This window comes from Rhamphochromis longiceps, linkage group LG23 (assembly GCF_057381845.1).
Source record: "Rhamphochromis longiceps isolate RC_006_pf linkage group LG23, R_longiceps_female_GT1.1, whole genome shotgun sequence".
NCBI lineage: Eukaryota > Metazoa > Chordata > Actinopteri > Cichliformes > Cichlidae > Rhamphochromis > Rhamphochromis longiceps.
In genome coordinates, this window is record NC_140578.1 from 22,243,242 (window position 1) to 22,304,189 (window position 60,948).

The following is a 60,948-nucleotide window of genomic DNA, read 5'->3' on the forward strand; positions in this document are numbered from 1 at the left end:
AATTACCTGTGTGAAACACAAGCTGGAAGAAGGAGAACATGCAAACACAGCTCAGAAAAGTCCAAGATGGCCTACAGGTTCAGATAAGGTGGAGGTGTTCCCAGGTAAAACATGTTGAACAAAGTTACGCCCTGTCAAGATGTCAAGGTGAGCCTAGGTTATAGCCTCCTACATGCCCAACTGGCTGTCTTATTGCCAGTGGGGCATAGGGCACACTGCTTCACCTGCTCACAGTTGCTGTGATTCTGCCAGCCACTCTGCAACCCAACTCCTTCTTTCATGTCATATCTGACTTAAATTCATATCTGTTGCCACTGATTTGTTCTACAATATTTATGTAATTTTTTATGCATTGATTATGTAATCATATTTTTTTAAGATAATGGTCCTTAGTTGGTGGGCAGGAAGAGGTAGTACATGCTCACACTGTAAATGCACCCAAAATATCTGCTGCAGCAGGAATGATTCAAATCCACCCCAGAGACTTTAAACCTTCCTTACATCTTCCTTGTGTCACACCTGCTCACCAATGAGGGATGCAAAAAAGCCCAATATCTTCAATTGTTTCTTTATTTGGTTGCTGTGGAGCCTGTTTTCTTAAAATAAGTGAAAACTACCTTCCCCATCTTTTTCAATTAATGATAGAAGTTTCTAGAAATAAGTCTATACAGAGGACGCTGCTACAGAGTCCAGAAGACAGTTCTGCTTAATTGCTCAATTACTTGAAACGATTTGAATGACATAGTTTAATTATGTAAAGTGAATCCATAATCATATCCCTGATGACAAGCATTTATCCCCTGTTGCAGTACGGATACAAGAACTGCATCCAATAAAAGCTAGGGTCATTCAAAAAAAAAAAAAATCTTCATTCACCGATTTATAGATTGTATTTATGGAGTGGATCTGAGATTGAGAGACATTCAGTTTTTTACTCTACAATGAAGACACAGCTGGTGCTGCCAGGACTGAGCAAAAACTGCGTCTGAATAAACCTCATGAATTGGGGGATTCATTGTAGAAGCGCTAGCAAGCTTCACACACATTTACGCACACATACAAGAGAGTGCGACGGTGGTGGTGGTGGGGTTGGTGGGGGGGAGTAAGCGCGGGTGTAGAGATAAGGAGCTGCGGCAGTGAGGTGTGGGGGTGGGGGGTTGTTTCTGGTATTGGCGCTGGTGGGAACGTGTTGGGGCTTGAAGAGATGGGAGGCTGCAGCAATCTACGGTGTCACCAGGACCAAAAAACCCCACCGTCAACAGACTGTGGAACGCCACTGCTGCTCTAAATGTTCTCACAGGAGCGCAGCACTGCAGCGCTCGAGCTGCAAAACCCTCTGACTGAGATGTGTGTCTGTGATCAAACGCTTTCACAGTGCACGTTCGGCCAAAGACGATGACTGAAACGAAGGATGCGAGGGCATGTGAAAATTCCAAAAGGTGTCTTCTCCTTATGGGAACATTCTGGCTAGGAGACATATAATTTTACTGCTGAGGATGCGGTGTGTTACGCTGATTTGTTTCTAGCCTTAGGACAACTGCTATGCAGTTTAAAAAAGTATCAGGGAAAGAAAATGACCTTAAAAAAAAAGATCACCCCAAGCATTTTGTGTGGTGTCTTCGCATGTGTGCGGCTGTGGACATGAGGAAACAGTGCTATTTAAACATGTGAGAGTTGTTACACATGATTGATTATGTCCTAAAGGAAGTTACAGCTTATAAAACTGAGTGTGCATTTGGTCAATCTCATTCACCAACTTCCACATGACCATCGGAATATGTCGTATGGATGAAAGCGTACAACCTCCTTTCCAGGATGGCAAGCAATAGCATTAGATGAATTGGGGGTGGGGGGTGTATCAGGAGCTTTTTCACCCCCACTGAATAATGGTGCATTACCATTCTGCTGCTGTAAAAGCAAGGTGACCCGTATCAACCCTGAGGTCCAAGTGCTTGGTTCTAGAGGCAAATTCACAACCTGATGCCCGTGATTCCATCTCTGTCGCCACCATTATTATCTGGAGCACCTGCCTGGAGATCTCTTGGAGATGTAACACTGACCTTGAAACAGCACTTAGAGAGAGGCACACCAACCGGTCTTCCAAGGCCCGCGGTCCACGATCGGTCATCAAAAGCTCATTTTCACAGCTACGTCATTTGATGGTTTAACCAAAGCCAGCTGTGTGCATGCTACAGCTGAGCGTGGCGATTCTTAGGAAGGCCTGTTCTTGTGAATATTTCATGCAGCGTGAGGATTTCAGACACACTCTTGTTGCCAATCTTTGCAGAAGAAAGGTCGAAGCAAGCCACAAAAGACTACATGTGCAGAATTTGTCCTCTAAGTCCACTGAATTCCTCCTCAGTCTCCCATTCCCAGCATCCTTCTCTCTCTCTCTCTCTCTCTCTCTCTCACTGTATGAAGCCTTACCTTGTTTCGTTTGGCCCCCCGCAGAGGAAAGAAGCAGGCGAAGAGGAACTTGCCCCAGCTGATGACGGCAGCCAGGCACCAGTTGAGGCGAGCCATGCCTGCGTCTGTCCCGTCTTGTCTGCCAGCCTCTTATCGCTCTAGCCCCCCACCCCCCACCCCTCAGAGCTCTGGAATAGGATCTTGTAACCCCCAACTATGCCCACCTCCCACAAAAAAAAGAACAATGATATCAAGGAGGAAAAAGATCACAAAGAGTCACGAAACCTTCTCGTCCTAGTCCGTTGAGCAGGTGCGAAGTGAAAATGTTCCTTCAAGTCAGATGTAGTTTAGGGGTGGGGGAGATTTCGTTTTCCTTCTGTGGTGGTCTTTGGCAGTTTTCGGGAAACCTGTCTGGCTGTGTGTCTGCAATTCCAATTTGAAAGGGAAGTGGTGGTGGCGGCAGCGGTGGTGGGGTAGATAACTGGGGCTACTGGCGTCCCAAAAATGACTAGACCCTCAGATGGTCTAGAGGGATCCACAGCATTCAAAAGCCTAAAACTGAGTCCCTGTCTTCCCATCCATCCGTCTTTCCCACGACTACCTCCACTCTCACTCCTCCTCTGTTCTCCTGCTTTCCAAAGCCGGGTCTAGATGAGTCAGTCCTCAAAGTGTGATGAGCACCGCCGGCTGCAAAACGCGAAGAGCCCGACGCTGATCGACGACACTGTTACACATACACGCGCACTGCCGCTGCTGCTGGCATGCCCACACTCACTTGTCTCTCACACGCACACACATACGCTCGCCTGCGAATAACACTGTCCTGGTGGTGCATACATCCACGGGCAGAAGAGCCCCCCTCTCTCATTACAAGGCTCCCCTCCAGGCTCAGGATCCCCCGGTGGTTCACACTCACACACCGCTTACACACACTTGTCCACCTCTCTCGGTCTGTGCTGCTCTCTCACACATACATCGATGCTGCAGCACTTACTCAGTCAGAGTGGGAGGAGGGGAGCAAAAGAGTGAAGAGGAAGAGGAGGAGGTGGAGGTGAGGAGGGGAGGAAGAAAGGGAGAAACGACTGGGAAGAAAAAGGGAAAAAAAACGATAAGACAGAGGCTTTCTGTTGAGTGTGTTCATTCAGTGTTTATATTCCAGGGGTGACGCCAGAGTCAGTGAGGAGACCGAGAAGGCGGTAATGTGCACGTGTATGAACGAAAGTGCGCATCAACTAGTGATAGCTACGAGAGGTGGAGGAGTGACAGGAAGGACCGTGAGAGTGAACAGAGGAGTCAAAATGGATGGACGGGAGGCATCGGGGGAAGGAAGAGAATGACATAAAAAAAAGGGAAAGCAGAGAGTGCGCAGCATATACAAACACACACACATGAAGGGACACGCGGCAGCCGTCACGGTGCAAGGCTGATACAAAGCAGGCACAGGGTGATGATTGTTTTGTGTGTGTGTGCATGTGTGTGTGCAGAACTGGGTCGAACGGAGCAAAGGAGGGAGGAGAGGAGGAAGAAAGGATGGAGGATGAGAGAACAGGAGAGGAGAAGGGTGTTGAATCATTGTGTCTTGGGTGATTATTTCCCTTTTCTCTCCCCCTTTTCTCATATGTACACACACACACACACACACACACACACACACACACACACACACGACTGCAGGTGGTGCACAGGCTCGTTCACTCTGCTGCAGTCTCTCTACGCTTCAGTGGGAGCACATTCTCACTGCAGAACGCTGCCCCCCCCCCCCCCCCCCAACCCCACAACCCATCCAATCCCCGACCCCTCCCACCCAGCACACCACTGCCACACAAACGCAATCACAACACATCAAAGCAATGAGCGAGGGAGATAAAGTGTAGAGAGGATGCTGTTCTGTCAACCAAAGCTAGCTGAAACTGAGGGGTGGGTTATAGATGTTTGGATGTTTGAAGGGGGAGGGGGTGGGATAGCAATAATAGTTGCTTGGCGATATCCAAATGTGCAGGCGATAAAAGATAAGTATAAAAGTTGACTGATTGAAATCGATCTTGAGTCGGGTCTTGCTATGAAGTGCATCTAAAAGAGTAAGCCTTTATGCTCAGCATTACTGAATAAAGAAAGCTACATGACAGTTAATAAAATGTATTAATATCCTGTCAAAAGAAGTGATGCTTTTGAGCAAGGCAATATTTCCCAGATGTTACAGTAACACCATGGAAAACAGTGTTTGCACACTGCAGCAGGACCAAAATCACTGTGACCCCATGCAATGAACTCACTATCTTGTTGTCTTTGAAATGGATGCTTCGAAGATGCAGACCAGGTCTGCCCCCACTAGCAGTCAGTCGCTGTCTTCAAAGCAACTTTGGTGCATCAAGATGGCAATAAAATGGCAATAAGACAATGTCAGTCTGCTATCAGTTTAAAATTGAATGGAGTCAAGTCTGCAAATACATGCTATAATGTAGCATTCAACCACGATAAAGTGGAAAAAAAGCACAGATTCGTATAATCACAAATTCAAGAAGTTCATATTAAACTGTCCTGTCCTGGTCTGTGGGTCTGGTTGGGTTGTTTTGAATTTTCTGTTAAGACTTCTTAGTCTGCAGTTGAGGTTTTCTTTCATTCTGTAATTTTGTCAGCATGTCGTGGGTGTAAGGGGTATATTCTTTTCTTCTCTCACTAAGCACCCAAAGGACTTCCTACTACCACCAGAAACTAGAGAAACCCAAGGAATCATCCTACCAACCTTCCAGTTGGTAGATGAACCACTCTACCTCCTGAGCCACTCACAACTCTTTCTTATGGCTTCTTGTTTCTGTTTAACTGCCTGACTCTGTCGTTAATTTGTTCTTGTTACATTTGTGACCTGATTTTAGAATACTATACATCTGATTCCTTGTATTTTACTTTCATCTGGTCTCCTGAGTGTTCTTTCCCCTTGTTAAGTCTGTGTCTCTGTTACACACTTCCCTTTAGACATAGTAGTTTCTGCTGTGTCTTGTTGCCCCTGTGTTTCCCCTCTCCCCTGATTACCTTATGTGTGTATTTAAATCCTCAGTTTGCCTTAGTTCCTTGTTGAGTCATCCTGTGTTATCTGTTAACCATTCACTGTGTGTGTGTGTGTGTGTGTGTGTGTGTGTGTGTGTGTGTGTGTGTGTGTGTGTGTGTGTGTGTGTGTGTGTGTGTGTGTGTGTTCAGTGGATTTGGAGTATATTTAGTAATTGCTTTATTATGGATAATTTGCTTCACCTCGATAAAAATAAATTTCTTGGTTTAAGAATTCCACCAGTGACGTTTGCATTTGGGTCTGCAAACTGCATATATCGACATAAACAGAAACACAACTGACTATTTACATTCAGATTCCAGCCAGAAACTCACAGATTTGTGCTCCAACACCGACATAGTTGATGCAGGATGGTAATTTAATTGGAAAACAACATAGATGCTCAGCAACCTTGTCTTTTATATAGGAATATAACCAGAAATCAACCAGTAGGCAACCTTCCAGAACATTGCATATGTCAGTGCAGCCTTAGACTCAAACTGATTGCAGAGTGTTTGCAATATGTCTGAGTTTATAAATTAGAAGGCAATTAAATGCCAATCTGTCTGACTTTGATTGTTTTGAGACAGGTTGTGGTTGCTGCACCCTCAAACGCTGGGTGGACAGTTCATTACCACAATTACTTCCAAACGGTCTACAGCAGCAAATATTCAAAGAAAGTTGCCATCCTACTCTTACTGTAGTGTGAGTGAGCTGTTAGTGGCTACTGTTGAAGATGGAAAAATAGGATTAAAAAATGCAATCCTGTGGGGATGTAATATTCTTACAGCCCACTGTATATAGAAAAATTGGCATCGTAACCATGCCTTCCCCTACTGGTGTCTGTTTTCCATGTTTTGAATCACCCATTTAAGGTTTATGTTGATTTTCCTGGTACTAAAAGTGACACCTCAGAGCAAGACAAAATAATTGTCAGAAAATTCTGTTACCTATTGTTCAAACGGGTGAATCCAGGATGGATTTCTCCCCCTTTATGCATAGGCTTTCTGCCACTACTCCACCGTCCTCCCACAGTCCAAAGACATGTATTTTAGGTTAATTGGTGATTCTAAATTTGCTGTAGTTGTGAATATGAGTGTGAATGGTTATCTCTCTGTATGTGTTAGCCCTCCAACAGATTGGTGACCCATAACGCTATGAGAACTGGCATAGGCTCCAGCCTATCCTGATTACCCTATGATTTGGATAAGCATAAGAAAATGAATAGAAGGATAGATGGATCCTCCAAAAGGTACTAGCACTTTCTTTTGCTGTAAAGGCATGACACTAGAAGAAATGGCATCTCCAAAGGAAGAATCCCTGAATGTCTGACTGTCTGACTCCACTCTCTGACATATATATGGATATGGACTGAGGCATGGATGGGAAACCTCAGTGTGACTGGCCACCAGTTTGCAGGTACAAGAAAAATGTTTCAGCCAAAAGCAAATGGACCAAGAATTGCAAAGCAACTAGTGTAGTTCTCCTTTACATCAAGATTATTGATGATGTCCTGTGGACCTTCCGCTTCTAAGCTGAACTGTTTTATTTTGCAAGGGCAGCAACACATCTAGAAGATTTCTACAAAGACATGAAATCACTTAGCTATGAAACCAAATATTTGACTTTTGTACAAGTTTGAAATAAAAATTTAAATATGTATGGGCTGGAATTATTTGGGTGTTTTGAAAGAGAACATTTCAGTTTCCTGCAGGACAGATTCATGAGGAATATGAAGGAGGAGGACTATGCATCTGTGCATCGCAATATTCTACAACACTGTGTGCCGTACATCTCAGTGTGGGACTGGGCATGTGTCCCACTCTCTTGGCAATGCTGACCTTTCTCATTAGGCATAAGCAACTTGCATAATCACTGCTGACTTCTATTGACTGGCCTGTCACAATGTCTATCCGTTTGACTGGAAACCCTGTGAAAAAGTGCCGGCTGCCAAAAAACATCTCACCCTGTGACTTCCTGCTGTATTGTGGAGCAGGATCAGTAACTAAGACTTTTCATTAACTATACACGTTATGTAACTTAAGTGCAATTAGATATATTCTCCTCTTTTAGTTTTATTAAAAATATACTTTAGTCTTACTTTTTAAAAATGTGAGCAGTTTTACCCTCCAAATAAGTCTACGCACTGTTTCAAATTATAATTTTCACAGTAACACTTAATGCATATCCATAGGACAGGATTTATGTCGTTAATGGACTGCTGCTTACTTTTCTACTATAACTGAGCACTCAAAGTGTTTTTTACTCATAACCTCATATGCCCAATCACCAGAGGTGGGACCAAGTCATTGTCTTGCAAGTCTCAAGTAAGTCTCAAGTCTTTATCCTCAAGTCTCAAGTCAAGTCTCAAGTAATGTCAGGCAAGTCAGAGTCGAGTCTCAAGTCACTGGTGTAAAAGTCCGAGTCAAGTCACAAGTCTGAAACTTTGAATTTCAAGTCCTTTCGAGTCTTTAAAAAAAAAAACGAAAAAATAATGTTGCAGTTATGCTAAATGTAAATATTAGACCATGTAATTTTAAAATCTGTGTTTTTCTCAACACATGACAAAATAGTGAACTTAGAAAATATACACAAATTGTGAAATTGCACCTCTTTAAAATGCAGCTCAATTAAACCTAGCTCCAAGAATAATTTTCACCGACAGTTCTGAGATAAGCTGCATGTTATTCTTGGATGCGGTTGTAGGACCAGCTTTAAAAATCGCATGACAAAAATATCATACACATTAAAAAAAACTGTATCACCAACGTAGCCTGGACAACATTTGCTAGTTAGATGAAGTCAGCTATCTCATCTTAGCATATTTATTTCAATTCAATCTTTTTTTTTTTTTTTATAAATTTTATTTTCAGTCACAGCAGCATGTTAACAACAAAACATTGAACATACAGTAGTTTGCTGTTCAGTATTTACAATACCCCAAAAGATAACAGAAATAGAGAAGGAAAAAACAAACAAACAAACCAAAGAAACCCCTACAAAACAACAAAAAACAAACAAACAACAACAAACAAATAGAAAAATAAAATGTATAAGGGACATTCAGCGTACAGTTAGCTATGATAGCGATATAGAGATATGGTATCTGGTCATGATAAGGTGGTCATTTTAAATGTTTCCATGTACATCAAGAATGGCTGCCATGCCCTAAGAAATTTGGTGGTTGAACCTGCCAGTGTATATCTCATCTTTTCTAAATGTAAAAACCTCATGAGCTCCGCAAGCCACTGTTCATGTGTGGGAGGAGCTTCCTGCTTCCATCTTAAAAGTATAAGGCGCCTTGCGATAAGTGAAGCAAAGGCAATAGAATTCGAATAGCATTTTGGCAAAGTGATGTCTTGAGGTATCACCCCAAAGATAGCCGTTAGAGCAGAAGGCTCATATTTAACGTTATACATCTCTGACAGAGTGTTAAATATAGACACCCAATAGGTATGAAGATTGGGGCATGTCCAAAAGGTATGAAGGAGCGAACCTGTTTCTGCTTTACATCTGTTACACAGAGGGTCAGCTCCTGGATAGAACTTGGCTAACTTTTCCTTGGAGATATGTAATCGGTGTAGGACCTTAAATTGAAGGAGCCCATGCCTGGCACATATCGAAGAAGAGTGTACCCTCTGGAGAAAAGATTGCCAGAGCTCATCTGTTATAGTCATCCCAAGGTCTTTCTCCCACTGTGCTTTAAGGATGAAGAGAGAAGGAGATTGAAGATCTAATAGTATAGCATAGATTTCTTTAATCGCCCCTCTCTTATGAACGTTTATATTAATAATTTTATCCAAAGAAGTTTCCTCAGGTAGTTCCGGAAATGAAGGAAATCGACTCTTTACAAAGTGACGAATTTGTAAATAGCGGAAAAAATGTTGCCGAGGAACATTAAACTGCTTCAGGAGCTGCGTGAATGAGGCAAAAATCCCATCTACAAAAAGGTCTTTGATATTTCTAAGGCCATTACTTTCCCATATTTTAAAGGCAGAGTCCATCATGGAGGGTGGGAACATATGGTTTGAGCAGATAGGTGCTTTAATTTACATTAAGTGTAACCCCAACCTTTTCCTACATTGCACCCAGATTCTGAGCGAGTCATACAACAAAGGGTTACGTTTATAGGTGTATAGTTCTAATGGGAGAGCTGAACTCAACAAAGCTGATAGGCAAATTTTGCCACAATTGGATGACTCAATTTGGAGCCAAGCTGGAGTCTCTGTAGTAACATTACTCATCCAGTACAGCATATTACGAATATTTGCTGCCCAATAATAAGACTGAAAGTTTGGCAAGGCTAATCCACCCATTGGCCTAGTCCTCTGCATGAAATCTTTACGAATTCGTGGACTTTTGCCATTCCAAATAAATGCAGAGATATGCTTATTCAGTGTTATAAAATACTTATTGGGTAAGTAGCATGGGATACATTGAAATAAGTAAAGGAACTTGGGAAGTATGTTCATTTTGATAGAATTGACGCGGCCAATTAATGACAGTGGTAAATTGTTCCACCTCTGAAGATCTGTCTCAGTATTTTTAAGCAGCGGGACAAAGTTTCTTTCATAAAGATCTTTGTATGAGTGGGTAACCTTAACCCCCAGATAGGTCACATACCCTGATTTAACGCTAAATTGAAAACCTGAAAATGAAATCTTTCTGGCTATAGAGTTGACACAGAGAAGTTCACTTTTATGCAGATTTAACTTGTAACCTGAAATATTACCAAAACATTCAAAAATGGCAAGAGCACGGGGAAGAGAGCATAAAGGCTCTGACATATACAGCAGGAGGTCGTCAGCATATAAGGATATTTTGTGCTCCTGGTCACCTCTGAAGATGCCCTTAATGCAACTGTCAGCTCGCAGTTTAATCGCCAGTGGTTCAATTGATAATGCAAAAAGAAGAGGGGATAAGGGACAACCTTGTCTCGTACCACGGAGAAGTGGGAAATAAGAAGAGAATAACGAATTTGTTCTAACACGTGCCATAGGTGAGGAGTAAAGTAACTGAATCCATGAAATGAAATTAGGGCCAAATCCAAATTTATGCAGAGTATAAAACAGATAATCCCACTCCACCCGGTCAAATGCCTTCTCAGCATCGAGTAATAAGGCAATTTCAGGGGTTGTAGTTGACTTGGTGTGTAATATGTTCAAAAACCTGCGCAGGTTGAAAAAACCATGCCTACCCTTCACGAAACCTGTCTGATCTGGAGAAATTAACAATGGTAGATGTTGCTCTAGCCTGAGAGCAAGTGTTTTTGACAGTATTTTTAAATCTACATTTAAGAGTGATATAGGACGATATGATGAACACTCTAATGGATCTTTATAATTCAATTCAATCTTAATTGGCAGACTTCATGTCCATAAAAACAAGACAAAAAAAAAAAAAAAAAACACACACACACACAACACTCCCCCCCCCCCCCCCCCAACACAAGGTATACACCATTAAATATATATATGTATATAAATAAGTATCTAAAACATTTGTAAAAACATAAAACCATAATATACATAAAACACAATTACTTAAAATAAATAAATAAATACACAAACACTTTAACCAGTGCTTTCTGAGACTGGATGAGTAACGGGAACCACTCACTGTCGGATCTGTGAGTGCTAAAATTATACTGTTACTCGAACCATCCAGTCGTTCTCTAAAATTGAACATTAGCTTCCTTAAAAGTGCTTTAAAAGTCCAAACACCCACAGCTACAAACATCTGGCTGGCACTACCACTTCTAGGTATCCTGCAAAGGATTCTCATCGCATCATTATATGCAACATGCAGCTTCTGCATGCTACATTGTTTGTAGGATGACCACAAGGGGGCAGTATATAGCGGTGTGCAATACGCTTTAAACAAAGCCACTTTAACTGGAAGTGAACAAAAGCTGAATTTGCGTGCAATAGTATTTGCCTGCACATAGAGCTTACACCGCTGTCTGTATATGTCATCATCATCATTCATTTGCTCAGTAATAAAGTGACCGAGGTATTTCACCTTTTTATGAACTTCAAGAGTTTTTTGTGCCAGTTTAAACAAAGGGAAATTTAGCTGTTTATCCTGCTTGGTTCTACATATCAAAACAGCACTTTTAGCAGCATTGTACTCAATGTCATATTGCACACCATATTCAGTACAGACATTAAGAAGATCCTGTAACCCAGCACTGCTTGGACTAAAAACAACCAGGTCATCTGCATACATAAGATGATTTATCAGTGCTTTACCTAATATACACCCAGTGTTACAGGCTCTCAGTTGTATGGACAAATCATCGACATACAAATTAAATAAAATTGGAGACAAAATCCCACCCTGTCTGACACCATTGCTGACACCAAAGGGGGCAGAAATACTGCTTCCCCATTTAACCTGCATGTTCTGATGAGCGTACCAGTAAGAGAGAATCCTCACGATGTACTGAGGAACTCCCCATCTCTTCATTTTATCAAAAAGTTTTCTGTGGTTCACTCGATCAAAAGCCTTAGAGGCATCAATGAAAGACATGAGGACAGATGAATTTTTAGCCCTATACAACCTGACTATTTCCTTGAGTGCATATATGCACATGTCAGTGCCATGCTTTGAAGCCAAACTGATTATCCAGAGAAGAGATGAACACACTAACTCTGTCAAACAAGATTCTTTCTAACACCTTAGATAAAATACTGGCTAGTGCAATTGGCCTGTAATTATCCAAGCAGCTCACTTTTGCAGCTTTGTCCTTCATAACTGGTACCAGTAAAATACACAGCATTGAGTCTGGTAATATGCCATGAATCATAAACCCAGTGAAACAGAGTGCTAAAAGAGGAGCTAGCCTTAAACTAGCATGTTTTAAATGTTCTGCAGTGATGTGATCCAAACCAGAGGATTTATTATCAGACAACCTATGAATGGCTTCATATACTTCATGTGTCCTTACACTTATTGTGTCATTACTCATGTCAAGATTGTCCTCATATGGTTCACTTTTTATACAGTTAAACAACGCACTGTAATGCTGTCTCCATAATGCTGCAATGTTATCTGCCCCAGAAACACCTTCAACAGTTGATGGTAGAGATGGTTTACAGTTATTAAGAGCTTTCACCTCTTTCCAAAAATCTGCCGTATTATTACACAGCATTTTCCTGGCCAAAGAATCTGCTCTTAGCATTTGCTCATTTTTAGTTATAAAGCGAACAGCGTACTTATATCTGGCATTCGCACATTTTTTCTGTTCAAATTCTGGGCCTTGTTTAGGTCTTCCAGCCATGGCCCAACATTTATAAGCTATGCGAGCTTCATCATGGTACATGGATACATGTTCTTTCCAGCCAGGTCTGATGTTAGGTTCCTTATGCTTATATTGTTAATCAAGCAGTGTGCCACTTTTATACAGAGCAGTCACTATATCATCATACATGGAGCAGAGTAAATGTTTATGCACAGCATTCTTACAGTTGACATCTTTGCACAAAATAGCTTCTTTATTTATATGCATATTAATAATCATACGGTTCTTGGAGTGAGTGCATACACTCATGAAGTTTAGTAACTTCCGGTCACTGCAACAAGTCCAGGTACAGTTTACCGACGGATGGGTGCAGGACCTTGAAATGCACCGTGTAGAACGAAAGACCATCGTACGTATCATAAGTTTACCAGTCTCACAAATCGTCTTCATAAATACACATTCCTTAACCGTTTATTAATATAACCTTTGAGCTCAACGGTAATTAATTAGTAGTGGAAATAATTTCTGGTTCATCACAGAAATGTAGCAGTGACAACAATACTGTATGCTGTAATCGTACTGGGCAATTAGTGATACAAAAAAACCTGTTTTATCCTGTGAATAAACGTATATGTTTTTGTCAATGTACCATAATAACATAAGCGAAACGCAATATTGTGTCAGGACAATTCACTATTTATGCACAATAAATAAAGGAGCATAGCGCCACAATTTCTGTTCAGCGCCAGACTTGCTTGTAACCTATATCACCAATTATGTTATGAAAATGACGTATTAACTACTAAAAAACACTGACCTTCGTGTAAATGCTTGGAGCAGACTAACCTGTGAGCTGGAGTGTTCTGGGACGTTATATTTGATCTTTGAATGGCTGCAATCCAGGCCACCCGTCGCGTCTTTGTTACTTCGGAAACATGGCTCGAACAATTTCTCTTCAACGACGTAATCCGATAACAACCGATCTCTTTAGCCGTCGGCTTCCCGTGGCTGTCATGCGACCGGCTATTGCAGTTAATAATACAACAGCTTCTTGACATTTTTTGTGTTTCTTTTTATCGCTGTATAACTGATTTTAATTGAAAGCCTGCGTGAGCTAGTACCGCTTGCCACGAGTTCCCAGAATCCTTTGCGGTTCTACCCGTGAATGACGTCACATTTTCAATCTCTATATAATATGCATGTTAAATTTTATATTTGGGGTAAAATATCAAGTCTTTTCAAGTAAACCGGTTCAAGTCCAATTCAAGTCCCAAGTCATTGGTGTAAAAGTCCAAGTCAAGTCACAAGTCTTAGAACATTTTTTCAAGTCAAGTCTAAAGTCATAAAATTAATGACTCGAGTCTGACTCGAGTCCAAGTCATGTGACTCGAGTCCACACCTCTGCCAATCACACACACATTCACAGAAGTAGTGTTTTCTATATTTAAGTGTCTGGTCTAGTATTTAGACACGCTTACGTTCAGATGAATGTAACAGGGAATCTCAGGGTCAGTATTTGTCCCAAGAATACTTTGACTGAGGATCAAACTAACATCCTTCCTTTTTATGAAACTAGCAAACCCTAGCAAAAACTTAAGTCAAGATTAATATAGTGGAAGATTTACCAGAACAATACTGATTAAACAGTATAAATATGTAAAATGAAGAATGCATTAAGGTAACATGAATATACATCGTCACATTAATGATGAATTATAGATGTAGAAGATTTAATATCCCCCTGGCTCCTGCTCCGCGGCTGCTGAGTGAGCCCTCATCTGGGACTCTCCTCAGATCTTTCTGGGACAGTGGCGCGGCTGCCCCTCTGTTGGTCTTCCTTGGTCTCTTGTGTTCTGGGGGCCTCTGGATGTCTGGAGTTTTGATCTCCTCCACACCTGCTTCACGCCCTGGAGGACGGGGCTGTGGCCCCCCCACACCCTCTAGCAGATTATTACATGAAGGAACCTTTTAAAAAAACAAAAAACAAGCGCGTCCATGCTCACAGGTGTACACACGGGTGATCACACCCACAAACTACACCCTTTTTGGCTCCTACCTCAAAGCACACTGTGTTCTGTTGATCTTATGTGCTGCACAATAATGTTTAACATTTAGTATTTACTGTCATATTCCAATATATCATTGTGATGTTGTTTATTCTATTACTCTTGTTCTCTTCTGCTTGCTTTCTTTTTTCTTTCTCAGCAGGTGATCCAGGTGATTGATATATGCATTTTTTTTTCTCTGCCCGTTCTGTTGGTTTTTGTCTTTTGCCCTTCTCCCCCGTCCCTCTTCTCAGCTGTTTCTCTTTCCCTCTTTCTTTCTCCCCTTCTTTCCCCCAGTCAAGTCTGTCCCGTATTCAGCAAGTGAAAATAAAATAAACAATAAAAGGTGAATCAAATGGACCATTACGGCAAGGCTGGGATGGTCAGTTTGGTAAAGTAAATCCGTTGGGCATCTTTCTTTGCCTTTAGACAACAATTCTGATGGCAAAAGAGCCAAACGGGACAGGCCAAAAAAAAAAAAAGAAAAAAAAGAAAAAGAAGATTTAATATCCAATATGTTGCTTCATAAAGTGTCTCATGACATGCTGAAGCTCACACAAACTTCATCTTCTTATCCCCACGTTGTTGTCACTTAGTCTGCTCCACTTTTCTAGACTTTTAGTATTTTTCTAGCCGCGTATTTCAGTGATCGATAATCAGCGGCTGCTCAGCTGCACTGGGAATAAATAAAAATTGCGCTGACCATTAAAATACATGATTTAACAAATGAGAACATGCACAAACTAAACAAAAATAGCATGCGCACACTAAAGGTCAATGAATGTGCCCATGGTGAGCCTCATTTTGGTGCTCAACTGAACTACCAAATACAAAAATATATATGACTGTGGGATTTGTATAAAATACTTGTATACACCATATAGATATTGGCATTCACACTGTCCTAGTCAAAGTTTATGGAAAGGTTTCATCAAGATATGGATCCTCATCCATACTTGTACAGACTATGGCATCCAGTCCGTCCAAAGTCAAACATAAGAAGAACTGGATCGACCCATTTAGAGTCTAGTGGACATTTAGCAGCAGGTCTTAGTCTCTGTGACAGTCCTAAACTGCCAGAGAGGGTGGGATTTCTCAGCTAGCTGCAAGAATTAGGTCCTTAGTTCCTAGCATCACTTGATGCCTTTCATGAGGTAAGTGGTGTGGCAGACAGCAAGGCATGAGTCTGACTGTCACGGTCCCCGTGCCTGCTCGGCTGGCCCTGTGTGGCTACATGTTATGTTTTGTCTTTTCTCTCTCTCCTCTCTCTCTGCTCGCTGCCTGGGCGGAGCTCATTGTGAGCTCCCGGCCTCCACCACCTGTAGGCAATCACCTGTGGCTCCTCACCCTGTTTGCTCCCGCTACTTAAGGCAGTGACTGAGAGCACCTCGCCGCTGGACTATTGAATAATGCTCGTCAGTGCTACTTTAGCCTCAGCCAGTTTTGAGCTCTGTCCGTAAAAGTTCCGTGCTAACCCTTGTTCTCTGTATGCAGATTTCTCGTGTTTTGGTTTGGAGACTCTGGACGCTTTTCCCGACCCCGCTCTGCACCCCTGGGAACCCTGGCCCCCTTCTCCCTCACCTGTATATAGTGCACCTGGAGTGTGTAAATAAACCTGTTTTTCTGAGACTTCAGTCTGCGCCGAGTCCTCCCTGCTCCTCCGTGACACTGTCAGCACTAAGATGTCAGTATGAAACATGGGCCAAGCCGGTGTAACATCAGCTATTGTTTAGTAGGGTCCCAGTGAGAATTTCCGTTGTCATCACATTGGTGTTTTAAAGGGCTGAGTAGGTGAGGGGTAAACAGTAAATACAACGGGATCCTGCTTTGTCATGCTTGTTCTGTGGACAATAATTTGGACTTGCTGGAGAATTTTTAAAAAGCCAGAACACCACTTTATTTGACATTCACACAACTTCTGGTAGCAATGTATATAAAATCATGTAAGTACCTGAATGATGCATTGTATGTCTGAAAATTGATGTTTTTTTAAATAGATTTTTTTTCTTACCGTTTCTACATTGATTTGATTTAAGTCGGCATTTAAACACTGCTGTGTGTACATTATACAATGACAACAACCTTTAATGACTGTAGATGTGATGTTATAACACATTTATCTTCGGTTTTAAAGATTTGCCTGATAACCCATATCTTCTGCTTCTTTTTGTATTTGCTCGGAGCAAGGTTGGGTCAAGTTTTCATTACAACATGCAAATAAAATCTGAGTGAATATAATTAGAGGTCACACTTCTGACAAAAAGACATGAGGCCAAGCTGGAGGTGGCAGAGCAGAAGATGCTCAGATTTTCATTGGGAATGACCAGGATTAGTGTATGAGTACATCGAGGGACAGCTTGGGTTGACATGGTTTGGACATGTGCAGAGGAGGGATAGTGGATACATAGGCAAGGTTCAAAGGATGTTGGGACTTCCATGGAGGTGGAAAAGAGAAAGACCACAGAGAAGATTCGTGGATGTAATGAAGGAGGACATGCAGAGAGTTGGTGTGACAGAAGAGGATGCTAGAGATAGGGTGCGATGGAGGTAGATAAAGGTAGATAATCTGCTGTGTGAACCCTTAAAGGTAGAAGCAAAAAGAAGAGGATGAGGAAAAGCTTTCTGTAACACAGGTTGGTTATTAAATCACATGATATTTCAAAGTGGCTTCAAAAATTTGACCCCAGTTTGAAAAAATGTTGAGAGAATTCTGCTTAGTCCAACTCATGTGACGCTCTTCTCTGCTAAAGTTAGACATGTTTAAATCTGTTTTTGATGATTTTGCAAAACACAAACGTTTGTTTGGCTATAAGCCTAATTGAAGATTAGAAAGTTAATTAACTCATGCCCTCCCAAGAGTTTTTAAAGGATTATTTCGGCATCTTTTGAAAGTACTTTCTCAGGAGTCATACCATCAGCAGCAATTAGCACTTGGTGCTAACTTCTGTGAAGGGGCAGCTAGCCTGCTACCATTCAAATGTCACAAAATCCAAGCCCCTTGCAAAGGTGACATATTGTATCTCACCTAACCCAATAAAATGGGTTAAATAAATGGCTTTATAACAGGGCTTATGTGGAAAAAGTGCATGACATAGATGCTAGTTGACCGTTTAACACTACTCAGCGTATTAGGCTACCTGTGGACAAAGCCAAGCCAAATATAGTGCAAAACTAAGGTAGCAAGCTTCAGTATACATGAGACTGGTATAAACTTTCTCTCTAAGAGGATATTTTTTCACAATGTCAAACACGAGAATCATGGAGAAGCTGATTAGAAGATATTTTCATTTACTTTATGCATGTACCTGATTATTTGACATGACTTTGAAATCATTTGGACTGATCAAAGACAATTTCCCATTACAAGGATTGAAAACATGATTCAGCATTTGTGAAAAACTTCTGTTTCTAATGAAAGTACACAATCAATATAATTAGCAAAACCAGCTCGTGGCCAGAATTTGCTGGCTAGCTCGATGTCATAAAGGCCACAGTGGAGGGAGCTCGGGCACAGTTGTGAAGAATGACCGGACAGTCTGCTATATGAGCTGCAAGAGGAACAGGAGAGAGTGGGAGGTGCAGGGTTTAGTTTTCTGCACCAGCATCCCATTCACATTCAGTGCACAGAGTGGGCACTGTACTGAGCAGACAGCAGATTAGTTCCCATCACACACCTCATCATTCACTAACACGTAGACTCATCTGCCTTCCTTTTCTCTACCACTCGTCCTTAAATTACCTCTTTTCACGTTTGCCTCTACTCCAGTTTCTCTCATGTGTTTTATTTCTCTCCCATTTCCGCTTTTCTCCTTACTGGTTCGGTACATTTGTGGTGTTAAAAAAGTAATTAAATCTCACTATATGGAGTAACAGTCTCTAATGTCCTTCCACTGTAGGCATACCAGTCTCGACCCTGGGGTGCACTGTGCCATACATCATGCAGAGTAATACATAATGATGGCGACGCCTCCTTGTTTCAGAAATGTTCCTCTTCATCACAGCTAATCCAAGAGAAAGCCCTGTGGAAGCAGGGGTGACCCTTATGGCCTGTGATCAATGATTCAGTCTATTAAATGAAGGTGGTTTGATCAGTAATTCTCTGCCACACTGGATCATACTAAATCTGTTACATTTTTGTTCTCTAATCAGCTGTCTGAGGAATAATTGCATCTTGTCATAATGATAGGAGAAAGCGAGGATAAATATCCCGTAGTATTGCATTCTCAGGGTTTGGAGTCCAAGTCTCTACTTGGAAAAACCTCCAGGTGACAGGTTCATCTTTAGCAGGAGCAAATTATGTGCAGGGACAGGGAAGCCCTTGGATTCGGTTAGAGTGGAAGTCTATGAGCGGTGACACTTCCGGGGCCTGCTGCCAAGGGAAACTCAGTTATCTAGAAGCGTCTACCCTCCTCTCCCGGTGCACACACGCACTTCCAACCTTTCCTATGACCAAAGGGAGGAGGAACAATGGGAGAGGTGATGATGAAACTATTGACAGAGAGGTATATCTGCACTCCCAAAGCACATCTTCAACAATATAATCAATTTTTACTTTCATTTAGTTTTATTTACAAAACTGATTAGTGGTGCAAACATTAAAAGGCAGCTCCAGGAAGTTTTAGCAGTTCTTGAAATAAATTATATCTGGGACAGGATAACAGAAGGAGCCCAAATGTTCAGACAGGTTCAATGAACTCAATTAAGTCAGGACCAATATATCTTGATGCATGCTCAATTATCCAGGTAAGGAAATCCCAAAAAGTTGATTCTGTTCATCTGAAAGTAGCGTTTTCAGTGGGAGAAACGTTTCATCACACATCCAAGTGACTTCTTCAATCTCAGCTAACTGCAGGCTTTTTACCAACCTTATCAACAGTACATTTGATAACCATTGATCAGGGCCATTATGGTCAACAGATGATTGATATTTCCATTTGCTGTCATTTATAGTTGGCAGTGTGCCAAGTTCAATTTCATTAGCCACACCCAGGCCTGATTAGTGCCAGACCTGTTGAATCAAGAAATCACTTAAGTAGAACCTGTATGTAGGGATGGGTATCGAAAACCGGTTCTTGTTGAGAACTGGTTCCCACTGTTTCACTTCCTTGGAATTCTTTGCCATTTTTGCAAATGATTCCCTTATCGATTCCAATCGCCCCGAATGACGTCACCATGTTGCGGAGCGTCATTTACATGGCAGGAAACACGGCTGCTCAAACGCTAAAAAGTTTGGTCATACTTTACGAGAATGGATGACAACAGGGCAACTTGCAATACTTGCAAAGTAGATATTTCATTTAAGGGAGGAAACACTACGAATATGCAAAAGCATTTGCTCACAAAACACACGATGACCTTAAATGAATGTCGTGTTTTTAATTCCGCTCCGGACTCGTGAATCTCAACCCAGCAGCAGCGGTAACGTTTGCACCGTTGCCCGTTAATGCGGCAGGTAAATAATCAACTAACAGTGCATATTATGTTAGCGCGATCTGCCTTATTACAAAACCTGCCATTACTGTGCATTTAGGTGACCATGATGAGAGAGACAGACAGAGTCTGGCTCAGATGCTGGCAGCTCTCGCTGCAGTCTACTGGTAGCGTCTCCTTTCAGGCCAGGATAGACGAATGTCACCGAGCAGTGACTAAGTTTGTGGTAAAAGGTTTGCACCCATGTACCACAGCAGATGCCCTGATTTTCGGTAAGTGAATGTGTTTAATTGTAGGCAGGGACATTACTGGATATTCTTGTGTAATTGCTACAGAATAATTTATGTTATACTTTGTTATTGCTACAGGAGAATATTTATTTTATTATTTTACATTTACAATTTTTTTCCCAGGGACCCTGTGACACCCCATTGAAGAGTCGTAGGCTGTGGATCTCTTAAGATCTCACTGTTGGGTTTGTAAGGCCATGTTACTCCTAAATTTCTATCTTGTTCAAAGAGAAGATATAAAACAAAGTTCTAAGCTAATCGACCTTAGTGTTCTCCTTTTTTAAAAAGAATCGATAAGAGAATCGATAAAGAATCGAATCGTTAAACAGAATCTAAAATGGAATTGGAATCGTGAAAATCTTATCAATACCCATCCCTACCTGTATGTTAAATGAAGTAGGCTAAATGATCTCAAAAATCATGTCACAATCTAAAGAAACAGGTGAGAAACAAAGTCATTGACATTTATCAGTCTGGAAAGAGTTACAAAGACATTTCTGAGTCTTTGGGACTCCAGTAAACCAAAGTGAGAGCCATTATCCACACACGGAGAAAAAAGTGGTAAACTTCCCAAGAGTGGCCAACCTACCATGAATTTTTGTATTGGGTATTTTTTATTCATTCAAGTTATCTTTGTCTAATAATAATACTCATATATAATACTGAAGATCTGAAACATGGAAGTGCGACAAATATGCTGAAGATATAAGGATAAGTGTATGCTCAGTGTTACCAATATCATTTGTTCCCTATTACATAATAGATAAATGTGCAGCATTGACTTTTGATGAAAGTTAAATGGGAAAACTGCTCTGCTAACTTTTACCCTAAATATGGAGTTCCCTATCTGCTAACGCTGTGTTCTGTTTTTCTTCTATTGTATTTTCATTTTCATTGCTGCGTCACATTCTCAAGTCATCTGCTCTACCATCACTGGGCTTTATTTTAGTTTTACTGTCTTACAGTCGGGACAAGGACAGCAGATTTGGGTTTGGCCATTGAAGGCAAGAGGTAATCAGTGATGCAAACGTCCCTGATAAGCTGCAATCAGGTATCAGCCAGACGACAGTAGCTTAATGCAACTCAACAGCACCTTTATCGTGCAATCAGCTGCAGTCCGAGTCCAAATTAGAATCGACCCCAGCTCTCCACTCCATAACTTTAAATCATCCGCAATGTGCAGCTTTTACCCTGACGAGGCTTAAGGGCAGAAGAACAGGTTGATTCTTATTAGGCTTTTTTGGAAACTGTCAAAAAGTGAAGAAAGGAAGTGGGGAACATGGAAAGTAAAGTCACTTCTTGAACCTTTGCAGCAGTGCTCTCTAAGATACTGTTGAGGTACTCTTGAGTATTTGTGGTTTGTACCTCTTTAAAGTCTAGAGACTACCTACTTCACTTCTCCACTTACCATCCTAGGGAAGAAAAAAGGGCCTAGGTTTGAACATTTAGTGGACCTTACAATGTAGTATTACACTAACAGGACATTTGATTTTGAGTTTTATCACAGCTAGAGCTGTTTACATATTATTTTCTCATCACTTTCACTCCCCAATCATGCCCTCTAAGAATGAAATGACCAAATTAAAATGGAGAAAAACAAAACTGCTTGTGGTTATTTAACTGTAAAAATCTGACAATATGGCTAAAACAATATCCCCTTTAGAACACCTAACTTACTCTAAGACCTACTTTAGCTCATCGTCTTATGAGTGCCTGGAACACAACAGCAGGAACCTGTATTGTGGCTATTTTCATTTGGAGCAATCTTGGAACAAGCCTGAGGGAGGTTATCCACCACCACCCCCCCTTATGTCCAAACATCCAACTCATAGCTCACATCCCGCTGCTGACTTGGCTGTCCTCCAGTAGGGTCTGTGGTGTGCTTTTAGCCCCGCTAATGTAGCTACCAATGTAGGTTAAAGACCCCCTCGTGGTCGACAAACACGCCAGTGCCAGGGGAGACATCTCAAGGTGAACACAGTGTTCAGCTGATATTCTCCCCCTTCAGATGTGGCAGTAATAATAAATAGGACAGAAACAACAATGTCAGAGAGTCACATCTCAGCTGTGATTGATTTATTCAGAGTCAGACGGGACAAAGAACGCACTGAACCAGAACAAAAAAGAAAAAAAGGGTCTGGGTTATCCTTTATTGTGAAATCTAACATCCAACATTAGAATTTCTGCAAGTATCTGTAGGCAGGAAGGCTGGTTTTTCTCCCTGAAAGATGGGATCTGCATTTAATCCCCTCGTCCTGTCTGCTGTGCTTAGGAATTTGCAGACCCCTTAATTCCCTAAATGAGGAAAGAAATCGATAGGAAGACTATGGGCCTTTACTCAGTCTAATTATACGCATTTATCACCAATCACAGCCTTGAATTCGAAGGGACCGCAGAGACTCTGTAAGGCAAAGTGACAGTTCAGCGCAATCCAGTTCATCCATGAAAAAAAAAAGACTCAGCAATGTGACATCAGGATAGGGACAATTTACTGTGCGGATGATAAAGATTAGAGAAAATAGCCATGAAACCAGAGGGAGAGAACACCGAGTAGAGAACCACTGTGTTCTGGATAATCATAGGACATGCATTTTAGATTGCATGAGGCCGAAACACACTGGAAAAATAATAATAATGAGGCCTTAAATGGCAGCTCTCATTAGTGGTTCTTGCAAATGTATATTCCTTACACTAAATTTATGTTTACTCAACAGGATGGGGAACAAAAGTGAGTCACTTTGAACACGGCATGGTTGTTGGTGTCAAATGGGCTGATTTGAATATTTAACAAACCGCTGATCTTTTGGGATTTTCCCACACAACCATCTCGAGAGTTTATAGTGGATGGGTTTGAAAAAGAGAAAATATCCCATGAGCGACAGTACTCTGGGAAAAAAAGGCCTAGTAAATGTCAGAGGTCAAAAGAGAATGGCCAGACGTCTTTGTGCTGATAGGAAGACAACAGTAACTCCCATAGCCACTTGTTGCAACCAGAAGAGCATCTCTGAATATACAGCACGTTAAACCTCAAAGCCGAAGGACTACACCAGCTGCCACTCATGTCAGCTAAGAACAGGCGGCTGATGCTACAACTCAAATGGGTTCACCAAAATTGGCGCAGTAGCAACTTTATCCCAAACTACCAGCTGTTTCTGTGTGTGTTGTTTTTCATGCTTAAAGATATGACACATTTGCCATCGTGGTCCATCATATTTATGCCAATAGTTCCTTCATATCCTAAAGCTCTAATGTAATTTTTTGTTTTAAATTGTAAGCCATTTCAAAAACCAGTGATTCAGTGGATGATATATTTGTCCATGAGTAAAAGGATGGAACCTATTGGGGTCATTTTAGGCCCAATTCAAAATAACTGAAATCAACACGCGACCAGCAAGCCCAAAGACGCAATCTCTCCAGTATGTCTTCCATCTGTCACAGGCCTCCTGCCTGAAACACCTGCTTAGATGTCCAAACCACCTCAAATGACTCATTTTGATGAAGAGGAGTAGTGGCTCTATTCTGAGCTCCTCCCAAGTGACCAAGGCAGAGCACAAATACCCTTCAGAGGAAGCTCATCTCTACCCCTTGTATCTGTGGTCTTATTCTTTCAGCTGCTGCCTAGACCTTGCGGATATAGGGGAGACTATAGGTCAGCCAGTAAATCGACAGATTCACTCAAACACTTAGCTCTCTCTTCACCACACCAAACCAGTTTAGCATCTGTATCATTGGCAGTACCGCACCAATCCATCTGTCAGTGTCCCAGTCTACTCTCTCCTCATTCGTGAACAAACACCAAGATGCTTAAACTTCTAGACGTGGGGAAATAAGTCATTCCCAACCTGAAGTGGGCATTTCACTCTTTTCTGGCTAAGAACCGCAGCCTCAGACTTGGAGGTGCTCATTCTCATCCCAGCCGTTTCACACTTAGCTATAAACTGACCCACTGCAGCCTGAAGGTCATGTCTTACTGAAGCCAACAAAACCACATTATCTGCAAAAAACAGACATCAGACCAAAACCACTGAATCCAACACCCTCCACCCTTTACCCTTAAAAATAGTTGCTAGAATTTCTGCCCATAAATGATGACTAAGGGTAGCCCCAGCAGACACCAACACCCATTAGAACATGTTTAGCGTATTGCTGGCAATACAAACCACTAACTCCCACAACTTTCTTTTTTTTTTTTTTAAATCCAAAGAAATTTGAAACTTTCTTGCAATGTGGTAATAACAGCTCTCCTTCTCATGTGTGCTCCAGCTGTCTCAGGCAGATCTGGCATCATCTCAGGTAGATCGATCACCGTTTCCACCATTCTGATAACTTTCATTCTGGGAAGTCCCCAGTGCAGGCGATGAATGAATCAACAGCAAGAGTTTTTCTTCTCTATAAATACTGACAGATACTGTGTGATACCCTAATTTATGACCCATGGCATGGCAAACATTAACCGAAGAAATAGTTCAATTTTTTAAAACTTCAAAGGAAGAATTGGATGTTTCTGGCTGGGTTCAAGGTGCTAATGAAAGCAGAAATAGAAAACAATGATGTTACATTATTAGAAACAAAGTGAGTGACTATGAGATATGACAAAAAAAAATATACCTCTAAAGTTTACCCCAGGCAGTAGGATGAGGGTTTATTGCAGGTTTTAATTACAAAACAAGCTTGTCCACAACACAAAAGAGAGTTTCAAGTAACAAGTTTCTCTTGCTTCTTGCTATCCTTCCTGTTACAACAGATGCAGAACTGGAATTTCTTTCAACAGCAAGTACATTGTGGCCTTGAGAAGGGATAAAAAAGAAAGTTCAAAGTAAATGAGGGAAAGAAGACATACTGAACATGGCCAAGACTTAAATTTATACAGTGGCACTGAAATTAGACTGTTTCCTAATCAAAAAGGTACAAATGGATTAAAAACAAAATAAGCAAAGGCAAAACATTTCCCACCCGTCAGACACTGGAGCCTTTCTAAATCTTATCTCAGCTGAGAGTCAGAGGAAAGAAAGCAAAGGGACAAACAGGGTAGGACGGGACAAAGCAGACAGAAACAGAGAGAAAAAAGCTTAAAGAGGAGCGAACAAGCAGAAAGTGAAGGTGGGTGAAAGAGTTATGAGGAAAAAAGGCTCCTGAAATAGTCAAAGTGAAGGAGAAAAAATGCCAAAGGTGTCATAAAAATGAGAAAGACCTTTTTCCACGTTGTTACCTTGTTTTCTTTCTGGGTAACCATTATACATTTTATGAGATAGTTAGGCAAAATGCTGGTGGAAAATCACTTAAAATGTCAAAGTCATGAAGTAATGAGTTAGTGTTATTTTTGGACACTTTTTTCTATATCTGGCATTCACAGAGCAGCATAACCCTTTCTTTTGGAGTCATGTTTGTGTCTACCTAAGCCCAAAACCTGCTCTCTTCTACCTTCGCTTTTAGTCTCCACCATCTAAGCTTGGAAATACCTGGCTTTTTTACAAGAGCAGCTGGAGTTTGGCATCAAGCTCCAGGTTAATTGCTAGCCACAAATAAAGTGTGATGAAAGCCTGCACGTGGATGTAAGGGTGGTGGAGGGGTTGAAACAGCAGGGAAGCAGAATCACTGACACACCAGAAGAAAAAATGGAAAATGTTGAGGTTCAGACTTCCATTCATTATTATCCAAATGTGTCTGTCTGTCTCCAAAATCTGGAGTCTGCTGAATGCCGATTGGTTGACAATGGGCCAGAATAGGAAAGGGTGTGACATCAGAGTTCACTGGGAGCAGGACAAGCACAAAACAAACACTGCAGATCAAAAACTACAAAATAATCAGCACAGACAGTGCCGTTGTGTGTCAGAGCTTCATAATTATCCGCAGCTGGTTGACGAAACAACAACAGCACAATCGAGAGTGGCCCACAGATCGGTTTTACCACATACTTTTACAAAAGAGGTCTGTGCAGGTGGACGGGCGCGTATGCTACCCCTGACGAAACATAGGTTCTGCTTTAAGCACAAAATGGTAATCTCTTGGGTCCCAACACCTGAGCTCCTCCCTGATAGACTGTGCGGTGCTAGAACACTGTCACATCATTAATCACACAGCCACAAGAAGGAGACATGAACATAAGAGAGAGTTTAACCCACCAGTGGTGTGGAATTTTGTTGTGTTTTTGTTCAAAGATAGTTTCTCTATCACTATGTTTTGCCATTTTAAACATGTGATGTGGTGTCTCATCTTAGTACAAAACAAGGTGACCTGAACTGCATCATTCTTGGGTGACAAAGTGTTTATTATTCCGTGGGCTTTGGGCCTTTTTTCAGACAGCTAATTAATCTTCCTATAACCCCAAAACTGTGGGCATGTGAATGCCAAATGTGGTTACATCCCCCTGTATATTTAGGCACTGGAAACTCTAAATATGTCTATTGCAAGCCACTACACACTATCTGAACAGCCAATCAAATTGCTGTACAAATTGCATACTTTTGGTACAAAATTATGCAGGCAGGATAGCAAAGTCCATACAAAATTCCATTTGAGCCCCTTAACAGCTCCATCACATCTGACCTCTCTCATTGACAGAATTAATATAGTAGTACTACAGACTTTTCATGGACAACAGCAAGCAAGAGAGAGACCTTCACTATCCTTCAGAGTCAAAGCCATGAGAGACAGTGAGAAATGTGTCTCTCCCGAGGGAATTATGGGAAATGAACCATTCCAAAGGCCCACTATATTCAATGGGACACATCTTCAGGCATCGCTGCCAACTGTCACAACATTGGCAGGCCACAAAACACTCAAGTCCACAGAGACTACACAGGGGCTACATGAACATAGAAGGAGCATCCATTGAGTGCCATTGAGTTTTCTAGCAAATCAGAGATGTAAGATGTATATGTATTTTTTTTTAAGTATAACCATAATAAATGAGTCACTTTTTAGTGTCCAAATCTGATGATTTGTCCAGCTGATGCTCAGCTGACCAGAATGGTGATGATGTTTTCCGGTGACGGCTCTTCCCCCTGCCTTCGCCTGGCGCTGGTGCACTGTTGCTATGGGAGATGTTTATGTAAGCCATGCCTAATCCTGTTAACTGTTACTGCGGCTGCTGAGCAGCATAAGTGTTCAGCAATAATGCACTGAAAAAAAAAGTCCTTTCACGGAGTGTTTAGATTTATTTTTATTTTCATGAAACAAGTGAATCGAGAAAATGGAACGGGATTATGTTAGGCTTTGATTGAGGAGAAGGAAAAATAGCAAGAGGACACATTTCATTGAATGATTTTTTCACTACAACAGCCATGAACCAGTAAATGTTGCTCTAAAATCAGCTGAATTTGAAAAAATAGAGTTAAAACTATCTATTTGCTCTTTAAGCTTATTAAAAGTAAAAAGACGTGCCCTTAAGCTCTTAAAGAGAGCTCATTTTTTTTATTCCATTGCCTTACATATTTTCTTTTAAGCTTTTGCTTCTGAAAATTCTGACCTGTGCTACACTTGATCAATATCTTGTTAAGAGCAGGAGAGAAAATGGGATGAGAAAAGGCAGAATTCATGCAAATCTGAGCAGAACCCTGTGACGCAGCCTCGTAACCTCGTCTCATTTCCTGCTGTCGAGTGCACTGCTGTGAGTAAAATGGATTTTGTTCTGGACAATCTAAGACATCATGGACCATAAACCCCTTCCTTACTGCCTCGTCTTCAACCTTCACTGCTATTAAATATTTTTAGATGATTATCCTTCAGTAATAAGAGAATAATTTAGTACACACATTCCACTGTCTTCTGTAGGAAAGGAATGGCAAGGGAGAAGCCTAAGCCTAATTATCCTGATTAAAAAGCAGAGTGTATGAACGATTCATACAAAAGAGGATTATGCAGACATGAAAGAAGAGAGAGTTGAAGAGAAGGAGGATGACAGAGAAATGGAAGAGCGCCGGTAAAGGCTGACATGGATGGCGAGATATCATATACGCGCAGCCTTTATGTCACAGAGAGCAGGCTGGACTAGAAAAATATGCATCCCTGGTCTCCTCCCCCTATTCTCACTACTCTTTTTTTGCTCCATTAGCTTTATTACCGTCTCTTAGCTGAAGAATCAGGCTATTGTACAGTCACTTGATCACAAAGGTCAACAAAAGATCCATTTCAGCTTTGATAATGTTTGGTGGACAGCACTAGGGGTTTCCCCAAGCCACTAACAGACCTCTACCGTCAGTGGCTAAGGCTATGCCTCTAGCAATAGATAGCAGAAGTCAATCGCTAGGGACATAGCAGCCATTGTTGTAGTAACAATAATGGTATATGATAAACATCTGCATGATGCTATTGACATTGTTTACATGTTCATCATTCGGCCGTGTTAACTATATGTTTAGAAAGAAAATATTTTATTTTTAGGATATCATTATGTGTATTTATTACGGAAACAAGATTAAAACAGAATGGCCAAATTGTAAATGTTACAGTTCTACAAACCCCTTTTGAACTCTTTACTTTATATTATAAATGTCTCAGTTCCAAGCCGGTATTAAAATAACTGTGCACAACAAGTGAGATTTTAAATAGATCCCATGCACATATAGCTGCTGTCATGGTCCTGGGTCTTTAACCCAGTGCTTTGAGTTTTTGTAATTTTATTTTCCCTGTGTTAGTTCCCTATTGTATTATATTATGTCTCTAGTTATAAATGACTTTAATTTTATTAGTTCCCAAGTTCGTGTGTCTTAGTCTTTGTTTCCTGTTTTATTGTGATAGTCCCTCGCCATGTTTGATTTGCTTCCTGATGGTTAGATTCTGTTCAGCTGTGTTCCCCAGGTGTATCCTTTCAGCCCTTATCTCCCCCTGTGTATTTAAACCCCCAGTTTGGTTCTTTTCTTTGTTGTGTTCTCTGTCATGCCCTGACTCCTTATGCTGTCTGTTTTTCTGGAGTCTAAGATTTCAGGCTGTTTAACTCCTGCCCTGCCTTGTTTTTGTTACTGTTAGTTACTAGCTAATAGCTAATAGTTACTAGCTAGCAGAAAGTCTTGCATCTGGGTCTCCTCTATGTTCGCCACACAATGTTTCATGGCAGATACATTCACATGCTCAATACTAGGTAACTCCATAGTGTAGTGGTTTACACATTTGCCTAAGAAGTGAAAGAAAAAGGACACACAACTCCCTTTGGGGTTGTGTGAGGAATGTCATGTCGTCTGGCATACAAATCTGCTAACTTAAAATACTTGGGCTACCTGCTGCGGCAAATACTTTAAGAATAATAGAGATTCCAAAAGTAGCTTTGCTTTACATGCTCAATAGTACTTTGAATGGTAGATAAACTCAAATTTATTAAGAACACAACAAGAAGATTATTGCAGATATATAAAGGATTTCTTACAGTTTGCCATCATTGTTAAACAAACACTCCCATTTCACCTGCACCTCCCTGTGCTCTGATCCAGCAAAGCACAGCAGCTCAGCCTCTAGCCCATTAAACAGTTTTGTTCTACTCAGCATGCTATCATCGCTCTGATGCATCTGCTGATAACAGTGCACAGAGGAACATTAAAACACAAGCCCTGCTTATCACCAGGGGACCACTGAATCCAAAACCTGCCAGCACTTCTCTCTTTCTAAGTCTCTCTTCACACCTTTAGGTCAGTTGGACCTCTCTTGACACTGGAACAGGAAAGAAGGACCAGAAGGTGCTTGGATGTCAGTTATCCATCCTTAGATCATAGATGAACACAACCGGTATTTGACCTTATAATCAAAGAACAAAATGTTTCTAAAGGCTAGGTCATGCTCTATGATTTAACATTAATTATAATTATGTCAGGACCGTTGTAACTGTCAGCAGAAATTAATCTTCAAATGAAATGGTTTTATGTAAGAAAATTGGTATTTAATCCCTATGTGTTGTAAAACATTTTTAAGCTACCATGTCTGTATTTTTGCCTTGTGCTGCCTATGCGATGCCAATGTCAAAACATCAAGGACTAAAACATGAACATGACCTTGGCAATGGCCAGCTTACTGCAGAAGAAAAAAGAGAATTAAATGGTTGGTAATTGGCTTTTTTTTTTTTTACAATGTCTCTCATATATCCATGCTTCTGCTATTAGACCAAAACATTTAAATATAGTCATTTGACTAATTGAATGATGACTGTTAAAAAAAAACATGAAGTTAAAGTTTTTAAACATGATACCAAAAGCTGTACCTTGCCTCTCGCCCTATTAAAGTTGGGATAGGCCCCGACCCTCCTGCGACCCTGATAAGGATAAGCGGAAGAGAATGGGTGGATGGATGTATTGGGAACTTGGATACTCTGAAAATAGTAACCTTTAGCTGTGAAGAAGGTAAATAAATGTGTTGTTAGAGTAATGCTTGTTAGTGAATTTGTTAAAGTATAAATGGTTTTGTATTTTTTACGTGATCTGAGCATTGGCTCTCCAGGCTTTCAAAGTCCTTCTTTGGACATTTGCTGTTTTTTTGTTTTGTTTTTTCACTCATTTTCTATGATTATTAAACCACATAATATTGACCATTTAAGCATAACAACACATACCAGTGCTGTGTTTACAAATGTAGCCAACATCCAAAGAAGACCACTAAATGTCCTTCAAGAAGCCTGGAGAACTATTCCTGATGACTACTTCAAGAAATTATGAGAAACCTTGTCTAAGAGGTCACGCTGTGTTTAAGAATAAAGGTGGTCATACCAAATAATGACTTTCAAGTTTGTTAGAATTGTACAAACTTTAGTATTTTTAAAGAGAGGAAGAGTTTTTTCGTTGTTTTTTTTTAGTTGTCTTTACCGTCTTTCTTATTGTAAAAGCCTGCAGCATGGTTTCGTGGGTTAACATGAAATGAGCCATAATTTTTCCACTCCTAAATATCAAAATGCTTTTGACTCTACTTTGGATGCAGCTGTCTTTTGGCATCTGTCTAATGTCTGGTTTAACAGCGTCAGACAGGCTTTCCTGGTATTTGTTTTTTGGATGCCAGAGGCCAGGGGTGCAAAACAAGATTTGAATCATTCACCAAGCTCATTAAAGGAGAGACAAACCAGCAGCAGTCTAATACCATTCCTGTGCCAGCTCAGCAGCACCAACAGTGGGGCGCCAAAGTTGAAATGGAAGCGTTGCCATGAGAAGGCACTTGCCATGTAATGGGTTTGGATCAGAAACTCAAGCAAAATAATGCAGAAAACCAAACATGAAACAAATTCGTATGAAATTCAATTTAAAAATTGTTTTTAAACTATAATCCACAATACTTTTGTGTAACTTTTGGTTCCATACAACTGATAATCTTTGTTGAAAAAAATCAAACACAAGAAACTAAGAGAATCAAACAACAGCTACGGTAAACCTACCTAAACACAACATAACTGGTTATCCCAGCTGACAGTCGGCAAAAAATATGCTACCCCTACAACTGTACCCCTCTCCTCAAACCCAACACAGGCAGTTAAATAGATTCCTCATTTTAGGTTTGACAGCGTTTTAGTAGTTAAAGGTGAATGCTTGGACATGAATTGAGCTGCGGTTTGGGGAAGGCCTCGAAGGGGACTGGCGACGGCTCCCAGGCCTGGCAGATCCCCGTGTACTCAATAGGAGTGAAGAAGTTAAAGTTGAGAACAAGGAGGGAGGGAGGGTGGGGAACGTAAATGAGAATGAACAGCTTGCAGAACTGGGGGAACCTATATAGATGACAACCGGAAGGAGCGTGTTTGGAGGCGTGGTCCTGAAATTCCGATACATAATCTCCAAAACAAAAGTTAAGATTGCTGAAATGGAATAATTCAAAAAGTATAATTAAAGGGATGAAACAATAATTAGCAGATTACACATGATGTACTTAACTGACAAAGACAATGTTGGTGCTGTTAGATGAATTCAAGGCCAGAAAAGCTTCCTGCAAATCTCAGACAAAGCACACTATTTCACCTGCTTTAGCCTGCCCACAGTTACAAGCTGCTTTGCAACCCAGCTCCTTTACATGCTCTGCCTGAATTCAGTGTCCTGTCTGCTTTCCACCAATGCAAATGAAAAGAATAGAGCCATGCAGACACATATAAACTATGTTGTCTGTATAAAGGTCCTATCTGAAATGCAACTGTGGCGTAATTAATTACCATTCACGAAGAAGCTGTTATCATAAACACCAACATGCCATGTGCAAATTGCAGAGGCACCTTTTCAGGGACTGGCAGGTGGATCAGAGCAGCATGGAAGCCGTGTGAGTTACATCCTCCCAGGCCAGCTTAATTAACAGTGCCATCTATTTCCTCATCTATCTTCCACATGGGAAAGTGGCTTCCACTGTGCTGTTGGGAAAAGGATTTGTGGTCAATACACTTGGCATTAATCTGCAGTGCTTTAAGAAAGGAAGGAAAGCATATGAATTCGTACTTGAGCAGGAATACATTGAAAGACATACAATTTTCATCAATAGGTAAACATTCTGATAATATGTTGGTCTAACTCTGATTTGCTCTACGTTAACTGATGTGCAAATCTTGAGATATTCATAGTAACATTTATAGGAGTATATTTCATAATGTAATCATTATACCTAGCTTCATATCCATTATTTAAGGGAAATAAACATTTATGATCTTGTCGTGCCACAGTTTTGCCTTTTGCTGCTTGAAGAAACCATCACAGCAACACTATCACTCCACGCACAGAAAAACACAGAAATGCACCAGCAATACCCTCGTCGCAAACATTCTGTGCAGATCAGCAGCAGCACTGCTTTGACATTGTACAGCTGAAGAGTGTGTGATATGAAGAGTGACCTGAGTGTGTGGAGGGTAAACGGAGTGACTCCCTGGGGCTGCGACGTGTTCTCTCTAGCCCTCTTTTAGAGTTCAGACAAGTCCCACGATGCTGGGAGATTAATGAAGCTGCACTGGCACTATGATCCCTACAGGACGTACACACACACACACGCACACACACAGTCATCGGCGTACATGCACACACACTGTTCATCTCAGATTATGACAGTTTTCTAGTACCCACCCTGATATGAGCTTTACAGGTTGCACTGAGGATGGTACTCAGGTTGTGAAAAGGTTAAATGTTGTCATATAGAATCCTGCGCTTATTCAGTCAACAAAATACAAGAAAAATCTCATCAGCATGTGCAGATGTAACAATAGACTTCAATAGAATCACCTAAATAAAATCCGGTAGAAGATTTACCTTTAAGTAAGATGTGTCTTATACTAATGGAAACATCTAACCATGCATCCTGCCTATTGGTCACTAATGCTACTTCAAAAATGCATCATTAGAAATGCTTAAAAAAAAGGCATCAGCAAATTTTTGCTCCTCGGACGAAAGAGGCCTGGTTGAGTCGCTATCCTCTGGTCTGGCGATGATACAAGCAAGCTGCACCAAAACTCAGAGTCAGGAGGATGTCGCATTAACACATGGACCACTCTCACACCTGCAGTCAGCTCCGCTGTCTTACACACTGCTGCACTGCCCCTTAGAGGTCAGAAATGGGTACTACTTGTTCATTCCATGCAGGCATTTCAGTCTGGACAAGAGGGCTGGACTAATCAAATTCAGCTGGCACTGTCATCCATATAATCATATTTTGTATGTAATTTAAGACATTTAATTTATGTATGTATAGCTATGATAAGAAATGTACATACACCCATCATGGACAAATGTGTGCATATAGATTCAAATATATACATATAGAAACCTGAATCTTTTAATAAGTGTTGCTGAAGGTCCTACACTGTATTTTCACTTGAAAGGACTATTAACTTCTCGTTAGTGATCATGATGGACTACAACTGGTAGTTTCTTGTTGCAGCATAAAAAGGATTTGTTTCACAGTAGTCATCGGACTGATCAATACTCAGAACAATGAGAAAGTCCAAGGAACTCTGTGAAAATCTGAAAAGGAGGACTGCAGATTTACACAAGTTGGGAAGGTCTCTTGGAGCCATTTCTAAACAACTGTATCTCATTACAAGTTATTCTGATGTGTCAACTCACAAGATTAGAGGAAACTGGTTAGGATGTTCAGGAACAACTTAGAAACTGCGTAGGCTCAAGCCTTAATTTTGGAACTGCTAGAACATCAATGTCATTGTCCATAATGAAGCCAGTTCTCCATCATCAAGGGCTGAGAGGGTGCCGACCAAGAAAGAAGCTTCTGCTCCAAAACTGACATCATCAAGCCCAGCTGAAATTTGCAGCTGCCCACATGGATAGGACTTTTATGGAGAAAGGTCTTATGCTCAGATAAGACAAGTTGGCAACAAATACAAGAGGTGTATTTGGAGGAGTAAAGGCAAGGCTTTGGTAGCATCGTGCTTTTAGTCTGTTTTGCTGCCAGTAGTACTGGTACATTTAACAAAGTGGATGAAATAATGAACAAGGACAAATACATATTTCTACGTAAGTCAAAATTTAACTGGAAACTTTGACTTGGTGATGGTAATTGTTTTTCCTTTTTTCTGTGCTGGAAACGAGCTTCCATAGATGTCAGTAGCTTTCACAAAACAGAAGTATTTGATTCTGTGGCAATAAAATAATCTACTGTCTTTGTAATTTCATTCATTTATTATGTCCCATTAACCAAGAATGTCCATTACTGTCATTCAGCCATAACATCATTCTCCTTATATACAGCATTAATCAAGGAAATAAATCATTCACACATCTAATGACTGTCAGCGGTTTAGTTGTGTAGGTGTAGTCACCATGTTATCCATCTCCAGTTCTTTCTTCTGGTCAACTTGACATGTTTCCTTTCGAATCTGGTCAGCATGCCTGCTCTGCTGCAGTCATTCCACCTCTGCCATCACTGCAGAGTAGGATTCATGGTGAAAGACTATCTGCCTAATCTGAGGGTTCCAGATGGAAAGAAAAGCTATACTGATGCAAGAACCTATTATTTTAAAGCACTGGTGCCACTATGGGACTGATCATCCTACATGAGGATGCTGTTCTCTTCACTATCATTGTAAAAATGACAAAAAATATCTTTGATGACAACTGCAGCAAAAACAATAATAAGAGAGAGTCTCACAAAATAAAAAAAAATAAAAAATTAAGACAGTACGAGGTCCAGAAAGTGGCATGTGTTCCTTTATAGTGACAGTATTGCGCAGGAGTCCGGTGGTTTGCTGCTGCAAGTCATGCTTTAAATTGCTTGGCATCAACACTTAGTGAAAGCTCACTGCCACACTGACCATCCAAATGAGTCCTATGGTAATGTGAGCACTGCAGTCGGTGATGATCCTGAGGTCGGATGCCAATGCAAATGAATACCTAGCGTTCTACAGCCATCATCTGGGAAAGGAAAATACAGCACAGGATACAAAACTATGCTATGCAGTTCAACTTCAATTCAGTTTTATTTAAATAGCACCAAATCACAACAACAGTCACCTCAAGGTGCTGTTGTTGTAAGGCAAGAGAAACCCCAACAATCAAATAACCTCCTTTGAGCAAGCGCTTGGTGACAGTGGGAAGGAGAAATTCTTTTTTAATAGGAAGAAATCTCCAGCAGAACCAGGCTCGGGGAGGGGTGGCCATCTGATTCTCAAACCACAAACTGATAGGTTTTGTAGTAGAATATATACTGTGATCGCCACAGCAGCTGTTTATACCTAGATGTCAGAACCAAGAGGAATCAATTTACTTCAACTGAGAAGAGCAAACTTACAAAAAGGACAAGAAAAAAGTTTTTTTTAGAAGAAGGAAAGTTTCAGGAAGAGCAGCTGCACGTACCACCAGAGATGGGCAGTAACGCGTTACTTGTAAGTTTCAAGTAACGAGTAAAGTAAGGGATTACTAAAAAACGGTAATAAGATTACCGTTACTTTCCCGTAGGAACGCTGCGTTACTGCGTTACTAAAACCGTGATTTTTTGCGAGAATGTCTCATGACAGTGACGTAAGCAAGTGCGACGTTCGTGACAACAGCTGTGGTCGATGGTGCAGATCAACAATGGATAATATATCGAGTGCGGGAGAGAGTATGAGCGTGCAGCGTTTAAAGCGTGGAAGTACTGACCTTATTTTGAGTTTGATTCCGTAAAAAGTGACAAAAACATTAGTGTCCGTTGTGCGTGGGAAGAAAACGTCTTTTTACAGCGAAAAAACCCCTAAACTTCCAAGCAAGCACCGAGTGCGCTACGACGTAATGGGAAACTCACAGAGAACTGAGCGCTGCAGCACACCTGCACCATGTAAACCTCCGCCTACCCTACTCCTGCTTTACAGGTGAAAATAGAGCAAAAGTCTTTGACTTTATTTATTTTCTGCTGTGTTTTATTTGCATCTATTTGAAAGAGTGAGTAATAACACAAAAAAATTATTTTATGTGCTGGAATGTGTAGAAAATAGGTTTAAATATTAAACAAATTTCTTCCAGTCAGAGAATGTTGCATATAATTAAATTTTTGCTTGATGCATAAAGTTAAAATATTAAAACTAATAAAACAAGTTTTAAAAAGGGACTTTTCCATTTGATTACATTTTGTATGATGGATTATGTAGAAAAAGTAGAATTGGGCTGAAAGAGCCATCACTTTATCACCTATTCAGGTTGTAAATCGTGTTTTTAACAAGTAACTAAGTAATTAATTACTTTTGAAAATAAGTAATCAGTAAAGTAACGGGATTACTTTTTGGGGGAAGTAATCAGTAATTTGTTACTGATTACTTTTTTCAAGTAACTTGACCAACACTGCGTACCACCATACTGATCACAGCCATGGGTAGTATATTGGATGGATTAAAGACGAAGAGCTAAAATGCAGTTCAGGGATGGGAAGACTATAGATGAGGCGTGATTGTGAACAGATCGGAGAAGAGATCCTTCTCTCTCACTGCTATCCTTGTCTCAGTTTCAGAAGCAAAGACAGCTGGTATTTAGAGAAGCAGCCCTAAATCCTCCATATGGTGCCAATATAGTTATTTTTGAATTTCCTGTTCTGTTCTCTCAAAGTCAGTGGACTTTATGGATTTTCCATTAGATGCCTAACATAAAGTCTGCAATTAACATAAGCTTTAGACATGTTCAAGTTGTGTTGTTCTAAAACTTAAAATATTTTAATTAAATATCCCACTTGGGAATTCAGAGAAAGTGAATAAACGAGACAACAGAAATTTGTGGGGACATTCGGTTCTGTGGTGTCCAAAACAGGAGCTTAGTGGTGATGGCAAAGTCATGTGACTGACCTAAATGATTCTGCCCTCATCAGTTCAAATCCAAGATATTTCCACCATGACCACAAATGGAGATTAAAGAATTTGATATTTGGCATATCACAGTCATTAAACAATTAATTTCAAGAATAAAGTTTAAATGTCAAGACTGAGTGCACTTATTTTTTTTATACATTTACTTGAATCTCAGTCTCACTGTGTAGCCTTTCCTTTATAGCTGTGAGAAAATCTTTGGAAAGCAGAATCACTGAGCTGTTTGAAGGTCCGTTTCTAAATCGCAGTCACTCTGAAAATGTGTAGCATGGCCAAACCACTTGAGAAACCTGTTGATTTAATTTCCAGACGGTGAAAAAGCAGTCACTAAGTAGCTTCTTGATTCCACCGTAGCAGTTGACAGTGCTCTACCCAGGCCCTGCAACAGCAAAGTGGCCTGTCTGATATGAGGGGCAGTTTAAGAGGAAGTGGCACCTGCCAGGGTAAAAGACCTTACCTGTACAATTTTCTCAGGTAGAGAAATTACGGATGGCATGCATGCATTCTGGAAAGATGATGCCAGTATGTGCATGAAACCAGCAGCCAGATACTAATCAGTACCAATCTTTTGTTCACATCGGATTCTCTTTCTTGCTTTTGTTCAAAGGAACTCCTTACTTTTGACTCCCGCGTGCTAGCCAGATGTCTTGAGTGTCTGAATTGCTTTATACGAATCATATTTATTCCTTCATACCAAATTTTTATGGCAAGAGAAATGCATCATCTTCTCTTGGTGAACGATGCACAGCAGTACAAACACGAGCAAAAGTCTCAAGTCTATGCTCATTTCTTCAAAACAGTGTTGTGAAAACATAATTTGTTCCATTTCTTTAGTTGAAGCTATGAAAAATGCCAAAGTTTGACATAAAATTGTATTTTATATCCCAGCATGGTGTGTAGTGTGTTCTTAAAAAAATTGAGGAAAATTTGAAGTATCAGGACTAAATAATAATAATAATAATAATGATGGATTGGATTTATATAGCGTTTTTCAAGGCACCCAAAGCGCTTTACAATACCACTATTCATTCACTCTCACATTCATACACTGGTGGAGGCAAGCTACAGTTGTAGCCACAGCTGCCCTGGGGCAGACTGACAGAAGCGAGGCTGCCATATCGCGCCATCGGCCCCTCTGAATTTACAGTGGGGCAAAAAAGTATTTAGTCAGCCACCGATTGTGCAAGTTCCTCCACCTAAAATGATGACAGAGGTCAGTAATTTGCACCAGAGGTACACTTCAACTGTGAGAGACAGAATGTGAAAAAAAAAAAAATCCATGAATCCACATGGTAGGATTTGTAAAGAATTTATTCGTAAATCAGGGTGGAAAATAAGTATTTGGTCAATAACAAAAATACAACTCAATACTTAGTAACATAACCTTTGTTGGCAATAACAGAGGTCAAACGTTTACTATAGGTCTTTACCAGGTTTGCACACACAGTAGCTGGTATTTTGGCCCATTCCTCCATGCAGATCTTCTCGAGAGCAGTGATGTTTTGGGGCTGTCGCCGAGCAACACGGACTTTCAACTCCCGCCACAGATTTTCTATGGGGTTGAGGTCTGGAGACTGGCTAGGCCACTCCAGGACTTTCAAATGCTTCTTACGGAGCCACTCCTTTGTTGCCCGGGCGGTGTGTTTTGGATCATTGTCATGTTGGAAGACCCAGCCTCGTTTCATCTTCAAAGTTCTCACTGATGGAAGGAGGTTTTGGCTCAAAATCTCACGATACATGGCCCCATTCATTCTGTCCTTAACACGGATCAGTCGTCCTGTCCCCTTGGCAGAAAAACAGCCCCATAGCATGATGTTTCCACCCCCATGCTTCACAGTAGGTATGGTGTTCTTGGGATGCAACTCAGTATTCTTCATCCTCCAAACACGACGAGTTGAGTTTATACCAAAAAGTTCTACTTTGGTTTCATCTGACCACATGACATTCTCCCAATCCTCTGCTGTATCATCCATGTGCTCTCTGGCAAACTTCAGACGGGCCTGGACATGCACTGGCTTCAGCAGCGGAACACGTCTGGCACTGCGGGATTTGATTCCCTGCCGTTGTAGTGTGTTACTGATGGTGACCTTTGTTACTTTGGTCCCAGCTCTCTGCAGGTCATTCACCAGGTCCCCCCGTGTGGTTCTGGGATCTTTGCTCACCGTTCTCATGATCATTTTGACCCCACGGGATGAGATCTTGCGTGGAGCCCCAAATCGAGGGAGATTATCAGTGGTCTTGTATGTCTTCCATTTTCTGATGATTGCTCCCACAGTTGATTTTTTCACATCAAGCTGCTTGCCTATTGTAGATTCACTCTTCCTAGTCTGGTGCAGGTCTACAATACTTTTCCTGGTGTCCTTCGAAAGCTCTTTGGTCTTGGCCATGGCGGAGTTTGGAGTCTGACTGTTTGAGGCTGTGGACAGGTGTCTTTTATACAGATGATGAGTTCAAACAGGTGCCATTCATACAGGTAACGAGTGGGGGACAGAAAAGCTTCTTACAGAAGACATTACAGGTCTGTGAGAGCCAGAGATTTTCCTTGTTTGAGGTGACCAAATACTTATTTTCCACCCTAATTTACGAATAAATTCTTTACAAATCCTACCATGTGGATTCATGGATTTTTTTTTCACATTCTGTCTCTCACAGTTGAAGTGTACCTCTGGTACAAATTACTGACCTCTGTCATCATTTTAAGTGGGGGAACTTGCACAATCAGTGGCTGACTAAATACTTTTCTGCCCCACTGTATATTCAGTAGCTGAATATAAATTCATGTCCTTAAGAAACAGGAAAGAAACCCAGCAAAGACCTGACACAGGACCTGAGAGATGCCTCCGGACTTTCAGCTGTCTGTCTACAGCCATCTGTGAAACACGGTGGAGGTTCTGTCAGGGCTGCATGTCAGCCAGTGGTGTTGCAGATCTTGTCAAAATTTCTGAATTAATAATTTATCAAAGTACCATCAGATATTGATCCACCGTGCAATATCATCTGGAAAACATGATTGGCAAAAGCTTCATTTTCCAGCACAACAATGATCCCAAACCAAAATGCCAATGCAGTAAAATCATACTTGGATAGAGAATCACACAGTGGAGCACTATCAGTCATGGATCGGCCTCCCTGAGCCCGGACCTCAACATTATTGAAGCAGTGTGGGATCATGTTGACAGAGAACAGAACAAAAGGCAGAAACATCCAAAGAAGAGCTTTGAATGTCCTTCAAGAAGCCTGGAGAACTATTCCTGAAGACGACTTAACGAAATGACAAGAAAGCTGCCTAAGAGAGTTCAGACTGTGCTGAAGAATAAAAGTGGTCACACCAAATATTGACTTTTAGGTTATTACTGTATAAACTCTGTTTTTTCCTTACATGCTGCCACATATTATACACAAGACCTTATATCTTACGCTATTAACTTATACCTAATATGTGATGTTTGGTACTCAAAGCTGTGGGCAAGCTCTGCACCGTCACCACCTCTGTGCTCACATCTCACATCTTCCACAAACAAAAAACCACCATGATACACTTTCCCACTTAAACAGCATGAATTTGAAACAGCAAGTGAAATTTATTTAAATTAAATAAAATCTTGTACATTTCACAGCTATAGGGGCCTACATAGTAAGCAAAATAAAGTCTACTCTTTGTCCATGTGCAGAACTACACCACAGGGTAGCTCCAAAACAGTCTGTCATCATTTGAATATAGGAGAGGGAGTTTGCTTGGTGGAAGAAGACGGCCATAGCCAGATCCTACTCCCCAAAAGACTGGATAATGTAAAAAAAAAAAGACGGGAAAAAAGGTTATGTGTGGCTTCTGGTAGTGCTTTCATGCTGATTCCTTCCAGCTGTAGACATCCACCTTTAAAATACAACATATTTTTCACCATATCACCATGCTTTAAAGGCAGTTAGCCAAAGTTCCTTGTAATGAACACATAAAGACTGATTTCATTATATTGTAGTGATACTTTACGGTAAATCGTTTGTTCCTCTCCAAAATGAGCACATAAGCTTTTGTAATGAAACTTATCAGCAGCTGATATTAATGCAATCTACTTTGGAAATGTCTCTCAGCATGTGTGGCATCATATCCTGTAGATCTTGCAGTCTGCTCCAATGATAGATGGCTGTCACAGACTTAAGAGAGTACGGCCTGTGCAGTCTTGATGCCAACTAGGTTGTCTGCACTGACAGACCTTCTCATGGCCGATTTACTCAAGTCCTTATACTTGTCCTCACATAGCCTGGAGATAGCCTACAAAAAAGAGAAAGATAAGAACAATAAAAAACAATAATAATCAGAAGAAGTTTCAAACTGTTACGACAGAACAAGCAGAGCAGCCACAGCATAACAAGTTCTACCAACACTTACTTAATCAGTTCAGCAGTCGGAATATATACATTTCCAAACTGCAAAATAAAATCAGCCCTGGAAAATTACTCACCTCGAGTTTTTGGGCCCGCTTGGTACTGAGTGGCTCCAGAGGGAAACTGAGGTTGTTGTCATCAGCCAGTGAGCGCAGGTCAAAGTAGTACTTGGCGTAGACGCTGGCTGGGACATTAATGTTGAACTGGAGCAGCTCCAAAAAGTGACGCTCCATCTCATTCCTGCAAAACAGTTTGGAAAGGTTCACGAGCTTTTATTAAAAAACAAAAGGTCCTTTCCAGGCTGCAGGAACCTTTTGAGGGCTTTCCTATAACTCTTGGAGGTGGTCCCCACTTTCCGTGTGTTTGCACTGTGTGAACTAGAAACTACGCTACTTAAAAAAATTAAAGGAACACTTTGAAAATGCATCAATCTCAATGGGGGGGAAAAGCACGTCTGGATATCTATACTCTTATGCACTGGTATTCAGAAAATAAAATCACAATGCCACTATGATGGAAATTAAAATAATCAACCTACAGAGGGCTAAATTCAAAGTGAAAATGAAACAGGGAGTCAAGTGAACGTGCGGACCAGGCAATGGTATCAATTCCTTTAACCTCCAGGAACTACTTGCATACTCTTGCCACATGAAGCACTGTTGTGCACCAGGAGGAACCCAGTACTCACTGCAACAGCGTAGGGTCTGTCAATGGGTCCAAGGATACCTAATGGTAGTCAGGGTGTTGTTGCCTAGCCTGTAGGGCTCTGTGCGTTCCTCCATGGATATGCCTCCACAGACTATCACTGACCCACTACCAAACCAGTCATGCTGAACAATGTTACAGGCAGCAGAATTTTCTCCACAGCTTCTCCAGACCCTTTCACATCTGTCACGCGTGCTCAGGGGGAACCTGCTCTCGTCTGTGAAAAGCACAGGGCGCCAGTAATGGACCTGCTAATTTCTGGTACACTATGGCAAATGCTAATCGGGCTTCACAGTGCCGGGCAGAGATCACAGGGCCCACTAGAGGATGTCAGGCCCTCAGGCCACCCTCATTAAGTCTATTTATGATGGTCTGGTCAGAGACACTGACACGAGTGGCCTGCTGGAGGTCATTTTGTAGATCTGGCAGTGCTATACAAAAACTACTGTAATACTTACATGTCCTCCACGGTGATATCTTTGAGGATCTGGCAGTAATCGACATTCCACACAGCCTGATCATCCCAGACCTTGGAGGCCAGTAAGATGGCACCAAGAACAATGCGCTTCCAGTTACAAGGACAAATGTCCATCTCAGCATACGTTAACAGCCTTTCCAGATACACCTAAGGCAGAAGGAACCCATCCATTCACACAAGCAGAAAGGGTGATAGTGCTCAATACTTCTTTGCATCATTCAGCACTCTCTGCAGTGTGGTGGATGTTTGAACTTACCAGAGTGACGATGGCGCACTCGGCGGTGAGCTGAGCAGAGCTGAAGAGCGTTCTTATGAAGCGGTAGATGAGTTTGTGTTCCGGGTCAACCACAGAGTAGTCATCTGGAACCTTTTCTCGCTGTTGGGCAGAAGGTCATCATCAGCGGTCCACTAATATAGCAAATATCACTGCTTGGTGTAATCAACCACCTCAACTCACCGACAGTGGGTGCTTCTTCTCGTCGAATATATCCAGCGAGCGGTTTGAATCTCTGTAGATGCAACAAGCCACTGTTACGTGATATGTAACTTCTCATGGTTTGAAACTACCATTGCTTATTCACTGGGGTTTCTTGGTGTTAGATATCACAACAGTTATTTATCTTTCGTTGAGTTCTACAAATACTTTGTAGATTACAACCATTGATGTGCATTGATGTTAACAAACATTTTGTTTCCTATATTATTAAGTATCTGACTCACTGATGTCCAAAAAACTAATTTGGCCACCTGCTGTGAAAAAATATTTGCCCCCTTCCTGATTTCTTAGTTTTTTTGTTGTGTATTTGTCACACTTAAATGTTTCAGATAATCAAACAAATTTTAATGTTAAAGATAATAAGTGCATTTAACATCTAGTTTTTACGGTAAATGAAAAAAGTTAATACAAACCTGCCTGGTCCTATGTTAAAAAGGAATTGACCCCTAAACCTAGTAAGTGGTTGTGTCACTCTTGCCAAAAGAATGGGAATCAAGTGTTTCTGAGAACTGTGGAGGAATTTTGCTCCACTTTTCTTTGTACAGTTGTTTTAATTCAGTCACACTGGAGGGTCTTCTAGCATGAACGGCCTGTTTAAGGTTGTGCTAAAGTAGCGCCATCTGATTTAAATCAGCATTTCAATTAAGCCGCTGAAAGCCTTTCTCTTTTTTTTTGACGCATTCACAGGTGGACACGCTGGTGTTTCTGATCATTGTCCTGCTGTATAACCCAAGTGCTCTTGAGCTTCAGGCCATGAACTTGTGGTTGGACATCCACCTTCAGGATTTTCTGCTAGAGAACAGAATTCATGGTTCCATCAATTACAGCAAGTCGTCCTGAAACAGCAAAGCAGCCTTTAGATGTTGTTCTGAGGTTTTTTGTGACCCAAAAGTGAAACTGTCGCTGTGCTCTTGGAGTCATTTGGATAGGCCGGTCACTCCTGGGAGGGTTCACCACTGTTCCGAGTTTTCTTCATTTTTGGATAATGGCTCTCACTGTGGATCCAATCTGTGGATCAAGTGGGGCCAATTACTTTTTTCCACACAGGATGAGGACGAAGTAGGCTTGGATAACTTTTTTGCCTTAATAAATAAAGTCATTTAAAAACTGTTTGTTTGTATTTACTCAGGCTATGTTGGTCTATTATTCAAATTAGTTTGATGATCTGTAACATGTAAGTTTGACCAATATGCAAAAAACTAAGAAATCAGAAAAGGGCAAATACTTCTTCACCACATTGTATCTATTCTTTGAGTTGCCACCACCAAGTGCTATGACTCTGGCCATAAAACTCAAAAACCATACTTGACCTAAATTAGGCAAAATTGCATCCTTGGATCACTTCCAAGAACATGACTTTAAGGAAAGTAGCTCCTACTTTCCTTAAAGTCATGTTTTGACAGTTACTATATTTAAAATGCAAATAAATTGCATTTCAAACTGAGATGACGCAAACAGAGAACTCAATTTTCAACCTATTATGTGCAGACATGAGATGAAAAAAACTGTTAATTTTTTTTTTTTAAAAAGCAATCACAACCTCTTTTTTAATTTATTTATTTTTTTTGCAATTCTGACCTGACGCAAGCCACCTTCTGGTTTGTTTGTCAATCAGAGCTAAATTGCCAGGTCTCTCTTGGAAATGAGATTTTTAATCTCAATGAGATTTTTTACCTGGATAAATAAAGGACTAATAAAAATTAAAAAATCTCTGGCTCTCATTACCAGTGATGATCTTAAAAAGCTGTACCCATCTGGCACTTAAGTTGATATCCACCTTCTGCATACGTCTGTCATTCATGCATGATGTATTTAGCAGTAAGACAAGGCAAGTAGCATTTCCTATAGGACTTAGATGAAGTAATTAAAAATTAGCCTAAGTACTAAAATCAGTCTTTCTTACAAACTTGATGACTAATGTTTGTAAATATCTAAGTACTGGTTACAACAATGAAGAAAACGTTGCACTACCAAGAGACAATACTTCTGACGTTTCCTACCTGTTTTTTATGTGGTAGTATATGGCCAGTGCAACACTGCAAGAGACAGAAATCAACAAAGAATAAAACACTAGAGCTGGATTTTCCCTTTTACAGCTTTTTATTTTTACTTCTACTTTACAAATAGATATTTAGATCTTTTCAACTGCAGCTATTTGGTGACTTTAAATGTTACCTGCAGTTCAGGACAAACAAACAGAAACATTTTGCAAATAATTAAACAGTAGACTGACAACATGTCAGTAACATAATTGTGTATAACAAGAGGATCTTAAAGGGGACGGAGTTTCTCAGAAGTAAAGATGGGCCAAGGTTTAGTAATCTCAAAAAAGCCTATGTACAAATTGGGGAACAAATTCATGTACAGATGAGGAGACTTTGAATATCTAATAATATTCAGTACATAGTGATATTAAACAATTCACAGAACTGGAAGAAATATCTGTGCACAAAAGACAAGGCTAAAAATCAGTGCCCATGATCTTCAGGTGGCACTGCATTAAAAACAGGAGTATCTATCAGTGCCTACTGAATTGGTAGCTTGGACATCTGGAAAAGCATCATCAATGCTGAAACGCATATGAAGGCTTTAGAGCAAGATATGCTGCCGTGCAGAGAGCTTCTTCAAGGAGGTTTTTGCATATTTCAGTAAAACAGTGCTAAACCACATACTGCATGTATTACAAGAGCATGACTTCCTGGTAAAGAAGTCCAGATGCTGAACTTTTCACCAGCTGAAAGCGGCAGCTAGAATCTTATATCAGGACATCATTCCTCTCCCAAATGTCCAGCAAAGCTCTCTTTTTAGTTTCCACACTTTTATTAAAAGAAGATGGGATGCTACACAGCGTTAAACGTGGCCATGATGCTGCCATCAAATTCAAAATAAACATATGATAAGTTTAAAATGTTTTAAAGTGAGTCAAAACTGTGTTTGTGGAATTTGCAAACCATTGAACTCTGTTTTTTATTCACACTTTACACAGCGTCCCAACTTCTTTTGTACTTGCACTTGCAGCAGTACTGAGGTGAGGGCGGTCACTTACCATTTAATAGTGCTCTTGAGATTGGGCTGGCTGACGGTGCTGTCATCGAGGAATATGGTTGAACACGAGCTGTACTTTTTAGAAAGGAGTCCCGGGGACATCTGGCATCGAAAGCATGTTTAGAGACAGAATGGAGGGGAAAACGGGTTATAGAAACACATTCAACCCCAGAGAAATTAGATGTATGACTGAATCATTTCAGCAACAAAAAGACCCACGAAGAACACGCAGAGCCGTAACTTACGTGATTCATGTAGTTGCTTTTCCTTTTCTCGCGGACTGAAATTGGATAAAAAACAAAATCAAAGAGATGTAGGAGTTTCAGAAGAGAATGGGGTAAAGTATTAAAGCACCAGAGAAATACTGACCATCTGTCTGAGACTTGTTGAGGAATAGAGTGCTTGCTCTGGGGTGGTCGGATGGGTTGGCCTCTTGGGCCAGCTCTGTAGAAGGAAAGTGTTAGAAGTCTTCATATAAGACTACAGTGTTTGTCTAGGAGCTGCCACGCTGCTGCTGATTTAATGCTAAACAGCTCTTAAAGCATGTAAAACATTTAAACTGAATCACTTGCAGTAAACCGGCACCAGGACAGGACAACATCACTGCATGCAATCACATCTCCAAAAATAGCAAACTAATCTCCACACACCATCTGGAAGCTCCCTGTCGCTGATGTGCTGCAGGTATGTCCCAGTGTCCTCGCTCACATCTTCAGTAGTGGTGATGGGACACTCCTCCAGCTCCACCTCTCTCCTGTGGATCTTGGGGCTCTCTCCAGGAGAGATGCAGCAGGACACCGAACCTCCCATCGCTGACCTGCAAAAGTCCTGCAACAGCCAGCACCGCTTTCCATACAATTGAGGAGGGACCACCTGCTAGTCTGGCAATTCTGAAGCTGCAGGAAGGTCTGCAAGATCTTTAAGCCAAACCTTACAAGGGGTTGTTAGGAAAAATACATAAAACACTAGTTTTGCTCTGCCTTGGCGAGATCGGGTTCAATCACAACCTGGAAGTGTTCGGATTATTTGAAAATGTGCGTGTTGTGGACCAGCACAGCCCTTGTGTTTTTGCTGCAAAGTGAACGATCTCGCTTCAGAGCAGAACGGGATCTATGCAAGGACAGCCAAGTAAGTATCTGCGGTATGTGCAGGACGGCTGACATATTCAGGGTGTGTGCGCAACCCACGGATGGCGCACTTTAATATGAACTGCGTGCGTGGGCTGCATGGTTTGGGGCTGAGAATAACCGCTACCAAGTCATTTTACGGAAAACAGTCTAATGAGACGAAGTCAGGCGTTCCTCTGCCTCCCTCCATGGCTAGCCGGCTAACGCTAGCTTCCGCACCTCAATCCACTGCTGGCTCCTCCAGCAGCGTGACTCAATCCATTTTCACTGCGGCTCAAGTCTGTGTCACCGCTGCAGCCCTTTCAGCGACAGTACCGGGCGAATTCACCAGCCGGAAGGGTTTTTAGAGGAAACGGGGAAAGTGAACGGCCAGTGGGTATCAAAGCGGTGGCCGGAGGTGGCGTTCATCTCGTCGCACTAGCGGGACACAAGCTTTAGATGTCAAAGCGACCGTAGCAGGTAAGTTCAGAGGTAATTTCCTGCTTAAGGTTTTCAAAGTAAACGTCCATGGACCTGTAGCTGCAATAGATGCCATTGGTGGCAGGTTCTTACTAAGAAAATACCCACCACTGTGCAGCCTTTTCATATTCGATGAAAATATGTATTTTTTTTCTTTTTTATTTCTTATGTCTATACTCTCAGCACAGAGTGAGTCTCTTCACGCAGCTCAAAAACCCTTTATTTGCAGTACACCGGAAGCTACATCGCTGCTATGTGTTGCTACCTTTACAGACCTGCGGGTTTTTTCAGACCACGCCCCCTCCTAGCTAAAACACAACCCCGTTAAGAAAATCTTGCAGACACGCCCATCGCAAAGACTTACTCTTTTCCCATTGGTCACTTTTAGCTGGGCAGTTACGTGATTGGCTAAATTTGTTCGTTGACGTCAACACGGGTTGCCGTCTTCAGTTGCCTGAAAGCGAATCGGTCTCTTGCGCTTCAGTATTTATTAAAGAAAACAAGCCAACTATCAACGCTAAAAGTTGGTTCATATACCCTAAAAACATTCTTTAACAAACGAATTAAATAATAGCTATATAATAACTCCAGAAGATGGCGGAAACGAATCAATGAGCCAGCCTAGGGAAAACGTCGAAGAAGAAGGAGGAGCGCACTGCGCATGTGTAAACGAGTGTGGGTTTTATTTATTTCAAACATGGCTCTCGTTCCCTATGTAGAAAACCCATTGCCTGCGCTTTCCAAACTCCACAATTCATCAGCACAGTTTAGGTTTGCCAACCGCGACCTCCGACTCGCTCAGGACTGGAAAAAGCTCGGTGTGGCGGCAGTTGTGTGGGATGCGGTACGTTACAACAGTGGCAACAGTGCTTAGCTTCAATAATTCCTCCATGTTTCATTAGATTTATACATTACTATTGCATTTGTGTTACTGCCCAGGCGGTGGTCATGTGTATGTACTTGGAGCTGGGAAGAGTGGAGCTAAAGGGGAAGAAAGCAATTGAATTGGGAGCTGGCACTGGTCTGGTGGGCATTGTAGCAGCTCTGCTAGGTGAGTGCATAATTACTAACCACCAAAAACTGGAGGTGGTCGGATCACTCCAAACATCAGTAGTATCAGTACCAATGCTGCTATTGGTATCAGATCGATACTAGCCCAAAAGGATCAGCACTTTGGTTTCAAACCTTTAAGTTCAGTATGTACACAAAAGAACTGTGTTAAATAATTAATATAAAATAATGAAAAATATACACACATATATAACACATTAAAACAACAGAAGTTGACCCAAGATGCTTTAGAGACAGGCTCATTTGGATTCCTTGTCTCCAAAACTAGTCGTGTGTGATACCAAATAAATACAGGGCTAATGCTGAAGACAGCAATGCTGACACTTTTAACCTGTGGAGGCAGCATATAAAGGTCAGAGCAGTGTCATTATTTATGATAAATTGTCATCAATTAGTAGATTCTGATGACATTTTAATGATCACTAAATCACTGAAATTTTTGCTTTCCACAATAATGAGTTAACACAAAAAACACACCTTTCAGCACTTTGTGTATTTTGAAACTGTGTTTTTTGGAGACCTTGAATTTAAATATGCATGTGTTTAAAACACTGTAGGTCAGCTTCAGTTGTTTAAATGTGCTGCAACAGGCTATATATCACAGAGATGTCACAGTATGTATCGATCCTATTGGGCTAGTATTGAAGGATATTAATACCATCGATATTTGGATTAATCTGCCCACCTTTATCCAAAAACTGAAGGTGTTTTTTGTTGTGTTAACTCATTATTGTGGAAAATTAAAATCAAATTGATTTAGTGGTCATTAAAATTTGTTCAGGATTCATCATGACACACTACTCTCCGCTACATAATCTCCCTTCATAGGTTTAAAGTATCCATATTGATATCAGCAATACTGGCCCTGTATTTACTGTGTATCAGATCGATACCAAAATTTGCAGTATCTCATAGCACTATCAAAAACCCTTGAGAGTGTGGCGGGTGAACAAGGAAAGCTGTGATAGTCCTACTCTAACCCTTCCCTAGGTGCCAGAGTGACCATCACTGACAGAGAGCCTGCGCTGGACTTCCTCTCTGCTAACGTGAAAGCAAACCTGCCCCCAGATTCCCAACAATCAGTGGTGGTCTCTGAGTTGACCTGGGGCGAGGGCCTCGAGCGATACCCAGCCAGAGGGTTTGATGTGGTTCTGGGTGCGGATATCATTTACCTGGAGGACACATTTTTGCCTCTGCTGGAAACGCTGGAGCACCTGAGCTCAGACGCCACTGTGGTGTTACTGGCCTGCAAGCTCCGCTATGAGCGAGACACGAACTTCCTAGGCATGCTTAAGCAGCACTTCACCGTCGAAGAAGTCCACTACGACAAACAAAGAGACATACACCTATACAAAGCTTGCAAACTGACACGGAAGAGAGACTTGTGACCATTTGTTCGTTTTAATATATGAAATAAAATGTTTTAAAATCAGATTACCAGAAACACATTTATTAACAGCTGCCAAAAGTGTCATATCTGAATAGCTCTAACGTAATGCACTGTATTATTATACAAGTTGTTGCTGACATTTAGAAATAGTGAATACAAAAAAAATAAACGAGAAGCAACATAAAAAGCATACTATATCATGACTATACATAATACCTAAAGAATACAATATGGCATCCCATTCTCACAAAAATATTTTCTTTTAGAACCACCAACACCACCTGATCTTACAGTCATTTCACAAAGTGGGTGCAGTTGAGTTGTATCTGGTGAGCTTTGATGCTCCATTTACAAAAAAAAGAAGTGATCAAACACATTGATGCAACAACATTTGATTAACTGCAGATGAGTGGTAGATTTACCCAGAAAGCGGTGAAATGCTGAAGGATTGTAAATGCAAAGAAAGTGCACATGCTAGCTCATATTACTATAAACAGAATTAAGAGACGGTGACCGAGGCCTCAGAGGGGCCCGCTATGGCAAATTTCCCCCCTCTGATGTAATTCCATGATTCCAGTGCTTTATCCACTTGTCTCTGAATTCTGCTTAAAAACTCTTTCATTGCATAACAAGTAAGGCTCATTAAGTTTTTGGTTATTGTTCAAAAATAATCCATGAGTCTATGGAGAGAGAGAGAAAAAAGAAAGGTTTTGCTTACAGTATATAATCTCTGATAAACGTGCAGCAGCTTATTTATCCGTTATTCCCACTTCCTGTACTGTCGAAGGCCTATTTTGCCTTTGTTTGTTTTTACCACCAAAATCTGGTAATTAACAGGACACCATTACGCAATTTTCCACTTAATGTCTCTGAAGTTTTAAAAAAATGAAGACAAAAAGTCCCCCCCCAACTTCACTGCTGCCCAACTTTTACCATCTCCTCACTGTGCTGCAGTTAACATGAAAAAAACATTTTACAACTAAATGGTTAGTTTTTTGTTCACGTTGTATAAAAGCAAAAATATACTTGGGTAAAACAAAGAAAAAAGAAACATGGCATTGTAGAAGCACAATCTAATTCAGAACAAACCAAAACACACATCTTAAAAGATAAAAACGTCCAAGACACAGGCCACCTATAAGTATAAGCATTAATAAGTAACAGATGTTAATTCGAGAGTTACAGATAGAAATGTTTCACGTGAAGTTATACTCTCCGAAAGGGAAAAGAAAAGAAAAAAGTTCCATCATCATCATCATTATCGGTGGTGCTTGCGGTCAGTTCCCCCATTGCTGGTGATGTTGCCCGGGTAGTCCGGGCACCAGTGACTGGAATGCTTCCCTTCGGTGGTGTCCTTGGCGATAACAGATAGTTTCCCTGCTCTGTCACCTTGCCACGCAGACCCTGTTTAAGTTGCAGTCTCCTCCACGTTCACTGTGAGCACCGCCTGATCCTTTTAATGGGGGAAAACTGGTGGTTGATTTCAAATTGCTCAAATGGGATGGGGGTTTTAAATTGCCCAAATGGGACAAGGTTTCAATTTACCAAAGTGGGATGGGGCTTTTGTTTTGTTTTTTTTATACCTGGTGAGTCACGTTCACACATTTTTCAGCAGTTTTTAAAAAGAAAGCAGAAGAGTAGAAAAGAGGAGGGCGCATCCAGATGCATGGCTCTGTGCTGAGTCTCTGTACACAAGTGCTGGGGATCACCTGTCAAGCCACCGGCAGGTGTATTCTACTCTGATTTGTGGCAGTACAAGTCTTTGAGGGCTTTCAGTTCCTCGATGAGGGTTTTGTTCTGGTTTTCCAGCACGGCCACACGGTTCTCCAGACACTTCACGTACTCTTTCTTCTTCCGACGGCACTCGCGGGCTGCCTCCCTGTGAGACAAGAGGATGCGGGTACATGAAGCTCACATCAGCTTGACACCTACAGAAGCAATTGAGTACGAGTTACTAATTAACCTCGCCATACCTGTTTTTCATCAGTCGGACCTCCCGTTTGCGTGTGACTTCCTCAGTGGCTCCTGATCCGCTGATTGTGGGTGGAGTTGCCATGACCACCCCAGGAGTGATGGTGCTGGTGGGGGCTGTGCGGATTTGATAGGCCTGGACATCACCAGAAGCAGCTGGTGAACAAAGATAGACAAACAGTCAGTGCTTCATTCAGCAAAGCTTTACAAATAGTGTAGGTTTTGTGGAACTTCACTTCTAAACACTGTGGAAACCATTTTCCCACCTTGCACGACCACCTGGTTACTGGGCACGAGGATCTGCTGCCCGTCACTGGTCTGAGCATACTGCAGGATGGTGGCACCAGGCTGGGCTGCAGCAGTGTTGGCCATGGTGAACGTCTGCAGGCCATCCGTGCCATTATTGGCCAGCTGAATGGCTCCACCCTGGGTAATGGCAACTGCAGAAGGATAAAATTGTGCATTAGGACTTTTAACCAATTGCTTTCTGTGTTGTTCTCCTCCATCCAATACTGTAAACATTACTGGATATGGGGCTCCACACAAACTGTCATATCACAAATACTGTTTTTGTAGGAGGAAAAGAAGGAAAATACTGGACTTAACATCATTCATTCACAATATCCACAGGTTTTCTAAACTGCATTAAGTCTGTACAGGTCAAGGATAATCTTAACACTGGTCTTTAATGTTGGAAACATTAGACAGGGTCTGAATCGGGGCCTGGTGGGGTGCCCCCGGCCTCTCGGCCTGGGGCTCGGTCACTCAGGCACGGCTGGCTGCCGGCGGAGCTCACGGGCGCGTCACTGCAACCCCCCCTGGCTTCTGCTCCGCGGCTGCTGAGTGAGCCCTCATCTGGGACTCTCCTCAGCTCTTTCTGGGACAGTGGCGCGGCTGCCCCTCTGTTGGTCTTCCTTGGTCTCTTGTGTTCTGGAGGCCTCTGGATGTCTGGAGTTTTGATCTCCTCCATACCTGCTTCATGCCCTGGAGGACGGGGCTGTGCCCCCCCACACCCTCTAGCAGATCATTACATGAAGGAACCTTTTAAAAAAACAAGCGCGTCCATGCTCACAGGTGTACACACGGGTGATCACACCCACAAACTACACCCTTTTTGGCTCCTACCTCAAAGCACACTGTGTTCTGTTGATCTTATGTGCTGCACAATAATGTTTAATATTTAGTATTTACTGTCATATTCCCATATATCATTGTGATGTTGTTTATTCTATTACTCTTGTTCTCTTCTGCTTGTTTTCTTTTTTCTTTCTCAACAGGTGATCCAGGTGATCGATATATGCATTTTCTTTTTTTTTCCTGCCCATTCTGTTGGTTTTTGTTTTTTGCCCTTCTCCCCCGTCCCTCTTCTCAGCTGTTTTTCTTTCCCTCTTTCTTTCTCCCCTTCTTTCCCCCAGTCAAGTCTGTCCCGTATTCAGCAAGTGAAAATAAATTAAACAAAAGGTGAATCAAATGGACCATTACGGCAAGGCTGGGATGGTCAATTTGGTAAAGTAAATCCGTTGGGCATCTTTCTTTGCCTTTAGACAACAATTCTGATGGCAAAAGAGCCAAACGGGACAGGCAAAAAAAAAAAATTAAATAAATAAATAAACAGGGTCTGAATCAAAGCATCAAATGTGGCCTTTTTCTGATTGGCAATCCCTGAAAAACAGGTTTGGGATTACTTGTTTAACATGATCATCCACCACTGTAACAGCATGTAGAAAAAGCATAATAGGTTCCCTGTCTGCTTAATCTGGTCATTTGATTTAGTGAATTTAAATAGTCTCATTGCACGACAGCAGAAGTAGAATGCTCGATTACGTTAACACCTACTTATTTTTAACAAAAACCACCAGCTATCTGTGTCTCAAAGTACTTACTGTACTGGCCACTGCTGGTCTGATAGATGGGAGTGGGCATGGTGACCGTGGTGATAGCAGGGGCTGAGTCATCTTCTGATTTCTCTTCCTCAATTCGAGGCACTGCCGGAGCATCTGATGATAAGTCATTCAAGATCTTTCTGTAAGAGGAACATTTGCAGAAAAATCTTAGCAACCTTTTATTTTCTCCTCGTTTCATATCTGCAAATAGTCTATTTATAGCTGATAAAAATGAAAGAGTGTCAGTCATTGTCTTCTAAGCTTTGAACACGTCATACAGACACAAAATGGAAGCAGTACAGATTAAGGAGATGCTGTTTGCATCTGCAGTTTCTCAGCGTGTCACACAGACCTGTAGGAAGGCCGCCTGGACAGAATCTCTCTCCTCTTCTGAGAATCTGTCACGCTGTCGACAGATTCCTGAGAGTCCTCGCTCTCAGCGACAGTCGAAATCTGTAAGGAAATCATCTCAAATTCAATTTGAATTCATTTACAAACTTCAAAGCCATCATGTTCAGCTCATATCCCCTACTGCAGTCATTACTTGCAAGATTAAGTTTCCCCTCTCCTCTTACCTGTACCGTCTGCACCTGTGGGGACTGAATGACCGAAGGCTGAGCGGCTTGGATCACACCGTGCACTTGGACTGTTTGACCATTGGGTAACTGGACAAGAGTGACTGTGGGACTACTGGAGGACACCTGGGCTGCTGCTATGGATGCCTGAAAATATAAAACACATTGTATAACCACACATGTGCATAGTTACAAACAGCCCACAGCAACTGGTATTATTTTACTCTTGGGTAACCTCAATCTCAATCCCATCTCAAATCCACATGGGCCTTCTGCTCGACCTTCTTAGATCTATATAAACAATTCGTGGTGCTAAGTTTGGATATGTAAGATACCAAATACTTTCCAAGATATATACATATTTTAAAAATGGTCCGTTGACCCACTTCAGGTATGTTTTTTCACACCCTGAAATCTGAGGTCGTGTTTAAACATGAATATCTCAAGGACCACTAAAGAGAAAAGCTTTAAATTTTCACTTTCTTGAATCATGAATGAGGATACGTAATTTGGTACAGCAGATACAGCCTAGTATTGTGACGGTTTGCATGGTGATAATACATCAATTAGGGCTGCACGATTAATCGTTAGAAAATCGCGATCTCAATTCATACTTATGTGCGATCTCATTTCCAAATGACAACGATTTAAAAAAAAAAAAAAAAAAAAAAAAGATGACGATTGTACCGCATTTTGATCCGGGACGTAATCTGCATGAAAACAAGCGCTCACTCTTCCTGCTCAACAAATGACAAGGGCGGAGCCTTATACCACGTGATACAGAAGCTGTGCCGTGTGATGCTAAAATTAGCAGGGAAAAAACAACGGAGAGCACGTCAGGGATGACGAGAAAGTGACAGGAGAAAATCCGTCCCGGTCAACCACCCAAACACCAATAACGGGAACCTTATACAGCGCTTCCCTATACACGTCGAACTCCCGCAGGCACAAAGAAATTACGGAGGCTATCACTTATCACCTGACCAAAGATATGGCTCCCATCAACACTGTGCAAAACCAGGGATTTAGGAAAATGATCAACACCCTAGACCAAGCCTATTCAAATGGCGGCCCGCGGGCCAAATGCGGCCCAGAAGCAACCTGCGAGTGGCCCTGCCTGTGGTCCTGGCAGAAACACAGAGAAAACGCAAAAAATTAATTCATTAATCAATTTTTAAAAAATTAAAAATTCCTACAGTGTAGTGTAGACTGTGAATGCAACACTCCTAGTAGCCTAGCAATATTTAACCCACAATGCACCGTGATGTAAACATATTAAACAATCATCGTAATATATGATGCGACAACAGCATGTCTTTCTCACTCCAAAAGCGCAAAATTGACAATGAAAACTGTCGGTTTAACCCTGCCTGGACTGACAAATACTTATTCATTTTACCGAGTTTAATAATCTTATAACCGGAGTTGTACTACCATGGTGAGGGTCCTGTACAGCCCAAGAGAGAGCTGCAGCATCTTCCCTTCGTGTTTGCTTCTTGGCGAAGAAGAAAAGGCCTTTCACAGATTCTGAAACAGTGAAATACTGCATGCTGGCCGTGGTGGATGCAGTGAAAAGTGATGAAAAAATTAAAGTAAGTGTGACATCTGCTATTAAAAACGTACCCCTGTAGGACAGTTCAAATATTCGTAGAGTTGAAGTTCTGGCGTCAGAGGAGTTTGAAATGCTGTTAGATGACCTGAAGAAAACTGATGTAATGTCCATAGCAGGAGATCACAGACAGAACTGATAATGCACAGTTGTGCGTACATGTCTGTTTTTTGGATGGGAAATTGCTCGGTTTGCTACCGTTAGAGGGACACACAGCTGGCGAAATGATGTTTGAGAAGATTTAAGCTCTTTTTGAGGAAAATGGTCTGCATATGAAGCGTGTCTGTATACTTGTGACTGATGGGGCTCCATCCATGGCAGGAAAAGCGAGTGGTCAGCGAAATATTTATTTTAATTTGAAAAGGAATTATCAAAATGTTTTTAGTTATTATTATTTCAAATGTGCAAAAAATAGTTTAGTTATAGCTCCCTTTTTTTAAATGGACCTATTGGTGTGCATTTGTGAGAGGTCACCAGATTTACAGGAGAAAAGGAATAAAAAAAAAAATACTTGTTTTTCAATACAGTTGTGTGGGTTTGAAATTGATCATGATCTGCTGCTTACTGGCTTCAAAAAAAAAAAATATCTGGCCCAGATAAATTCCTCGGTTTGAAAATCTGGCCCAACTAACTTCGTAGTTGAATAGCCATGCCCTAGACAAATGCTACACTGTGCCGTCCCGCAACTATTTTTTCTATTGTTGCACTACCTGCTCTATACACGCAGTGTCGAGCAATGGTTGAGATGGAATTTCAAGCAGTACAACATTTTGCGGCAACAACAAAACGTGAGACATTTGTTGTTTTTATGTTTATTTATTGTTTTTATGTTCAGTTTCAACTGTTGCGAAGTTGATGTGCAGTTAATAAGTGCAATAAATATTTATATTGGAAAAGAAAATCGTGAGAGAATCGTGATCTCAATTCTAAGCCAAAAATTTTTTGATTCTCATTTTATGCAAAATCGTGCAGCCCTAACATCAATACAGGGACACCAAATATCAATATTTTATTTAATTAATTAAAATAGTCGGAGAACACTACGAGCTACCGTAGGCTCATCTCATGCATGATCCTGAGATAAAGCTAGCCGAGCAAACTTACATTTAATCAGCATTTCAGAATTTCTGACTTTGTAGACAGCAACACACATTTATCTCAGTTAACTGTTGTATTATCAGAAAGACTGACCACATTCACTTACAGACAGATAACAGACTGATAATTTTATCTTACTGGATAATACAGATATTTACAAAGTTTCAACTTTGACGGCATAATTTCCAGTCACAATCACAGTATTTGTTATTGCAATGCTCAGCATAACTGCATAAACTGCTACAATATCATATCATGGGGTCTTTGCTGAATCTCACCTGTAGTATTTGATAAACAAGCCAAAATCTCACAGCACAAAACTTTGAAACGTAGCATTTTCACGCAAACTGAAAATGGTCGAGCATTAAAACTTAAATTCATACTCCTTGCACTAGTTCTGCACTCTCTGCATGAGAATAAAAAGCACTACCTGTGCCAAGGTGATCTGCTGGGCCTCAGACTCCGAAACAGCCGTTTCACCACTTTGCTGTGTGTCTGCAGCCGCTTCCATGGTCATTTAAAATCTGGCTGATGGAGGGAAAACAAAAGTGAGAAACGGCTTATTTGTGAATGCAACAGCATGCTGGGAACACCAGACTCATTCAAAAACTTGCTCGGTCTTAAAGGAGGGTGTGGCTTAGCTTAACATGCTAGCATATAGCTCATTTTCAACTGTTTCCTTGTTAGCCGAAATTATTTTAAAAATGACGCAAGACGGAACGTTATACTTATGGCTCAACAACATTAACGCGAACTGAAATGAGCCGCTTGTTTATCCAGGCTCACGCTTGCAGTTAACGCCGGAGGCTAAAGCTAAGGCTAGTGTTACCAAGTTAAGAGTTAGCGTGCTAGCTCTCAGGCAGAATGAGCTCCAATGAGCATGCTAACATGCTAACGGGAGTGCAACACAAACTTCACATTTATCGTGTCTCAATTTCGGCTCTTTAATTTCAAATCCTGTCGCTGTTTAAGGCTTTGCTGAAAGGAGAAACTTGTAGTCCAAACAAGTCTGCACTAGCAATTTCCATTAGGTTGCTAGCTGTGGGTTTTTATGGAGGGAAATGTCTGCATTGTATGCTTTTTTTTGCAACTAGGAGACACCACTTTCACTAACTAGTTAATTCACTGATGTTGCTTTTTTAAATTAATATTAAACACTGGTTTCAGGTGACGTGGTTGTAACTTTAAGTGGCTAGCTGCTTCTGTGACTTATTTCTAGAGAAGTTTGATTAAAAAAAAGATCCAAGCCCACTCCCACATTAATACCTATGTCTGCTGTGTTGCGAGCCTTGCAGAGACTGACTCATTTTGTGAGCCTCTGCAACACCGCCGCCATGATCTCTTTGTTGGCTCTGTGCGGATATTTTGGCGCAAATAACCTCTCTGGGCAGCCATCTATCTGTTTAGCAAACATCGGATGCGTATCCTCTTACCAACACGGACTCGCTTCGTCACTCCCGGGTCTACGGAGCTCCACTTTTATTCAGACCGACACGTAAGAGACCGCGTCAGGCTACACCTCCGTCGCGTCACCGAGAACAACAACACGGAGAGGAGGACGAGGGAGACGACGACAACGAAAAATCAGCTTCTCCGGAAGGACTCGAGTGGACACGGCGAGGGGCGGAAGTTTACGGAAACTACCGAAGGACACGGGAGGGGGTAGGAAGCCACGGAGATTGACGAGGAAAACGGCTGCCTGAACTTGTCCGAGCATGCGCAGTGTTTTCCGTTCATGAATTTGCGACTGGCTTAATAGAAAAAGGTTGGAGAGATGATTAAAATGCATAAAATGGAATACGTAGGACAACATATATAGCAATGTGAATATTATTAATCCCATTTTGTATACAAGGGCAGTCATTTGGTTTGCGCTGCCTGCTAGCATCTTGAACACTGCTGTTATGTGCTGGATTGTCTCAGGGGCATCTTTGCACAGCATGAACCTGGGGTCTTGCCTGGTGTGGTTGACCGCAGCCTCTATGGATGTTGTGCTGAGAGCTTGTTCCTGTGCTGCCATGTTCAGTGCCTCTTTGCTCTCTTTCAAACCAGCTTTGTCCACCCGTTGGTATGATTTCTTGATATTGGACAAATCTTCTGTCTCTCTATGAATGCTGTTGAATGCTCCGGATGCATTCATCTGAGTATGTGTGTTAGATAGAAAGCACTTGGATGTGAATGGGTAGTGAGACATGCTCAGTTAGAGCGAAAAAGGGACTTTACAATGCACCCTAAAGGGAGCAGCACAATGACGCATGTGTTCAGTGGAAGTTTGAAAAGGTGATAGACCAAACCAATCAATTTCTTTTTATTTTTAGTTCTTCTTTTTATTAAATTAAATGTCTCTTTACTTTTAAATTTGTTTTATTTTCTATTCATTTGATTATAAAATTCAATGTTCGTTTTAATTTATAAAACATGGATACATTTACAGTTTACTGACTGCATTTCTCTTGCAGTGCACACGGTGGCAGCAAAATCCTTCTTAATTTCTTTTCCAGCTCCACCTTCAGCATCAACGCTGCTCCCATAATGTTATGTTTGGCCACGTTTCCTTTTATTGTTGCTCAATATGATTAGTTATCTGTGAATTTGATTAGCGCTAACAGTGGTTTCAGCTTCGTACCACCAAACAGCAGTTTGATTTTAATGAGAAAACTCTGCTTTGTCGTACCCGCTTTACTTATTATACTTATTTACAACCGCCCTCATTCGCATCACATTTGCTTCTCCTTGGTCGTTGACTCCTGCCATAAAATGTACTCATTAACTCTGTCACTTTGAGCGCAGGGACAGGAGCTGTTGTGAAACGGGTTCAAAGCTGTGGCAGGTGGTCAAAATCCTGTGGGGGAAATGAGACTTCAGACCAATTTATGGCTATAATCTCTATGTGCGAGGTCATTTCGGAGGCCTTTTAATACGCACAAGCACACACACACACAGATGTCAAACATACGCATCTTCACCTATTGAGTGATTGACTACGCCA

At 41.3% G+C, this 60,948-nt stretch overlaps 4 protein-coding genes across 5 annotated transcripts in view; 1 reads left to right on the plus strand and 3 right to left on the minus strand.

Moving 5' to 3' along the window:
* The window catches only part of LOC146641936 (tensin-1-like), a 132,531-nt gene extending 129,986 nt beyond the window's left edge, over positions 1-2,545 (minus strand). Inside the window, exon 1 of the mRNA XM_085399461.1 lies at positions 2,428-2,545. Within this exon, the coding sequence (XP_085255587.1) occupies positions 2,428-2,523 (96 nt within the window). The 5' untranslated portion in view covers positions 2,524-2,545. The remainder of the gene's footprint in view (positions 1-2,427) is intronic.
* A 38,687-nt stretch (positions 2,546-41,232) lies between these two features.
* LOC146641939 (cyclin-Y-like protein 1) lies at positions 41,233-48,382 on the minus strand. The gene is made up of 10 exons (XM_085397402.1): positions 47,427-48,382; positions 47,146-47,220; positions 47,022-47,056; positions 46,778-46,878; positions 45,732-45,767; positions 43,693-43,744; positions 43,492-43,611; positions 43,216-43,382; positions 42,130-42,292; positions 41,233-41,939 (listed from the first exon to the last, which is right to left on the minus strand). The coding sequence occupies exons 1-10, from the start codon at positions 47,584-47,586 to the stop codon at positions 41,823-41,825; spliced, it is 1,026 nt and encodes a 341-aa protein (XP_085253528.1). The 5' UTR covers positions 47,587-48,382; the 3' UTR covers positions 41,233-41,822.
* Positions 48,383-48,840: 458 nt separating this feature from the next.
* mettl21a (methyltransferase 21A, HSPA lysine) lies at positions 48,841-51,013 on the plus strand. Its single transcript, XM_085397406.1, has 3 exons — positions 48,841-49,206; positions 49,302-49,413; positions 50,424-51,013. Exons 1-3 carry the CDS (start codon positions 49,024-49,026, stop codon positions 50,819-50,821), a joined length of 693 nt encoding a protein of 230 aa, XP_085253532.1. The 5' UTR covers positions 48,841-49,023; the 3' UTR covers positions 50,822-51,013.
* Positions 51,014-51,854: 841 nt separating this feature from the next.
* LOC146641941 (cyclic AMP-responsive element-binding protein 1-like) lies at positions 51,855-59,551 on the minus strand. Of its 2 annotated transcripts, none has more exons than XM_085397403.1 (8): positions 59,393-59,551; positions 58,390-58,487; positions 55,253-55,399; positions 55,030-55,130; positions 54,678-54,817; positions 53,061-53,234; positions 52,797-52,950; positions 51,855-52,702 (listed from the first exon to the last, which is right to left on the minus strand). In XM_085397403.1, the coding sequence occupies exons 2-8, from the start codon at positions 58,474-58,476 to the stop codon at positions 52,558-52,560; spliced, it is 948 nt and encodes a 315-aa protein (XP_085253529.1). In that variant the 5' UTR covers positions 58,477-58,487; positions 59,393-59,551; the 3' UTR covers positions 51,855-52,557. The 2 variants fall into 2 exon arrangements, with proteins under 2 accessions (XP_085253529.1, XP_085253530.1); XM_085397404.1 differs by lacking the exon at positions 59,393-59,551 and adding an exon at positions 59,226-59,383.
* Between the last annotated feature and the right edge of the window lie 1,397 nt (positions 59,552-60,948).

Coding starts and splice junctions, on each gene's coding strand:
- LOC146641939 (XM_085397402.1), bottom strand. CDS start 47,586: ATGGGAGGTTCGGTGTCCTGCTGCATCTCTCCTGGAGAGAGCCCCAAG. Junction 47,221..47,426: donor CGACAGGGAGCTTCCAGATG/GTGTGTGGAGAT, acceptor TTCCTTCTACAG/AGCTGGCCCAAGAGGCCAAC. Junction 46,879..47,021: donor AAAGCAACTACATGAATCAC/GTAAGTTACGGC, acceptor TTTCGATGCCAG/ATGTCCCCGGGACTCCTTTC.
- mettl21a (XM_085397406.1), top strand. CDS start 49,024: ATGTGTAAACGAGTGTGGGTTTTATTTATTTCAAACATGGCTCTCGTT. Junction 49,207..49,301: donor CGGCAGTTGTGTGGGATGCG/GTACGTTACAAC, acceptor GTTACTGCCCAG/GCGGTGGTCATGTGTATGTA. Junction 49,414..50,423: donor CATTGTAGCAGCTCTGCTAG/GTGAGTGCATAA, acceptor ACCCTTCCCTAG/GTGCCAGAGTGACCATCACT.
- LOC146641941 (XM_085397403.1), bottom strand. CDS start 58,476: ATGACCATGGAAGCGGCTGCAGACACACAGCAAAGTGGTGAAACGGCT. Junction 52,951..53,060: donor TAACCAGGTGGTCGTGCAAG/GTGGGAAAATGG, acceptor TTTGTTCACCAG/CTGCTTCTGGTGATGTCCAG. Junction 52,703..52,796: donor GTCCGACTGATGAAAAACAG/GTATGGCGAGGT, acceptor CTTGTCTCACAG/GGAGGCAGCCCGCGAGTGCC.